This window comes from Macaca fascicularis, chromosome 20 (genome assembly GCF_037993035.2).
Source record: "Macaca fascicularis isolate 582-1 chromosome 20, T2T-MFA8v1.1".
In the NCBI taxonomy this organism is placed as follows: domain Eukaryota; kingdom Metazoa; phylum Chordata; class Mammalia; order Primates; family Cercopithecidae; genus Macaca; species Macaca fascicularis.
In genome coordinates this window covers 35,433,035-35,505,123 of record NC_088394.1, presented here as the reverse complement: position 1 = coordinate 35,505,123, position 72,089 = coordinate 35,433,035, and positions in this window count along the sequence as shown.

The following is a 72,089-nucleotide window of genomic DNA, read 5'->3' as shown; positions in this document are numbered from 1 at the left end:
ATCGGAGGATATTTCCTTTGGCCCTATAGTCTCCAAAGGGATCCGAAATATCTGTTCTCAGATTCCACAGAAATAAGGCTAGCAAAGTGATCCACGAAATACAGATGTAACTCTGTGAGAGGAATTAACAGAACACTAAGCAGTTTCTCAGAAAGCTTCTTTCCAGATTTCATCTGAGTATATTTCCTTTTTCACCATAGCCCTCTATGGGCTTCCAAATATAACTTTGCCAATTCCACAAGAACTGTCTTAGCGAAAGGCTTCTTGAGGGGAAAGCTGTAACTCTGTGAGATGATTTCACAGAACACAAAGAAGTTTCTCAGAAAGCTTCTTTCTCTTTGTTATCGGAGGATATTTCCTTTGGCCATATAGTCTCCAAAGGGAACCGAAATATCTGTTCTCAGATTCCACAGAAATAAGGGTAGCAAAGAGATCCACGAAATACAGATGTAACTCTGTGAGATGAATTAACAGAACACTAAGCAGTTTCTAAGAAAGCTTCTTTCCAGATTTCATCTGAGGATATTTCCTTTTTCACCATAGCCCTCTATGGGCTTCCAAATATCACTTTGCCAATTCCACAAGAACTGTCTTAGCGAAAGGCTTCTTGAGGGGAAAGCTGTAACTCTGTGAGATGATTTCACAGAACACAAAGAAGTTTCTCAGAAAGCTTCTTTCTCTTTGTTATCGGAGGATATTTCCTTTGGCCCTATAGTCTCCAAAGGCATCCGAAATATCTGTTCTCAGATTCCACAGAAATGAGGCTAGCAAAGAGATCCACGAAATACAGATGTAACTCTGTGAGATGAATTAACAGAACACTAAGCAGTTTCTCAGAAAGCTTCTTTCCAGATTTCATCTGAGGAGATTTCCTTTTTCACCATAGCCCTCTATGGGCTTCCAAATATCACTTTGCCAATTCCACAAGAACTGTCTTAGCGAAAGGCTTCTTGAGGGGAAAGCTGTAACTCTGTGAGATGATTTCACAGAACACAAAGAAGTTTCTCAGAAAGCTTCTTTCTCTTTGTTATCGGAGGATATTTCCTTTGGCCCTATAGTCTCCAAAGGGATCCGAAATATCTGTTCTCAGATTCCACAGAAATAAGGCTAGCAAAGAGATCCACGAAATACAGATGTAACTCTGTGAGATGAATTAACAGAACACTAAGCAGTTTCTCAGAAAGCTTCTTTCCAGATTTCATCTGAGGAGATTTCCTTTTTCACCATAGCCCTCTATGGGCTTCCAAATATCACTTTGCCAATTCCACAAGAACTGTCTTAGCGAAAGACTTCTTGAGGGGAAAGCTGTAACTCTGTGAGATGATTTCAAAGAACACAAAGAAGTTTCTCAGAAAGCTTCTTTCTCTTTGTTATCGGAGGATATTTCCTTTGGCCCTATAGTCTCCAAAGGGATCCGATATATCTGTTCTCAGATTCCACAGAAATAAGGCTATCAAAGAGATCGACGAAATGCAGATGTAACTCTGTGAGATGAATTAACAGAACACTAAGCAGTTTCTCAGAAAGCTTCTTTCCAGATTTCATCTGAGGATATTTCCTTTTTCACCATAGCCCTCTATGGGCTTCCAAATATCACTTTGCCAATTCCACAAGAACTGTCTTAGCGAAAGGCTTCTTGAGGGGAAAGCTGTAACTCTGTGAGATGATTTCACAGAACACAAAGAAGTTTCTCAGAAAGCTTCTTTCTCTTTGTTATCGGAGGATATTTCCTTTGGCCTTATAGTCTCCAAAGGGATCCAAAATATCTGTTCTCAGATTCCACAGAAATAAGGCTAGCAAAGAGATCCACGAAATACAGATGTAACTCTGTGAGGTGAATTAACAGAACACTAAGCAGTTTCTCAGAAAGTTTCTTTCCAGATTTCATCTGAGGATATTTCCTTTTTCATCATATCCCTCTATGGGCTTCCAAATATCACTTTGCCAATTCCACAAGAACTGTCTTAGCGAAAGGCTTCTTGAGGGGAAAGCTGTAACTCTGTGAGATGATTTCACAGAACACAAAGAAGTTTCTCAGAAAGCTTCTTTCTCTTTGTTATCGGAGGATATTTCCTTTGGCCCTATAGTCTCCAAAGGGATCCGAAATATCTGTTCTCAGATTCCACAGAAATAAGGCTAGCAAAGAGATCCACGAAATACAGATGTAACTCTGTGAGATGAATTAACAGAACACTAAGCAGTTTCTCAGAAAGCTTCTTTCCAGATTTCATCTGAGGATATTTCCTTTTTCACCATAGCCCTCTATGGGCTTCCAAATATCACTTTGCCAATTCCACAAGAACTGTCTTAGCGAAAGGCTTCTTGAGGGGAAAGCTGTAACTCTGTGAGATGATTTCACAGAACACAAAGAAGTTTCTCAGAAAGCTTCTTTCTCTTTGTTATCGAAGGATATTTCCTTTGGCCCTATAGTCTCCAAAGGGAACCGAAATATCTGTTCTCAGATTCCACAGAAATAAGGCTAGCAAAGAGATCAACGAAATACAGATGTAACACTGTGAGATGAATTAACAGAACACTAAGCAGTTTCTCAGAAAGCTTCTTTCCAGATTTCATCTGAGGATATTTCCTTTTTCACCGTAGCCCTCTATTGGCTTCCAAATATCACTTTGCCAATTGAACAAGAACTGTCTTAGCGAAAGGCTTCTTGAGGGGAAAGCTGTAACTCTGTGAGATGATTTCACAGAACACAAAGAAGTTTCTCAGAAACCTTCTTTCTCTTTGTTTTCGGAGGATATTTCCTTTGGCCCTATAGTCTCCAAAGGGAACCGAATTATCTGTTCTCAGATTCCACAGAAATAAGGCTAGCAAAGAGATCCACGAAATACAGATGTAACTCTGTGAGATGAATTAACAGAACACTAAGCAGTTTCTCAGAAAGCTTCTTTCCAGATTTCATCTGAGGATATTTCCTTTTTCACCATAGCCCTCTATGGGCTTCCAAATAAAACTTTGCCAATTCCACAAGAACTGTCTTAGCGAAAGGCTTCTTGAGGGGAAAGCTGTAACTCTGTGAGATGATTTCACAGAACACAAAGAAGTTTCTCAGAAAGCTTCTTTCTCTTTGTTATCGGAGGATATTTCCTTTGTCCCTATAGTCTCAAAAGGGAACCGAAATATCTCTTCTCAGATTCCACAGAAATGAGGCTAGCAAAGAGATCCACGAAATACTGATGTAACTCTGTGAGATGAATTAACAGAACACTAAGCAGTTTCTCAGAAAGCTTCTTTCCAGATTTCATCTGAGGATATTTCCTTTTTCACCATAGCCCTCTATGGGCTTCCAAATATCACTTTGCCAATTCCACAAGAACTGTCTTAGCGAAAGGCTTCTTGAGGGGAAAGCTGTAACTCTGTGAGATGATTTCACAGAACACAAAGAAGTTTCTCAGAAAGCTTCTTTCTCTTTGTTATCGGAGGATATTTCCTTTGGCCCTATATTCTCCAAAGGGATGCGAAATATCTGTTCTCAGATTCCACAGAAATAAGGCTAGCAAAGAGATCGACGAAATACAGATGTAACTCTGTGAGATGAATTAACAGAACACTAAGCAGTTTCTCAGAAAGCTTCTTTCCAGATTTCATCTGAGGATATTTCCTTTTTCACCATAGCCCTCTATGGGCTTCCAAATATCACTTTGCCAATTCCACAAGAACTGTCTTAGCGAAAGGTTTCTTGAGGGGAAAGCTGTAACTCTGTGAGATGATTTCACAGAACACAAAGAAGTTTCTCAGAAAGCTTCTTTCTCTTTGTTATCGGAGGATATTTCCTTTCGCCCTGTAGTCTCCAAAGGGAACAGAAATATCTGTTCTCAGATTCCACAGAAATAAGGCTAGCAAAGAGATCCACGAAATACAGATGTAACTCTGTGAGATGAATTAACAGAACACTAAGCAGTTTCTCAGAAAGCTTCTTTCCAGATTTCATCTGACGAGATTTCCCTTTTCACCATAGCCCTCTATGGGCTTCCAAATATCACTTTGCCAATTCCACAAGAACTGTCTTAGCGAAAGGCTTCTTGAGGGGAAAGCTGTAACTCTGTGAGATGATTTCACAGAACACAAAGAAGTTTCTCAGAAAGCTTCTTTCTCTTTGTTATCGGAGGATATTTCCTTTGGCCCTATAGTCTCCAAAGGGATCCGAAATATCTGTTCTCAGATTCCACAGAAATGAGGCTAGCAAAGAGATCCACGAAATACAGATGTAACTCTGTGAGATGAATTAACAGAACACTAAGCAGTTTCTCAGAAAGCTTCTTTCCAGATTTCATCTGAGGATATTTCCTTTTTCACCATAGCCCTCTATGGGCTTCCAAATATCACTTTGCCAATTCCAGAAGAACTGTCTTAGCGAAAGGCTTCTTGAGGGGAAAGCTGTAACTCTGTGAGATGATTTCACAGAACACAAAGAAGTTTCTCAGAAAGCTTCTTTCTCTTTGTTATCGGAGGATATTTCCTTTGGCCCTATAGTCTCCAAAGGGATCCGAAATATCTGTTCTCAGATTCCACAGAAATAAGGCTAGCAAAGAGATCCACGAAATACAGATGTAACTCTGTGAGATGAATTAACAGAACACTAAGCAGTTTCTCAGAAAGCTTCTTTCCAGATTTCATCTGAGGAGATTTCCTTTTTCACCATAGCCCTCTATGGGCTTCCAAATATCACTTTGCCAATTCCACAAGAACTGTCTTAGCGAAAGACTTCTTGAGGGGAAAGCTGTAACTCTGTGAGATGATTTCAAAGAACACAAAGAAGTTTCTCAGAAAGCTTCTTTCTCTTTGTTATCGGAGGATATTTCCTTTGGCCCTATAGTCTCCAAAGGGATCCGATATATCTGTTCTCAGATTCCACAGAAATAAGGCTATCAAAGAGATCGACGAAATGCAGATGTAACTCTGTGAGATGAATTAACAGAACACTAAGCAGTTTCTCAGAAAGCTTCTTTCCAGATTTCATCTGAGGATATTTCCTTTTTCACCATAGCCCTCTATGGGCTTCCAAATATCACTTTGCCAATTCCACAAGAACTGTCTTAGCGAAAGGCTTCTTGAGGGGAAAGCTGTAACTCTGTGAGATGATTTCACAGAACACAAAGAAGTTTCTCAGAAAGCTTCTTTCTCTTTGTTATCGGAGGATATTTCCTTTGGCCTTATAGTCTCCAAAGGGATCCAAAATATCTGTTCTCAGATTCCACAGAAATAAGGCTAGCAAAGAGATCCACGAAATACAGATGTAACTCTGTGAGGTGAATTAACAGAACACTAAGCAGTTTATCAGAAAGTTTCTTTCCAGATTTCATCTGAGGATATTTCCTTTTTCATCATATCCCTCTATGGGCTTCCAAATATCACTTTGCCAATTCCACAAGAACTGTCTTAGCGAAAGGCTTCTTGAGGGGAAAGCTGTAACTCTGTGAGATGATTTCACAGAACACAAAGAAGTTTCTCAGAAAGCTTCTTTCTCTTTGTTATCGGAGGATATTTCCTTTGGCCCTATAGTCTCCAAAGGGATCCGAAATATCTGTTCTCAGATTCCACAGAAATAAGGCTAGCAAAGAGATCCACGAAATACAGATGTAACTCTGTGAGATGAATTAACAGAACACTAAGCAGTTTCTCAGAAAGCTTCTTTCCAGATTTCATCTGAGGATATTTCCTTTTTCACCATAGCCCTCTATGGGCTTCCAAATATCACTTTGCCAATTCCACAAGAACTGTCTTAGCGAAAGGCTTCTTGAGGGGAAAGCTGTAACTCTGTGAGATGATTTCACAGAACACAAAGAAGTTTCTCAGAAAGCTTCTTTCTCTTTGTTATCGAAGGATATTTCCTTTGGCCCTATAGTCTCCAAAGGGAACCGAAATATCTGTTCTCAGATTCCACAGAAATAAGGCTAGCAAAGAGATCAACGAAATACAGATGTAACACTGTGAGATGAATTAACAGAACACTATGCAGTTTCTCAGAAAGCTTCTTTCCAGATTTCATCTGAGGATATTTCCTTTTTCACCGTAGCCCTCTATTGGCTTCCAAATATCACTTTGCCAATTCCACAAGAACTGTCTTAGCGAAAGGCTTCTTGAGGGGAAAGCTGTAACTCTGTGAGATGATTTCACAGAACACAAAGAAGTTTCTCAGAAACCTTCTTTCTCTTTGTTTTCGGAGGATATTTCCTTTGGCCCTATAGTCTCCAAAGGGAATCGAATTATCTGTTCTCAGATTCCACAGAAATAAGGCTAGCAAAGAGATCCACGAAATACAGATGTAACTCTGTGAGATGAATTAACAGAACACTAAGCAGTTTCTCAGAAAGCTTCTTTCCAGATTTCATCTGAGGATATTTCCTTTTTCACCATAGCCCTCTATGGGCTTCCAAATAAAACTTTGCCAATTCCACAAGAACTGTCTTAGCGAAAGGCTTCTTGAGGGGAAAGCTGTAACTCTGTGAGATGATTTCACAGAACACAAAGAAGTTTCTCAGAAAGCTTCTTTCTCTTTGTTATCGGAGGATATTTCCTTTGTCCCTATAGTCTCAAAAGGGAACCGAAATATCTCTTCTCAGATTCCACAGAAATGAGGCTAGCAAAGAGATCCACGAAATACTGATGTAACTCTGTGAGATGAATTAACAGAACACTAAGCAGTTTCTCAGAAAGCTTCTTTCCAGATTTCATCTGAGGATATTTCCTTTTTCACCATAGCCCTCTATGGGCTTCCAAATATCACTTTGCCAATTCCACAAGAACTGTCTTAGCGAAAGGCTTCTTGAGGGGAAAGCTGTAACTCTGTGAGATGATTTCACAGAACACAAAGAAGTTTCTCAGAAAGCTTCTTTCTCTTTGTTATCGGAGGATATTTCCTTTGGCCCTATAGTCTCCAAAGGGATGCGAAATATCTGTTCTCAGATTCCACAGAAATAAGGCTAGCAAAGAGATCGACGAAATACAGATGTAACTCTGTGAGATGAATTAACAGAACACTAAGCAGTTTCTCAGAAAGCTTCTTTCCAGATTTCATCTGAGGATATTTCCTTTTTCACCATAGCCCTCTATGGGCTTCCAAATATCACTTTGCCAATTCCACAAGAACTGTCTTAGCGAAAGGCTTCTTGAGGGGAAAGCTGTAACTCTGTGAGATGATTTCACAGAACACAAAGAAGTTTCTCAGAAAGCTTCTTTCTCTTTGTTATCGGAGGATATTTCCTTTCGCCCTGTAGTCTCCAAAGGGAACAGAAATATCTGTTCTCAGATTCCACAGAAATAAGGCTAGCAAAGAGATCCACGAAATACAGATGTAACTCTGTGAGATGAATTAACAGAACACTAAGCAGTTGCTCAGAAAGCTTCTTTCCAGATTTCATCTGACGAGATTTCCCTTTTCACCATAGCCCTCTATGGGCTTCCAAATATCACTTTGCCAATTCCACAAGAACTGTCTTAGCGAAAGGCTTCTTGAGGGGAAAGCTGTAACTCTGTGAGATGATTTCACAGAACACAAAGAAGTTTCTCAGAAAGCTTCTTTCTCTTTGTTATCGGAGGATATTTCCTTTGGCCCTATAGTCTCCAAAGGGATCCAAAATATCTGTTCTCAGATTCCACAGAAATGAGGCTAGCAAAGAGATCCACGAAATACAGATGTAACTCTGTGAGATGAATTAACAGAACACTAAGCAGTTTCTCAGAAAGCTTCTTTCCAGATTTCATCTGAGGATATTTCCTTTTTCACCATAGCCCTCTATGGGCTTCCAAATATCACTTTGCCAATTCCAGAAGAACTGTCTTAGCGAAAGGCTTCTTGAGGGGAAAGCTGTAACTCTGTGAGATGATTTCACAGAACACAAAGAAGTTTCTCAGAAAGCTTCTTTCTCTTTGTTATCGGAGGATATTTCCTTTGGCCCTATAGTCTCCAAAGGGATCCGAAATATCTGTTCTCAGATTCCACAGAAATAAGGCTAGCAAAGAGATCCACGAAATACAGATGTAACTCTGTGAGATGAATTAACAGAACACTAAGCAGTTTCTCAGAAAGCTTCTTTCCAGATTTCATCTGAGGAGATTTCCTTTTTCACCATAGCCCTCTATGGGCTTCCAAATATCACTTTGCCAATTCCACAAGAACTGTCTTAGCGAAAGACTTCTTGAGGGGAAAGCTGTAACTCTGTGAGATGATTTCAAAGAACACAAAGAAGTTTCTCAGAAAGCTTCTTTCTCTTTGTTATCGGAGGATATTTCCTTTGGCCCTATAGTCTCCAAAGGGATCCGATATATCTGTTCTCAGATTCCACAGAAATAAGGCTATCAAAGAGATCGACGAAATGCAGATGTAACTCTGTGAGATGAATTAACAGAACACTAAGCAGTTTCTCAGAAAGCTTCTTTCCAGATTTCATCTGAGGATATTTCCTTTTTCACCATAGCCCTCTATGGGCTTCCAAATATCACTTTGCCAATTCCACAAGAACTGTCTTAGCGAAAGGCTTCTTGAGGGGAAAGCTGTAACTCTGTGAGATGATTTCACAGAACACAAAGAAGTTTCTCAGAAAGCTTCTTTCTCTTTGTTATCGGAGGATATTTCCCTTGGCCTTATAGTCTCCAAAGGGATCCAAAATATCTGTTCTCAGATTCCACAGAAATAAGGCTAGCAAAGAGATCCACGAAATACAGATGTAACTCTGTGAGGTGAATTAACAGAACACTAAGCAGTTTCTCAGAAAGTTTCTTTCCAGATTTCATCTGAGGATATTTCCTTTTTCATCATATCCCTCTATGGGCTTCCAAATATCACTTTGCCAATTCCACAAGAACTGTCTTAGCGAAAGGCTTCTTGAGGGGAAAGCTGTAACTCTGTGAGATGATTTCACAGAACACAAAGAAGTTTCTCAGAAAGCTTCTTTCTCTTTGTTATCGGAGGATATTTCCTTTGGCCCTATAGTCTCCAAAGGGATCCGAAATATCTGTTCTCAGATTCCACAGAAATAAGGCTAGCAAAGAGATCCACGAAATACAGATGTAACTCTGTGAGATGAATTAACAGAACACTAAGCAGTTTCTCAGAAAGCTTCTTTCCAGATTTCATCTGAGGATATTTCCTTTTTCACCATAGCCCTCTATGGGCTTCCAAATATCACTTTGCCAATTCCACAAGAACTGTCTTAGCGAAAGGCTTCTTGAGGGGAAAGCTGTAACTCTGTGAGATGATTTCACAGAACACAAAGAAGTTTCTCAGAAAGCTTCTTTCTCTTTGTTATCAAAGGATATTTCCTTTGGCCCTATAGTCTCCAAAGGGAACCGAAATATCTGTTCTCAGATTCCACAGAAATAAGGCTAGCAAAGAGATCAACGAAATACAGATGTAACACTGTGAGATGAATTAACAGAACACTAAGCAGTTTCTCAGAAAGCTTCTTTCCAGATTTCATCTGAGGATATTTCCTTTTTCACCGTAGCCCTCTATTGGCTTCCAAATATCACTTTGCCAATTCCACAAGAACTGTCTTAGCGAAAGGCTTCTTGAGGGGAAAGCTGTAACTCTGTGAGATGATTTCACAGAACACAAAGAAGTTTCTCAGACACCTTCTTTCTCTTTGTTTTCGGAGGATATTTCCTTTGGCCCTATAGTCTCCAAAGGGAACCGAATTATCTGTTCTCAGATTCCACAGAAATAAGGCTAGCAAAGAGATCCACGAAATACAGATGTAACTCTCTGAGATGAATTAACAGAACACTAAGCAGTTTCTCAGAAAGCTTCTTTCCAGATTTCATCTGAGGATATTTCCTTTTTCACCATAGCCCTCTATGGGCTTCCAAATATCACTTTGCCAATTCCACAAGAACTGTCTTAGCGAAAGGCTTCTTGAGGGGAAAGCTGTAACTCTGTGAGATGATTTCACAGAACACAAAGAAGTTTCTCAGAAAGCTTCTTTCTCTTTGTTATCGGAGGATATTTCCTTTGTCCCTATAGTCTCAAAAGGGAACCGAAATATCTCTTCTCAGATTCCACAGAAATGAGGCTAGCAAAGAGATCCACGAAATACTGATGTAACTCTGTGAGATGAATTAACAGAACACTAAGCAGTTTCTCAGAAAGCTTCTTTCCAGATTTCATCTGAGGATATTTCCTTTTTCACCATAGCCCTCTATGGGCTTCCAAATATCACTTTGCCAATTCCACAAGAACTGTCTAAGCGAAAGGCTTCTTGAGGGGAAAGCTGTAACTCTGTGAGATGATTTCACAGAACACAAAGAAGTTTCTCAGAAAGCTTCTTTCTCTTTGTTATCAGAGGATATTTCCTTTGGCCCTATAGTCTCCAAAGGGATGCGAAATATCTGTTCTCAGATTCCACAGAAATAAGGCTAGCAAAGAGATCGACGAAATACAGATGTAACTCTGTGAGATGAATTAACAGAACACTAAGCAGTTTCTCAGAAAGCTTCTTTCCAGATTTCATCTGAGGATATTTCCTTTTTCACCATAGCCTTCTATGGGCTTCCAAATATCACTTTGCCAATTCCACAAGAACTGTCTTAGCGAAAGGCTTCTTGAGGGGAAAGCTGTAACTCTGTGAGATGATTTCACAGAACACAAAGAAGTTTCTCAGAAAGCTTCTTTCTCTTTGTTATCGGAGGATATTTCCTTTGGCCCTATAGTTTCCAAAGGGATCCGAAATATCTGTTCTCAGATTCCACAGAAATAAGGCTAGCAAAGAGATCCACGAAATACAGATGTAACTCTGTGGGATGAATTAACAGAACACTAAGCAGTTTCTCAGAAAGCTTCATTCCAGATTTCATCTGAGTATATTTCCTTTTTCACCATAGCCCTCTATGGGCTTCCAAATATCACTTTGCCAAATCTACAAGAACTGTCTTAGCGAAAGGCTTCTTGAGGGGAAAGCTGTAACTCTGAGAGATGATATCACAGAACACAAAGAAGTTTCTCAGAAAGCTTCTTTCTCTTTGTTATCGAAGGATATTTCCTTTGGCCATATAGTCTCCAAAGGGATCCGAAATATCTGTTCTCAGATTCCACAGAAATAAGGCTAGCAAAGAGATCCACGAAATACAGATGTAACTCTGTGAGATGAATTAACAGAACACTAAGCAGTTTCGCAGAAAGCTTCTTTCCAGATTTCATCTGAGGATATTTCCTTTTTCACCCTAGCCCTCTATGGGCTTCCAAATATCACTTTGCCAATTCCACAAGAACTGTCTTAGCGAAAGGCTTCTTGAGGGGAAAGCTGTAACTCTGTGAGATGATTTCACAGAACACAAAGAAGTTTCTCAGAAAGCTTCTTTCTCTTTGTTATCGGAGGATATTTCCTTTGGCCCTACAGTCTCCAAAGGGATAAGAAATATCTGTTCTCAGATTCCACAGAAATAAGGCTAGCAAAGAGATCCACGAAATACAGATGTAACTCTGTGAGTTGAATTAACAGAACACTAAGCAGTTTCTCAGAAAGCTTCTTTCCAGATTTCATCTGAGGATATTTCCTTTTTCACCATAGCCCTCTATGGGCTTCCAAATATCACTTTGCCAATTCCACAAGAACTGTCTTAGCGAAAGGCTTCTTGAGGGGAAAGCTGTAACTCTGTGAGATGATTTCACAGAACACAAAGAAGTTTCTCAGAAAGCTTCTTTCTCTTTGTTATCGGAGTATATTTCCTTTGGCCATATAGTCTCCACTGGGATCTGAAATATCTGTTCTCAGATTCCACAGAAATAAGGCTAGCAAAGAGATCCACGAAATACAGATGTAACTCTGTGAGATGAATTAACAGAACACTAAGCAATTTCTCAGAAAGCTTCTTTCCAGATTTCATCTGAGGATATTTCCTTTTTCACCATAGCCCTCTATGGGCTTCCAAATATCACTTTGCCAATTCCACAAGAACTGTCTTATCGAAAGGCTTCTTGAGGGGAAAGCTGTAACTCTGTGAGATGATTTCACAGAACACAAAGAAGTTTCTCAGAAAGCTTCTTTCTCTTTGTTATCGGAGGATATTTCCTTTGTCCCTATAGTCTCCAAAGGGAACCGAAATATCTCTTCTCAGATTCCACAGAAATGAGGCTAGCAAAGAGATCCACGAAATACTGATGTAACTCTGTGAGATGAATTAACAAAACACTAAGCAGTTTCTCAGAAAGCTTCTTTCCAGATTTCATCTGAGGATATTTCCTTTTTCACCATAGCCCTCTATGGGCTTCCAAATATCACTTTGCCAATTCCAGAAGAACTGTCTTAGCGAAAGGCTTCTTGAGGGGAAAGCTGTAACTCTGTGAGATGATTTCACAGAACACAAAGAAGTTTCTGAGAAAGCTTCTTTCTCTTTGTTATCGGAGTATATTTCCTTTGGCCCTATAGTCTCCACCGGGTTCTGAAATATCTGTTCTCAGATTCCACAGAAATAAGGCTAGCAAAGAGATCCACGAAATACAGATGTAACTCTGTGAGATGAATTAACAGAACACTAAGCAGTTTCTCAGAAAGCTTCTTTCCAGATTTCATCTGAGGATATTTCCTTTTTCACCATAGCCCTCTATGGGCTTCCAAATATCACTTTGCCAATTCCACAAGAACTGTCTTAGCGAAAGGCTTCTTGAGGGGAAAGCTGTAACTCTGTGAGATGATTTCACAGAACACAAAGAAGTTTCTCAGAAAGCTTCTTTCTCTTTGTAATCGGAGGATATTTCCTTTGGCCCTGTATTCTCCAAAGGGAACAGAAATATCTGTTCTCAGATTCCACAGAAATAAGGCTAGCAAAGAGATCCACGAAATACAGATGTAACTCTGTGAGATGAATTAACAGAACACTAAGCAGTTTCTCAGAAAGCTTCTTTCCAGATTTCATCTGAGGAGATTTCCTTTTTCACCATAGCCCTCTATGGGCTTCCAAATATCACTTTGCCAATTCCACAAGAACTGTCTTAGCGAAAGGCTTCTTGAGGGGAAAGCTGTAACTCTGTGAGATGATTTCAAAGAACACAAAGAAGTTTCTCAGAAAGCTTCTTTCTCTTTGTTATCGGAGGATATTTCCTTTGGCCCTATAGTCTCCAAAGGGATCCGAAATATCTGTTCTCAGATTCCACAGAAATAAGGCTAGCAAAGAGATCCACGAAATACAGATGTAACTCTGTGAGATGAATTAACAGAACACTAAGCAGTTTCTCAGAAAACTTCTTTCCAGATTTCATCTGAGGATATTTCCTTTTTCACCATAGCCCTCTAAGGGGTTCCAAATATCACTTTGCCAAATCTACAAGAACTGTCTTAGCGAAAGGCTTCTTGAGGGGAAAGCTGTAACTCTGTGAGATGATTTCACAGAACACAAAGAAGTTTCTCAGAAAGCTTCTTTCTCTTTGTTATCGGAGGATATTTCCTTTGGCCCTATAGTCTCCAAAGGGAACCGAAATATCTGTTCTCAGATTCCACAGAAATGAGGCTAGCAAAGAGATCCACGAAATACAGTTGTAACTCTGTGAGATGAATTAACAGAACACTAAGCAGTTTCTCAGAAAGCTTCTTTCCAGATTTCATCTGAGGATATTTCCTTTTTCACCATAGCCCTCTATGGGCTTCCATATATAACTTTGCCAATTCCACAAGAACTGTCTTAGCGAAAGGCTTCCTGAGGGGAAAGCTGTAACTCTGTGAGATGATTTCACAGAACACAAAGAAGTTTCTCAGAAAGCTTCTTTCTCTTTGTTATCGGAGGATATTTCCTTTGGCCCTATAGTCTCCAAAGGGAACCGAAATATCTGTTCTCAGATTCCACAGAAATAAGGGTAGCAAAGAGATCCACGAAATACAGATGTAACTCTGTGAGATGAATTAACAGAACACTAAGCAGTTTCTCAGAAAGCTTCTTTCCAGATTTCATCTGAGGATATTTCCTTTTTCACCATAGCCCTCTATGGGCTTCCAAATACCACTTTGCCAATTCCACAAGAACTGTCTTAGCGAAAGGCTTCTTGAGGGGAAAGCTGTAACTCTGTGAGATGATTTCACAGAACACAAAGAAGTTTCTCAGAAAGCTTCTTTCTCTTTGTTATCGGAGGATATTTCCTTTGGCCCTATAGTCTCCAAAGGGATCCGAAATATCTGTTCTCAGATTCCACAGAAATGAGGCTAGCAAAGAGATCCACGAAATACAGATGTAACTCTGTGAGATGAATTAACAGAACACTAAGCAGTTTCTCAGAAAGCTTCTTTCCAGATTTCATCTGAGGATATTTCCTTTTTCACCATAGCCCTCTATGGGCTTCCAAATATCACTTTGCCAATTCCACAAGAACTGTCTTAGCGAAAGGCTTCTTGAGGGGAAAGCTGTAACTCTGTGAGATGATTTCACAGAACACAAAGAAGTTTCTCAGAAAGCTTCTTTCTCTTTGTTATCGGAGGATATTTCCTTTGGCCCTATAGTCTCCAAAGGGAACCGAAATATCTGTTCTCAGATTCCACAGAAATAAGGGTAGCAAAGAGATCCACGAAATACAGATGTAACTCTGTGAGATGAATTAACAGAACACTAAGCAGTTTCTCAGAAAGCTTCTTTCCAGATTTCATCTGAGGATATTTCCTTTTTCACCATAGCCCTCTATGGGCTTCCAAATACCACTTTGCCAATTCCACAAGAACTGTCTTAGCGAAAGGCTTCTTGAGGGGAAAGCTGTAACTCTGTGAGATGATTTCACAGAACACAAAGAAGTTTCTCAGAAAGCTTCTTTCTCTTTGTTATCGGAGGATATTTCCTTTGGCCCTATAGTCTCCAAAGGGATCCGAAATATCTGTTCTCAGATTCCACAGAAATGAGGCTAGCAAAGAGATCCACGAAATACAGATGTAACTCTGTGAGATGAATTAACAGAACACTAAGCAGTTTCTCAGAAAGCTTCTTTCCAGATTTCATCTGAGGATATTTCCTTTTTCACCATAGCCCTCTATGGGCTTCCAAATATCACTTTGCCAATTCCACAAGAACTGTCTTAGCGAAAGGCTTCTTGAGGGGAAAGCTGTAACTCTGTGAGATGATTTCACAGAACACAAAGAAGTTTCTCAGAAAGCTTCTTTCTCTTTGTTATCAGAGGATATTTCCTTTGGCCCTATAGTCTCCAAAGGGATCCGAAATATCTGTTCTCAGATTCCACAGAAATAAGGCTAGCAAAGAGATCCACGAAATACAGATGTAACTCTGTGAGATGAATTAACAGAACACTAAGCAGTTTCTCAGAAAGCTTCTTTCCAGATTTCATCTGAGGAGATTTCCTTTTTCACCATATCCCTCTATGGGCTTCCAAATATCACTTTGCCAATTCCACAAGAACTGTCTTAGCGAAAGGCTTCTTGAGGGGAAAGCTGTAACTCTGTGAGATGATTTCAAAGAACACAAAGAAGTTTCTCAGAAAGCTTCTTTCTCTTTGTTATCGGAGGATATTTCCTTTGGCCCTATAGTCTCCAAAGGGATCCGATATATCTGTTCTCAGATTCCACAGAAATAAGGCTAGCAAAGAGATCGACGAAATAGAGATGTAACTCTGTGAGATGAATTAACAGAACACTAAGCAGTTTCTCAGAAAGCTTCTTTCCAGATTTCATCTGAGGATATTTCCTTTTTCACCATAGCCCTCTATGGGCTTCCAAATATCACTTTGCCAATTCCACCAGAACTGTCTTAGCGAAAGGCTTCTTGAGGGGAAAGCTGTAACTCTGTGAGATGATTTCACAGAACACAAAGAAGTTTCTCAGAAAGCTTCTTTCTCTTTGTTATCGGAGGATATTTCCTTTGGCCCTATAGTCTCCAAAGGGATCCAAAATATCTGTTCTCAGATTCCACAGAAATAAGGCTAGCGAAGAGATCCACGAAATACAGATGTAACTCTGTGAGATGAATTAACAGAACACTAAGCAGTTTCTCAGAAAGTTTCTTTCCAGATTTCATCTGAGGATATTTCCTTTTTCACCATAGCCCTCTATGGGCTTCCAAATATCACTTTGCCAATTCCACAAGAACTGTCTTAGCGAAAGGCTTCTTGAGGGGAAAGCTGTAACTCTTTGAGATGATTTCACAGAACACAAAGAAGTTTCTCAGAAAGCTTCTTTCTCTTTGTTATCGAAGGATATTTCCTTTGGCCCTATAGTCTCCAAAGGGAACCGAAATATCTGTTCTCAGATTCCACAGAAATAAGGCTAGCAAAGAGATCCACGAAATACAGATGTAACACTGTGAGATGAATTAACAGAACACTAAGCAGTTTCTCAGAAAGCTTCTTTCCAGATTTCATCTGAGGATATTTCCTTTTTCACCGTAGCCCTCTATTGGCTTCCAAATATCACCTTGCCAATTCCACAAGAACTGTCTTAGCGAAAGGCTTCTTGAGGGGAAAGCTGTAACTCTGTGAGATGATTTCACAGAACACAAAGAAGTTTCTCAGAAACCTTCTTTCTCTTTGTTATCGGAGGATATTTCCTTTCGCCCTATAGTCTCCAAAGGGAACCGAATTATCTGTTCTCAGATTCCACAGAAATAAGGCTAGCAAAGAGATCCACGAAATACAGATGTAACTCTGTGAGATGAATTAACAGAACACTAAGCAGTTTCTCAGAAAGCTTCTTTCCAGATTTCATCTGAGGATATTTCCTTTTTCACCGTAGCCCTCTATGGGCTTCCAAATATCACTTTGCCAATTCCACAAGAACTGTCTTAGCGAAAGGCTTCTTGAGGGGAAAGCTGTAACTCTGTGAGATGATTTCACAGAACACAAAGAAGTTTCTCAGAAAGCTTCTTTCTCTTTGTTATCGGAGGATATTTCCTTTGTCCCTATAGTCTCCAAAGGAAACCGAAATATCTCTTCTCAGATTCCACAGAAATGAGGCTAGCAAAGAGATCCACGAAATACTGATGTAACTCTGTGAGATGAATTAACAGAACACTAAGCAGTTTCTCAGAAAGCTTCTTTCCAGATTTCATCTGAGGATATTTCCTTTTTCACCATAGCCCTCTATGGGCTTCCAAATATCACTTTGCCAATTCCAGAAGAACCGTCTTAGCGAAAGGCTTCTTGAGGGGAAAGCTGTAACTCTGTGAGATGATTTCACAGAACAAAAAGAAGTTTCTCAGAAAGCTTCTTTCTCTTTGTTATCGGAGTATATTTCCTTTGGCCATATAGTCTCCACTGGGATCTGAAATATCTGTTCTCAGATTCAACAGAAATAAGGCTAGCAAAGAGATCCACGAAATACAGATGTAACTCTGTGAGATGAATTAACAGAACACTAAGCAGTTTCTCAGAAAGCTTCTTTCCAGATTTCATCTGAGGATTTTTCCTTTTTCGCCATAGCCCTCTATGGGCTTCCAAATATCACTTTGCCAATTCCACAAGAACTGTCTTAGCGAAAGGCTTCTTGAGGGGAAAGCTGTAACTCTGTGAGATGATTTCACAGAACACAAAGAAGTTTCTCAGAAAGCTTCTTTCTCTTTGTTATCGGAGGATATTTCCTTTGTCCCTATAGTCTCCAAAGGGAACCAAAATATCTCTTCTCAGATTCCACAGAAATGAGGCTAGCAAAGAGATCCACGAAATACTGATGTAACTCTGTGAGATGAATTAACAGAACGCTAAGCAGTTTCTCAGAAAGCTTCCTTCCAGATTTCATCTAAGGATATTTCCTTTTTCACCATAGCCCTCTATGGGCTTCCAAATATCACTTTGCCAATTCCAGAAGAACTGTCTTAGCGAAAGGCTTCTTGAGGGGAAAGCTGTAACTCTGTGAGATGATTTCACAGAACACAAAGAAGTTTCTCAGAAAGCTTCTTTCTCTTTGTTATCGGAGTATATTTCCTTTGGCCATATAGTCTCCAAAGGGAACCGAAATATCTGTTCTCAGATTCCACAGAAATAAGGGTAGCAAAGAGATCCACGAAATACAGATGTAACTCTGTGAGATGAATTAACAGAACACTAAGCAGTTTCTAAGAATGCTTCTTTCCAGATTTCATCTGAGGATATTTCCTTTTTCACCATAGCCCTCTATGGGCTTCCAAATATCACTTTGCCAATTCCACAAGAACTGTCTTAGCGAAAGGCTTCTTGAGGGGAAAGCTGTAACTCTGTGAGATGATTTCAAAGAACACAAAGAAGTTTCTCAGAAAGCTTCTTTCTCTTTGTTATCGGAGGATATTTCCTTTGGCCCTATAGTCTCCAAAGGGATCCGATATATCTGTTCTCAGATTCCACAGAAATAAGGCTATCAAAGAGATCGACGAAATGCAGATGTAACTCTGTGAGATGAATTAACAGAACACTAAGCAGTTTCTCAGAAAGCTTCTTTCCAGATTTCATCTGAGGATATTTCCTTTTTCACCATAGCCCTCTATGGGCTTCCAAATATCACTTTGCCAATTCCACAAGAACTGTCTTAGCGAAAGGCTTCTTGAGGGGAAAGCTGTAACTCTGTGAGATGATTTCACAGAACACAAAGAAGTTTCTCAGAAAGCTTCTTTCTCTTTGTTATCGGAGGATATTTCCTTTGGCCTTATAGTCTCCAAAGGGATCCAAAATATCTGTTCTCAGATTCCACAGAAATAAGGCTAGCAAAGAGATCCACGAAATACAGATGTAACTCTGTGAGGTGAATTAACAGAACACTAAGCAGTTTCTCAGAAAGTTTCTTTCCAGATTTCATCTGAGGATATTTCCTTTTTCATCATATCCCTCTATGGGCTTCCAAATATCACTTTGCCAATTCCACAAGAACTGTCTTAGCGAAAGGCTTCTTGAGGGGAAAGCTGTAACTCTGTGAGATGATTTCACAGAACACAAAGAAGTTTCTCAGAAAGCTTCTTTCTCTTTGTTATCGGAGGATATTTCCTTTGGCCCTATAGTCTCCAAAGGGATCCGAAATATCTGTTCTCAGATTCCACAGAAATAAGGCTAGCAAAGAGATCCACGAAATACAGATGTAACTCTGTGAGATGAATTAACAGAACACTAAGCAGTTTCTCAGAAAGCTTCTTTCCAGATTTCATCTGAGGATATTTCCTTTTTCACCATAGCCCTCTATGGGCTTCCAAATATCACTTTGCCAATTCCACAAGAACTGTCTTAGCGAAAGGCTTCTTGAGGGGAAAGCTGTAACTCTGTGAGATGATTTCACAGAACACAAAGAAGTTTCTCAGAAAGCTTCTTTCTCTTTGTTATCAAAGGATATTTCCTTTGGCCCTATAGTCTCCAAAGGGAACCGAAATATCTGTTCTCAGATTCCACAGAAATAAGGCTAGCAAAGAGATCAACGAAATACAGATGTAACACTGTGAGATGAATTAACAGAACACTAAGCAGTTTCTCAGAAAGCTTCTTTCCAGATTTCATCTGAGGATATTTCCTTTTTCACCGTAGCCCTCTATTGGCTTCCAAATATCACTTTGCCAATTCCACAAGAACTGTCTTAGCGAAAGGCTTCTTGAGGGGAAAGCTGTAACTCTGTGAGATGATTTCACAGAACACAAAGAAGTTTCTCAGACACCTTCTTTCTCTTTGTTTTCGGAGGATATTTCCTTTGGCCCTATAGTCTCCAAAGGGAACCGAATTATCTGTTCTCAGATTCCACAGAAATAAGGCTAGCAAAGAGATCCACGAAATACAGATGTAACTCTCTGAGATGAATTAACAGAACACTAAGCAGTTTCTCAGAAAGCTTCTTTCCAGATTTCATCTGAGGATATTTCCTTTTTCACCATAGCCCTCTATGGGCTTCCAAATATCACTTTGCCAATTCCACAAGAACTGTCTTAGCGAAAGGCTTCTTGAGGGGAAAGCTGTAACTCTGTGAGATGATTTCACAGAACACAAAGAAGTTTCTCAGAAAGCTTCTTTCTCTTTGTTATCGGAGGATATTTCCTTTGTCCCTATAGTCTCAAAAGGGAACCGAAATATCTCTTCTCAGATTCCACAGAAATGAGGCTAGCAAAGAGATCCACGAAATACTGATGTAACTCTGTGAGATGAATTAACAGAACACTAAGCAGTTTCTCAGAAAGCTTCTTTCCAGATTTCATCTGAGGATATTTCCTTTTTCACCATAGCCCTCTATGGGCTTCCAAATATCACTTTGCCAATTCCACAAGAACTGTCTAAGCGAAAGGCTTCTTGAGGGGAAAGCTGTAACTCTGTGAGATGATTTCACAGAACACAAAGAAGTTTCTCAGAAAGCTTCTTTCTCTTTGTTATCAGAGGATATTTCCTTTGGCCCTATAGTCTCCAAAGGGATGCGAAATATCTGTTCTCAGATTCCACAGAAATAAGGCTAGCAAAGAGATCGACGAAATACAGATGTAACTCTGTGAGATGAATTAACAGAACACTAAGCAGTTTCTCAGAAAGCTTCTTTCCAGATTTCATCTGAGGATATTTCCTTTTTCACCATAGCCTTCTATGGGCTTCCAAATATCACTTTGCCAATTCCACAAGAACTGTCTTAGCGAAAGGCTTCTTGAGGGGAAAGCTGTAACTCTGTGAGATGATTTCACAGAACACAAAGAAGTTTCTCAGAAAGCTTCTTTCTCTTTGTTATCGGAGGATATTTCCTTTGGCCCTATAGTTTCCAAAGGGATCCGAAATATCTGTTCTCAGATTCCACAGAAATAAGGCTAGCAAAGAGATCCACGAAATACAGATGTAACTCTGTGGGATGAATTAACAGAACACTAAGCAGTTTCTCAGAAAGCTTCATTCCAGATTTCATCTGAGTATATTTCCTTTTTCACCATAGCCCTCTAAGGGCTTCCAAATATCACTTTGCCAAATCTACAAGAACTGTCTTAGCGAAAGGCTTCTTGAGGGGAAAGCTGTAACTCTGAGAGATGATATCACAGAACACAAAGAAGTTTCTCAGAAAGCTTCTTTCTCTTTGTTATCGAAGGATATTTCCTTTGGCCATATAGTCTCCAAAGGGATCCGAAATATCTGTTCTCAGATTCCACAGAAATAAGGCTAGCAAAGAGATCCACGAAATACAGATGTAACTCTGTGAGATGAATTAACAGAACACTAAGCAGTTTCGCAGAAAGCTTCTTTCCAGATTTCATCTGAGGATATTTCCTTTTTCACCCTAGCCCTCTATGGGCTTCCAAATATCACTTTGCCAATTCCACAAGAACTGTCTTAGCGAAAGGCTTCTTGAGGGGAAAGCTGTAACTCTGTGAGATGATTTCACAGAACACAAAGAAGTTTCTCAGAAAGCTTCTTTCTCTTTGTTATCGGAGGATATTTCCTTTGGCCCTATAGTCTCCAAAGGGATAAGAAATATCTGTTCTCAGATTCCACAGAAATAAGGCTAGCAAAGAGATCCACGAAATACAGATGTAACTCTGTGAGTTGAATTAACAGAACACTAAGCAGTTTCTCAGAAAGCTTCTTTCCAGATTTCATCTGAGGATATTTCCTTTTTCACCATAGCCCTCTATGGGCTTCCAAATATCACTTTGCCAATTCCACAAGAACTGTCTTAGCGAAAGGCTTCTTGAGGGGAAAGCTGTAACTCTGTGAGATGATTTCACAGAACACAAAGAAGTTTCTCAGAAAGCTTCTTTCTCTTTGTTATCGGAGTATATTTCCTTTGGCCATATAGTCTCCACTGGGATCTGAAATATCTGTTCTCAGATTCCACAGAAATAAGGCTAGCAAAGAGATCCACGAAATACAGATGTAACTCTGTGAGATGAATTAACAGAACACTAAGCAATTTCTCAGAAAGCTTCTTTCCAGATTTCATCTGAGGATATTTCCTTTTTCACCATAGCCCTCTATGGGCTTCCAAATATCACTTTGCCAATTCCACAAGAACTGTCTTATCGAAAGGCTTCTTGAGGGGAAAGCTGTAACTCTGTGAGATGATTTCACAGAACACAAAGAAGTTTCTCAGAAAGCTTCTTTCTCTTTGTTATCGGAGGATATTTCCTTTGTCCCTATAGTCTCCAAAGGGAACCGAAATATCTCTTCTCAGATTCCACAGAAATGAGGCTAGCAAAGAGATCCACGAAATACTGATGTAACTCTGTGAGATGAATTAACAAAACACTAAGCAGTTTCTCAGAAAGCTTCTTTCCAGATTTCATCTGAGGATATTTCCTTTTTCACCATAGCCCTCTATGGGCTTCCAAATATCACTTTGCCAATTCCAGAAGAACTGTCTTAGCGAAAGGCTTCTTGAGGGGAAAGCTGTAACTCTGTGAGATGATTTCACAGAACACAAAGAAGTTTCTGAGAAAGCTTCTTTCTCTTTGTTATCGGAGTATATTTCCTTTGGCCCTATAGTCTCCACCGGGTTCTGAAATATCTGTTCTCAGATTCCACAGAAATAAGGCTAGCAAAGAGATCCACGAAATACAGATGTAACTCTGTGAGATGAATTAACAGAACACTAAGCAGTTTCTCAGAAAGCTTCTTTCCAGATTTCATCTGAGGATATTTCCTTTTTCACCATAGCCCTCTATGGGCTTCCAAATATCACTTTGCCAATTCCACAAGAACTGTCTTAGCGAAAGGCTTCTTGAGGGGAAAGCTGTAACTCTGTGAGATGATTTCACAGAACACAAAGAAGTTTCTCAGAAAGCTTCTTTCTCTTTGTAATCGGAGGATATTTCCTTTGGCCCTGTATTCTCCAAAGGGAACAGAAATATCTGTTCTCAGATTCCACAGAAATAAGGCTAGCAAAGAGATCCACGAAATACAGATGTAACTCTGTGAGATGAATTAACAGAACACTAAGCAGTTTCTCAGAAAGCTTCTTTCCAGATTTCATCTGAGGAGATTTCCTTTTTCACCATAGCCCTCTATGGGCTTCCAAATATCACTTTGCCAATTCCACAAGAACTGTCTTAGCGAAAGGCTTCTTGAGGGGAAAGCTGTAACTCTGTGAGATGATTTCAAAGAACACAAAGAAGTTTCTCAGAAAGCTTCTTTCTCTTTGTTATCGGAGGATATTTCCTTTGGCCCTATAGTCTCCAAAGGGATCCGAAATATCTGTTCTCAGATTCCACAGAAATAAGGCTAGCAAAGAGATCCACGAAATACAGATGTAACTCTGTGAGATGAATTAACAGAACACTAAGCAGTTTCTCAGAAAGCTTCTTTCCAGATTTCATCTGAGGATATTTCCTTTTTCACCATAGCCCTCTAAGGGGTTCCAAATATCACTTTGCCAAATCTACAAGAACTGTCTTAGCGAAAGGCTTCTTGAGGGGAAAGCTGTAACTCTGTGAGATGATTTCACAGAACACAAAGAAGTTTCTCAGAAAGCTTCTTTCTCTTTGTTATCGGAGGATATTTCCTTTGGCCCTATAGTCTCCAAAGGGAACCGAAATATCTGTTCTCAGATTCCACAGAAATGAGGCTAGCAAAGAGATCCACGAAATACAGTTGTAACTCTGTGAGATGAATTAACAGAACACTAAGCAGTTTCTCAGAAAGCTTCTTTCCAGATTTCATCTGAGGATATTTCCTTTTTCACCATAGCCCTCTATGGGCTTCCATATATAACTTTGCCAATTCCACAAGAACTGTCTTAGCGAAAGGCTTCCTGAGGGGAAAGCTGTAACTCTGTGAGATGATTTCACAGAACACAAAGAAGTTTCTCAGAAAGCTTCTTTCTCTTTGTTATCGGAGGATATTTCCTTTGGCCCTATAGTCTCCAAAGGGAACCGAAATATCTGTTCTCAGATTCCACAGAAATAAGGGTAGCAAAGAGATCCACGAAATACAGATGTAACTCTGTGAGATGAATTAACAGAACACTAAGCAGTTTCTCAGAAAGCTTCTTTCCAGATTTCATCTGAGGATATTTCCTTTTTCACCATAGCCCTCTATGGGCTTCCAAATACCACTTTGCCAATTCCACAAGAACTGTCTTAGCGAAAGGCTTCTTGAGGGGAAAGCTGTAACTCTGTGAGATGATTTCACAGAACACAAAGAAGTTTCTCAGAAAGCTTCTTTCTCTTTGTTATCGGAGGATATTTCCTTTGGCCCTATAGTCTCCAAAGGGATCCGAAATATCTGTTCTCAGATTCCACCGAAATGAGGCTAGCAAAGAGATCCACGAAATACAGATGTAACTCTGTGAGATGAATTAACAGAACACTAAGCAGTTTCTCAGAAAGCTTCTTTCCAGATTTCATCTGAGGATATTTCCTTTTTCACCATAGCCCTCTATGGGCTTCCAAATATCACTTTGCCAATTCCACCAGAACTGTCTTAGCGAAAGGCTTCTTGAGGGGAAAGCTGTAACTCTGTGAGATGATTTCACAGAACACAAAGAAGTTTCTCAGAAAGCTTCTTTCTCTTTGTTATCAGAGGATATTTCCTTTGGCCCTATAGTCTCCAAAGGGATCCGAAATATCTGTTCTCAGATTCCACAGAAATAAGGCTAGCAAAGAGATCCACGAAATACAGATGTAACTCTGTGAGATGAATTAACAGAACACTAAGCAGTTTCTCAGAAAGCTTCTTTCCAGATTTCATCTGAGGAGATTTCCTTTTTCACCATAGCCCTCTATGGGCTTCCAAATATCACTTTGCCAATTCCACAAGAACTGTCTTAGCGAAAGGCTTCTTGAGGGGAAAGCTGTAACTCTGTGAGATGATTTCAAAGAACACAAAGAAGTTTCTCAGAAAGCTTCTTTCTCTTTGTTATCGGAGGATATTTCCTTTGGCCCTATAGTCTCCAAAGGGATCCGAAATATCTGTTCTCAGATTCCACAGAAATAAGGCTAGCAAAGAGATCCACGAAATACAGATGTAACTCTGTGAGATGAATTAACAGAACACTAAGCAGTTTCTCAGAAAGCTTCTTTCCAGATTTCATCTGAGGATATTTCCTTTTTCACCATAGCCCTCTAAGGGGTTCCAAATATCACTTTGCCAAATCTACAAGAACTGTCTTAGCGAAAGGCTTCTTGAGGGGAAAGCTGTAACTCTGTGAGATGATTTCACAGAACACAAAGAAGTTTCTCAGAAAGCTTCTTTCTCTTTGTTATCGGAGGATATTTCCTTTGGCCCTATAGTCTCCAAAGGGAACCGAAATATCTGTTCTCAGATTCCACAGAAATGAGGCTAGCAAAGAGATCCACGAAATACAGTTGTAACTCTGTGAGATGAATTAACAGAACACTAAGCAGTTTCTCAGAAAGCTTCTTTCCAGATTTCATCTGAGGATATTTCCTTTTTCACCATAGCCCTCTATGGGCTTCCATATATAACTTTGCCAATTCCACAAGAACTGTCTTAGCGAAAGGCTTCCTGAGGGGAAAGCTGTAACTCTGTGAGATGATTTCACAGAACACAAAGAAGTTTCTCAGAAAGCTTCTTTCTCTTTGTTATCGGAGGATATTTCCTTTGGCCCTATAGTCTCCAAAGGGAACCGAAATATCTGTTCTCAGATTCCACAGAAATAAGGGTAGCAAAGAGATCCACGAAATACAGATGTAACTCTGTGAGATGAATTAACAGAACACTAAGCAGTTTCTCAGAAAGCTTCTTTCCAGATTTCATCTGAGGATATTTCCTTTTTCACCATAGCCCTCTATGGGCTTCCAAATACCACTTTGCCAATTCCACAAGAACTGTCTTAGCGAAAGGCTTCTTGAGGGGAAAGCTGTAACTCTGTGAGATGATTTCACAGAACACAAAGAAGTTTCTCAGAAAGCTTCTTTCTCTTTGTTATCGGAGGATATTTCCTTTGGCCCTATAGTCTCCAAAGGGATCCGAAATATCTGTTCTCAGATTCCACAGAAATGAGGCTAGCAAAGAGATCCACGAAATACAGATGTAACTCTGTGAGATGAATTAACAGAACACTAAGCAGTTTCTCAGAAAGCTTCTTTCCAGATTTCATCTGAGGATATTTCCTTTTTCACCATAGCCCTCTATGGGCTTCCAAATATCACTTTGCCAATTCCACAAGAACTGTCTTAGCGAAAGGCTTCTTGAGGGGAAAGCTGTAACTCTGTGAGATGATTTCACAGAACACAAAGAAGTTTCTCAGAAAGCTTCTTTCTCTTTGTTATCAGAGGATATTTCCTTTGGCCCTATAGTCTCCAAAGGGATCCGAAATATCTGTTCTCAGATTCCACAGAAATAAGGCTAGCAAAGAGATCCACGAAATACAGATGTAACTCTGTGAGATGAATTAACAGAACACTAAGCAGTTTCTCAGAAAGCTTCTTTCCAGATTTCATCTGAGGAGATTTCCTTTTTCACCATATCCCTCTATGGGCTTCCAAATATCACTTTGCCAATTCCACAAGAACTGTCTTAGCGAAAGGCTTCTTGAGGGGAAAGCTGTAACTCTGTGAGATGATTTCAAAGAACACAAAGAAGTTTCTCAGAAAGCTTCTTTCTCTTTGTTATCGGAGGATATTTCCTTTGGCCCTATAGTCTCCAAAGGGATCCGATATATCTGTTCTCAGATTCCACAGAAATAAGGCTAGCAAAGAGATCGACGAAATAGAGATGTAACTCTGTGAGATGAATTAACAGAACACTAAGCAGTTTCTCAGAAAGCTTCTTTCCAGATTTCATCTGAGGATATTTCCTTTTTCACCATAGCCCTCTATGGGCTTCCAAATATCACTTTGCCAATTCCACCAGAACTGTCTTAGCGAAAGGCTTCTTGAGGGGAAAGCTGTAACTCTGTGAGATGATTTCACAGAACACAAAGAAGTTTCTCAGAAAGCTTCTTTCTCTTTGTTATCGGAGGATATTTCCTTTGGCCCTATAGTCTCCAAAGGGATCCAAAATATCTGTTCTCAGATTCCACAGAAATAAGGCTAGCGAAGAGATCCACGAAATACAGATGTAACTCTGTGAGATGAATTAACAGAACACTAAGCAGTTTCTCAGAAAGTTTCTTTCCAGATTTCATCTGAGGATATTTCCTTTTTCACCATAGCCCTCTATGGGCTTCCAAATATCACTTTGCCAATTCCACAAGAACTGTCTTAGCGAAAGGCTTCTTGAGGGGAAAGCTGTAACTCTTTGAGATGATTTCACAGAACACAAAGAAGTTTCTCAGAAAGCTTCTTTCTCTTTGTTATCGAAGGATATTTCCTTTGGCCCTATAGTCTCCAAAGGGAACTGAAATATCTGTTCTCAGATTCCACAGAAATAAGGCTAGCAAAGAGATCCACGAAATACAGATGTAACACTGTGAGATGAATTAACAGAACATTAAGCAGTTTCTCAGAAAGCTTCTTTCCAGATTTCATCTGAGGATATTTCCTTTTTCACCTTAGCCCTCTATTGGCTTCCAAATATCACCTTGCCAATTCCACAAGAACTGTCTTAGCGAAAGGCTTCTTGAGGGGAAAGCTGTAACTCTGTGAGATGATTTCACAGAACACAAAGAAGTTTCTCAGAAACCTTCTTTCTCTTTGTTATCGGAGGATATTTCCTTTCGCCCTATAGTCTCCAAAGGGAACCGAATTATCTGTTCTCAGATTCCACAGAAATAAGGCTAGCAAAGAGATCCACGAAATACAGATGTAACTCTGTGAGATGAATTAACAGAACACTAAGCAGTTTCTCAGAAAGCTTCTTTCCAGATTTCATCTGAGGATATTTCCTTTTTCACCATAGCCCTCTATGGGCTTCCAAATATCACTTTGCCAATTCCACAAGAACTGTCTTAGCGAAAGGCTTCTTGAGGGGAAAGCTGTAACTCTGTGAGATGATTTCACAGAACACAAAGAAGTTTCTCAGAAAGCTTCTTTCTCTTTGTTATCGGAGGATATTTCCTTTGTCCCTATAGTCTCCAAAGGAAACCGAAATATCTCTTCTCAGATTCCACAGAAATGAGGCTAGCAAAGAGATCCACGAAATACTGATGTAACTCTGTGAGATGAATTAACAGAACACTAAGCAGTTTCTCAGAAAGCTTCTTTCCAGATTTCATCTGAGGATATTTCCTTTTTCACCATAGCCCTCTATGGGCTTCCAAATATCACTTTGCCAATTCCAGAAGAACCGTCTTAGCGAAAGGCTTCTTGAGGGGAAAGCTGTAACTCTGTGAGATGATTTCACAGAACACAAAGAAGTTTCTCAGAAAGCTTCTTTCTCTTTGTTATCGGAGTATATTTCCTTTGGCCATATAGTCTCCACTGGGATCTGAAATATCTGTTCTCAGATTCAACAGAAATAAGGCTAGCAAAGAGATCCACGAAATACAGATGTAACTCTGTGAGATGAATTAACAGAACACTAAGCAGTTTCTCAGAAAGCTTCTTTCCAGATTTCATCTGAGGATTTTTCCTTTTTCGCCATAGCCCTCTATGGGCTTCCAAATATCACTTTGCCAATTCCACAAGAACTGTCTTAGAGAAAGGCTTCTTGAGGGGAAAGCTGTAACTCTGTGAGATGATTTCACAGAACACAAAGAAGTTTCTCAGAAAGCTTCTTTCTCTTTGTTATCGGAGGATATTTCCTTTGTCCCTATAGTCTCCAAAGGGAACCAAAATATCTCTTCTCAGATTCCACAGAAATGAGGCTAGCAAAGAGATCCACGAAATACTGATGTAACTCTGTGAGATGAATTAACAGAACGCTAAGCAGTTTCTCAGAAAGCTTCCTTCCAGATTTCATCTAAGGATATTTCCTTTTTCACCATAGCCCTCTATGGGCTTCCAAATATCACTTTGCCAATTCCACAAGAACTGTCTTAGCGAAAGGCTTCTTGAGGGGAAAGCTGTAACTCTTTGAGATGATTTCACAGAACACAAAGAAGTTTCTCAGAAAGCTTCTTTCTCTTTGTTATCGAAGGATATTTCCTTTGGCCCTATAGTCTCCAAAGGGAACCGAAATATCTGTTCTCAGATTCCACAGAAATAAGGCTAGCAAAGAGATCCACGAAATACAGATGTAACACTGTGAGATGAATTAACAGAACATTAAGCAGTTTCTCAGAAAGCTTCTTTCCAGATTTCATCTGAGGATATTTCCTTTTTCACCGTAGCCCTCTATTGGCTTCCAAATATCACCTTGCCAATTCCACAAGAACTGTCTTAGCGAAAGGCTTCTTGAGGGGAAAGCTGTAACTCTGTGAGATGATTTCACAGAACACAAAGAAGTTTCTCAGAAACCTTCTTTCTCTTTGTTATCGGAGGATATTTCCTTTCGCCCTATAGTCTCCAAAGGGAACCGAATTATCTGTTCTCAGATTCCACAGAAATAAGGCTAGCAAAGAGATCCACGAAATACAGATGTAACTCTGTGAGATGAATTAACAGAACACTAAGCAGTTTCTCAGAAAGCTTCTTTCCAGATTTCATCTGAGGATATTTCCTTTTTCACCATAGCCCTCTATGGGCTTCCAAATTTCACTTTGCCAATTCCACAAGAACTGTCTTAGCGAAAGGCTTCTTGAGGGGAAAGCTGTAACTCTGTGAGATGATTTCACAGAACACAAAGAAGTTTCTCAGAAAGCTTCTTTCTCTTTGTTATCGGAGGATATTTCCTTTGTCCCTATAGTCTCCAAAGGAAACCGAAATATCTCTTCTCAGATTCCACAGAAATGAGGCTAGCAAAGAGATCCACGAAATACTGATGTAACTCTGTGAGATGAATTAACAGAACACTAAGCAGTTTCTCAGAAAGCTTCTTTCCAGATTTCATCTGAGGATATTTCCTTTTTCACCATAGCCCTCTATGGGCTTCCAAATATCACTTTGCCAATTCCAGAAGAACCGTCTTAGCGAAAGGCTTCTTGAGGGGAAAGCTGTAACTCTGTGAGATGATTTCACAGAACACAAAGAAGTTTCTCAGAAAGCTTCTTTCTCTTTGTTATCGGAGTATATTTCCTTTGGCCATATAGTCTCCACTGGGATCTGAAATATCTGTTCTCAGATTCAACAGAAATAAGGCTAGCAAAGAGATCCACGAAATACAGATGTAACTCTGTGAGATGAATTAACAGAACACTAAGCAGTTTCTCAGAAAGCTTCTTTCCAGATTTCATCTGAGGATTTTTCCTTTTTCGCCATAGCCCTCTATGGGCTTCCAAATATCACTTTGCCAATTCCACAAGAACTGTCTTAGCGAAAGGCTTCTTGAGGGGAAAGCTGTAACTCTGTGAGATGATTTCACAGAACACAAAGAAGTTTCTCAGAAAGCTTCTTTCTCTTTGTTATCGGAGGATATTTCCTTTGTCCCTATAGTCTCCAAAGGGAACCAAAATATCTCTTCTCAGATTCCACAGAAATGAGGCTAGCAAAGAGATCCACGAAATACTGATGTAACTCTGTGAGATGAATTAACAGAACGCTAAGCAGTTTCTCAGAAAGCTTCCTTCCAGATTTCATCTAAGGATATTTCCTTTTTCACCATAGCCCTCTATGGGCTTCCAAATATCACTTTGCCAATTCCAGAAGAACTGTCTTAGCGAAAGGCTTCTTGAGGGGAAAGCTGTAACTCTGTGAGATGATTTCACAGAACACAAAGAAGTTTCTCAGAAAGCTTCTTTCTCTTTGTTATCGGAGTATATTTCCTTTGGCCATATAGTCTCCAAAGGGAACCGAAATATCTGTTCTCAGATTCCACAGAAATAAGGGTAGCAAAGAGATCCACGAAATACAGATGTAACTCTGTGAGATGAATTAACAGAACACTAAGCAGTTTCTAAGAATGCTTCTTTCCAGATTTCATCTGAGGATATTTCCTTTTTCACCATAGCCCTCTATGGGCTTCCAAATATCACTTTGCCAATTCCACAAGAACTGTCTTAGCGAAAGGCTTCTTGAGGGGAAAGCTGTAACTCTGTGAGATGATTTCACAGAACACAAAGAAGTTTCTCAGAAAGCTTCTTTCTCTTTGTTATCGGAGGATATTTCCTTTGGCCCTATAGTCTCCAAAGGGATCCGAAATATCTGTTCTCAGATTCCACAGAAATGAGGCTAGCAAAGAGATCCACGAAATACAGATGTAACTCTGTGAGATGAATTAACAGAACACTAAGCAGTTTCTCAGAAAGCTTCTTTCCAGATTTCATCTGAGGATATTTCCTTTTTCACCATAGCCCTCTATGGGCTTCCAAATATCACTTTGCCAATTCCAGAAGAACTGTCTTAGCGAAAGGCTTCTTGAGGGGAAAGCTGTAACTCTGTGAGATGATTTCACAGAACACAAAGAAGTTTCTCAGAAAGCTTCTTTCTCTTTGTTATCGGAGGATATTTCCTTTGGCCCTATAGTCTCCAAAGGGATCCGAAATATCTGTTCTCAGATTCCACAGAAATAAGGCTAGCAAAGAGATCCACGAAATACAGATGTAACTCTGTGAGATGAATTAACAGAACACTAAGCAGTTTCTCAGAAAGCTTCTTTCCAGATTTCATCTGAGGAGATTTCCTTTTTCACCATAGCCCTCTATGGGCTTCCAAATATCACTTTGCCAATTCCACAAGAACTGTCTTAGCGAAAGACTTCTTGAGGGGAAAGCTGTAACTCTGTGAGATGATTTCAAAGAACACAAAGAAGTTTCTCAGAAAGCTTCTTTCTCTTTGTTATCGGAGGATATTTCCTTTGGCCCTATAGTCTCCAAAGGGATCCGATATATCTGTTCTCAGATTCCACAGAAATAAGGCTATCAAAGAGATCGACGAAATGCAGATGTAACTCTGTGAGATGAATTAACAGAACACTAAGCAGTTTCTCAGAAAGCTTCTTTCCAGATTTCATCTGAGGATATTTCCTTTTTCACCATAGCCCTCTATGGGCTTCCAAATATCACTTTGCCAATTCCACAAGAAATGTCTTAGCGAAAGGCTTCTTGAGGGGAAAGCTGTAACTCTGTGAGATGATTTCACAGAACACAAAGAAGTTTCTCAGAAAGCTTCTTTCTCTTTGTTATCGGAGGATATTTCCTTTGGCCTTATAGTCTCCAAAGGGATCCAAAATATCTGTTCTCAGATTCCACAGAAATAAGGCTAGCAAAGAGATCCACGAAATACAGATGTAACTCTGTGAGGTGAATTAACAGAACACTAAGCAGTTTCTCAGAAAGTTTCTTTCCAGATTTCATCTGAGGATATTTCCTTTTTCATCATATCCCTCTATGGGCTTCCAAATATCACTTTGCCAATTCCACAAGAACTGTCTTAGCGAAAGGCTTCTTGAGGGGAAAGCTGTAACTCTGTGAGATGATTTCACAGAACACAAAGAAGTTTCTCAGAAAGCTTCTTTCTCTTTGTTATCGGAGGATATTTCCTTTGGCCCTATAGTCTCCAAAGGGATCCGAAATATCTGTTCTCAGATTCCACAGAAATAAGGCTAGCAAAGAGATCCACGAAATACAGATGTAACTCTGTGAGATGAATTAACAGAACACTAAGCAGTTTCTCAGAAAGCTTCTTTCCAGATTTCATCTGAGGATATTTCCTTTTTCACCATAGCCCTCTATGGGCTTCCAAATATCACTTTGCCAATTCCACAAGAACTGTCTTAGCGAAAGGCTTCTTGAGGGGAAAGCTGTAACTCTGTGAGATGATTTCACAGAACACAAAGAAGTTTCTCAGAAAGCTTCTTTCTCTTTGTTATCGAAGGATATTTCCTTTGGCCCTATAGTCTCCAAAGGGAACCGAAATATCTGTTCTCAGATTCCACAGAAATAAGGCTAGCAAAGAGATCAACGAAATACAGATGTAACACTGTGAGATGAATTAACAGAACACTAAGCAGTTTCTCAGAAAGCTTCTTTCCAGATTTCATCTGAGGATATTTCCTTTTTCACCGTAGCCCTCTATTGGCTTCCAAATATCACTTTGCCAATTCCACAAGAACTGTGTTAGCGAAAGGCTTCTTGAGGGGAAAGCTGTAACTCTGTGAGATGATTTCACAGAACACAAAGAAGTTTCTCAGAAACCTTCTTTCTCTTTGTTTTCGGAGGATATTTCCTTTGGCCCTATAGTCTCCAAAGGGAACCGAATTATCTGTTCTCAGATTCCACAGAAATAAGGCTAGCAAAGAGATCCACGAAATACAGATGTAACTCTGTGAGATGAATTAACAGAACACTAAGCAGTTTCTCAGAAAGCTTCTTTCCAGATTTCATCTGAGGATATTTCCTTTTTCACCATAGCCCTCTATGGGCTTCCAAATATCACTTTGCCAATTCCACAAGAACTGTCTTAGCGAAAGGCTTCTTGAGGGGAAAGCTGTAACTCTGTGAGATGATTTCACAGAACACAAAGAAGTTTCTCAGAAAGCTTCTTTCTCTTTGTTATCGGAGGATATTTCCTTTGTCCCTATAGTCTCAAAAGGGAACCGAAATATCTCTTCTCAGATTCCACAGAAATGAGGCTAGCAAAGAGATCCACGAAATACTGATGTAACTCTGTGAGATGAATTAACAGAACACTAAGCAGTTTCTCAGAAAGCTTCTTTCCAGATTTCATCTGAGGATATTTCCTTTTTCACCATAGCCCTCTATGGGCTTCCAAATATCACTTTGCCAATTCCACAAGAACTGTCTTAGCGAAAGGCTTCTTGAGGGGAAAGCTGTAACTCTGTGAGATGATTTCACAGAACACAAAGAAGTTTCTCAGAAAGCTTCTTTCTCTTTGTTATCGGAGGATATTTCCTTTGGCCCTATAGTCTCCAAAGGGATCCGAAATATCTGTTCTCAGATTCCACAGAAATAAGGCTAGCAAAGAGATCGACGAAATACAGATGTAACTCTGTGAGATGAATTAACAGAACACTAAGCAGTTTCTCAGAAAGCTTCTTTCCAGATTTCATCTGAGGATATTTCCTTTTTCACCATAGCCCTCTATGGGCTTCCAAATATCACTTTGCCAATTCCACCAGAACTGTCTTAGCGAAAGGCTTCTTGAGGGGAAAGCTGTAACTCTGTGAGATGATTTCACAGAACACAAAGAAGTTTCTCAGAAAGCTTCTTTCTCTTTGTTATCGGAGGATATTTCCTTTGGCCCTATAGTTTCCAAAGGGATCCGAAATATCTGTTCTCAGATTCCACAGAAATAAGGCTAGCAAAGAGATCCACGAAATACAGATGTAACTCTGTGGGATGAATTAACAGAACACTAAGCAGTTTCTCAGAAAGCTTCATTCCAGATTTCATCTGAGTATATTTCCTTTTTCACCATAGCCCTCTATGGGCTTCCAAATATCACTTTGCCAAATCTACAAGAACTGTCTTAGCGAAAGGCTTCTTGAGGGGAAAGCTGTAACTCTGAGAGATGATATCACAGAACACAAAGAAGTTTCTCAGAAAGCTTCTTTCTCTTTGTTATCGAAGGATATTTCCTTTGGCCATATAGTCTCCAAAGGGATCCGAAATATCTGTTCTCAGATTCCACAGAAATAAGGCTAGAAAAGAGATCCACGAAATACAGATGTAACTCTGTGAGATGAATTAACAGAACACTAAGCAGTTTCGCAGAAAGCTTCTTTCCAGATTTCATCTGAGGATATTTCCTTTTTCACCGTAGCCCTCTATTGGCTTCCAAATATCACTTTGCCAATTCCACAAGAACTGTCTTAGCGAAAGGCTTCTTGAGGGGAAAGCTGTAACTCTGTGAGATGATTTCACAGAACACAAAGAAGTTTCTCAGAAAGCTTCTTTCTCTTTGTTATCGGAGGATATTTCCTTTGGCCCTATAGTCTCCAAAGGGATAAGAAATATCTGTTCTCAGATTCCACAGAAATAAGGCTAGCAAAGAGATCCACGAAATACAGATGTAACTCTGTGAGATGAATTAACAGAACACTAAGCAGTTTCTCAGAAAGCTTCTTTCCAGATTTCATCTGAGGATATTTCCTTTTTCACCATAGCCCTCTATGGGCTTCCAAATATCACTTTGCCAATTCCACAAGAACTGTCTTAGCGAAAGGCTTCTTGAGGGGAAAGCTGTAACTCTGTGAGATGATTTCACAGAACACAAAGAAGTTTCTCAGAAAGCTTCTTTCTCTTTGTTATCGGAGGATATTTCCTTTGGCCATATAGTCTCCACTGGGATCTGAAATATCTGTTCTCAGATTCCACAGAAATAAGGCTAGCAAAGAGATCCACGAAATACAGATGTAACTCTGTGAGATGAATTAACAGAACACTAAGCAATTTCTCAGAAAGCTTCTTTCCAGATTTCATCTGAGGATATTTCCTTTTTCACCATAGCCCTCTATGGGCTTCCAAATATCACTTTGCCAATTCCACAAGAACTGTCTTAGCAAAAGGCTTCTTGAGGGGAAAGCTGTAACTCTGTGAGATGATTTCACAGAACACAAAGAAGTTTCTCAGAAAGCTTCTTTCTCTTTGTTATCGGAGGATATTTCCTTTGTCCCTATAGTCTCCAAAGGGAACCGAAATATCTCTTCTCAGATTCCACAGAAATGAGGCTACCAAAGAGATCCACGAAATACTGATGTAACTCTGTGAGATGAATTAACAAAACACTAAGCAGTTTCTCAGAAAGCTTCTTTCCAGATTTCATCTGAGGATATTTCCTTTTTCACCATAGCCCTCTATGGGCTTCCAAATATCACTTTGCCAATTCCACAAGAACTGTCTTAGCGAAAGGCTTCTTGAGGGGAAAGCTGTAACTCTGTGAGATGATTTCAAAGAACACAAAGAAGTTTCTCAGAAAGCTTCTTTCTCTTTGTTATCGGAGTATATTTCCTTTGGCCATATAGTCTCCACCGGGTTCTGAAATATCTGTTCTCAGATTCCACAGAAATAAGGCTAGCAAAGAGATCCACGAAATACAGATGTAACTCTGTGAGATGAATTAACAGAACACTAAGCAGTTTCTCAGAAAGCTTCTTTCCAGATTTCATCTGAGGATATTTCCTTTTTCACCATAGCCCTCTATGGGCTTCCAAATATCACTTTGCCAATTCCACAAGAACTGTCTTAGCGAAAGGCTTCTTGAGGGGAAAGCTGTAACTCTGTGAGATGATTTCACAGAACACAAAGAAGTTTCTCAGAAAGCTTCTTTCTCTTTGTTATCGGAGGATATTTCCTTTGGCCCTGTAGTCTCCAAAGGGAACAGAAATATCTGTTCTCAGATTCCACAGAAATAAGGCTAGCAAAGAGATCCAGGAAATACAGATGTAACTCTGTGAGATGAATTAACAGAACACTAAGCAGTTTCTCAGAAAGCTTCTTTCCAGATTTCATCTGAGGAGATTTCCTTTTTCACCATTGCCCTCTATGGGCTTCCAAATATCACTTTGCCAATTCCACAAGAACTGTCTTAGCGAAAGGCTTCTTGAGGGGAAAGCTGTAACTCTGTGAGATGATTTCAAAGAACACAAAGAAGTTTCTCAGAAAGCTTCTTTCTCTTTGTTATCGGAGGATATTTCCTTTGGCCCTATAGTCTCCACAGGGATCCGAAATATCTGTTCTCAGATTCCACAGAAAAAAGGCTAGCAAAGAGATCGACGAAATACAGATGTAACTCTGTGAGATGAATTAACAGAACACTAAGCAGTTTCTCAGAAAGCTTCTTTCCAGATTTCATCTGAGGATATTTCCTTTTTCACCATAGCCCTCTATGGGCTTCCAAATATCACTTTGCCAATTCCACAAGAAGTGTCTTAGGGAAAGGCTTCTTGAGGGGAAAGCTGTAACTCTGTGAGATTATTTCACAGAACACAAAGAAGTTTCTCAGAAAGCTTCTTTCTCTTTGTTATCGGAGGATATTTCCTTTGGCCCTATAGTCTCCACAGGGATCCGAAATATCTGTTCTCAGATTCCACAGAAATAAGGCTAGCAAAGAGATCCACGAAATACAGATGTAACTCTGTGAGATGAATTAACAGAACACTAAGCAGTTTCTCAGAAAGCTTCTTTCCAGATTTCATCTGAGGATATTTCCTTTTTCACCATAGCCCTCTATGGGCTTCCAAATATCACTTTGCCAATTCCACAAGAACTGTCTTAGCGAAAGGCTTCTTGAGGGGAAAGCTGTAACTCTGTGAGATGATTTCACAGAATACAAAGAAGTTTCTCAGAAAGCTTCTTTCTCTTTGTTATCGGAGGATATTTCCTTTGGCCCTATAGTCTCCAAAGGGAACCGAAATATCTGTTCTCAGATTCCACAGAAATAAGGCTAGCAAAGAGATCCACGAAATACAGATGTAACTCTGTGAGATGAATTAACAGAACACTAAGCAGTTTCTCAGAAAGCTTCTTTCCATATTTCATCTGAGGATATTTCCTTTTTCACCATAGCCCTCTATGGGCTTCCAAATATCACTTTGCCAATTCCACAAGAACTGTCTTAGCGAAAGGCTTCTTGAGGGGAAAGCTGTAACTCTGTGAGATGATTTCACAGAACACAAAGAAGTTTCTCAGAAAGCTTCTTTCTCTTTGTTATCGGAGGATATTTCCTTTGGCCCTATAGTCTCCAAAGGGAACCGAAATATCTGTTCTCAGATTCCACAGAAATAAGGCTAGCAAAGAGATCCACGAAATACAGATGTAACTCTGTGAGATGAATTAACAGAACACTAAGCAGTTTCTCAGAAAGCTTCTTTCCAGATTTCATCTGAGGATATTTCCTTTTTCACCATAGCCCTCTATGGGCTTCCAAATATCACTTTGCCAATTCCACAAGAACTGTCTTAGCGAAAGGCTTCTTGAGGGGAAAGCTGTAACTCTGTGAGATGATTTCACAGAACACAAAGAGGTTTCTCAGAAAGCTTCTTTCTCTTTGTTATCGGAGGATATTTCCTTTGGCCCTATAGTCTCCAAAGGGATCCGAAATATCTGTTCTCAGATTCGACAGAAATAAGGCTAGCAAACAGATCCACGAAAAACAGATGTAACTCTGTGAGATGAATTAACAGAACACTAAGCAGTTTCTCAGAAAGCTTCTTTCCAGATTTCATCTGAGGATATTTCCTTTTTCACCATAGCCCTCTATGGGCTTCCAAATATCACTTTGCCAATTCCACAAGAACTGTCTTAGCGAAAGGCTTCTTGAGGGGAAAGCTGTAACTCTGTGAGATGATTTCACAGAACACAAAGAAGTTTCTCAGAAAGCTTCTTTCTCTTTGTTATCGGAGGATATTTCCTTTGGCTCTATAGTCTCCAAAGGGAACTGAAATATCTGTTCTCAGATTCCACAGAAATAAGGCTAGCAAAGAGATCCACGAAATACAGATGTAACTCTGTGAGATGAATTAACAGAACACTAAGCAGTTTCTCAGAAAGCTTCTTTCCAGATTTCATCTCAGGATATTTCCTTTTTCACCATAACCCTCTATGGGCTTCCAAATATCACTTTGCCAAATCTACAAGAACTGTCTTAGTGAAAGGCTTCTTGAGGGGAAAGCTGCAACTCTGTGAGATGATTTCACAGAACACAAAGAAGTTTCTCACAAAGCTTCTTTCTCTTTGTTATCGGAGTATATTTCCTTTGGCCATATAGTCTCCACTGGGATCCGAAATATCTGTTCTCAGATTCCACAGAAATAAGGCTAGCAAAGAGATCCACGAAATACAGATGTAACTCTGTGAGATGAATTAACAGAACACTAAGCAGTTTCTCAGAAAGCTTCTTTCCAGATTTCATCTGAGGATATTTCCTTTTTCACCATAGCCCTCTATGGGCTTCCAAATATCACTTTGCCAATTCCACAAGAACTGTCTTAGCGAAAGGCTTCTTGAGGGGAAAGCTGTAACTCTGTGAGATGATTTCACAGAAAACAAAGAAGTTTCTCAGAAAGCTTCTTTCTCTTTGTTATCGGAGGATATTTCCTTTGGCCCTATAGTCTCCAAAGGGATCCGAAATATCTGTTCTCAGATTCCACAGAAATAAGGCTAGCAAAGAGATCCACGAAATACAGATGTAACTCTGTGAGATGAATTAACAGAACACTAAGCAGTTTCTCAGAAATCTTCTTTCCAGATTTCATCTGAGGATATTTCCTTTTTCACCATAGCCCTCTATGGGCTTCCAAATATCACTTTGCCAATTCCACAAGAACTGTCTTAGCGAAAGGCTTCTTGAGGGGAAAGCTGTAACTCTGTGAGATGATTTCACAGAACACAAAGAAGTTTCTCAGAAAGCTTCTTTCTCTTTGTTATCGGAGGATATTTCCTTTGGCCCTATAGTCTCCACAGGGATCCGAAATATCTGTTGTCAGATTCCACAGAAAAAAGGCTAGCAAAGAGATCGACGAAATACAGATGTAACTCTGTGAGATGAATTAACAGAACACTAAGCAGTTTCTCAGAAAGCTTCTTTCCAGATTTCATCTGAGGATATTTCCTTTTTCACCATAGCCCTCTATGGGCTTCCAAATATCACTTTGCCATTTCCACAAGAAGTGTCTTAGGGAAAGGCTTCTTGAGGGGAAAGCTGTAACTCTGTGAGATTATTTCACAGAACACAAAGAAGTTTCTCAGAAAGCTTCTTTCTCTTTGTTATCGGAGGATATTTCCTTTGGCCCTATAGTCTCCACAGGGATCCGAAATATCTGTTCTCAGATTCCATAGAAATAAGGCTAGCAAAGAGATCGACGAAATACAGATGTAACTCTGTGAGATGAATTAACAGAACACTAAGCAGTTTCTCAGAAAGCTTCTTTCCAGATTTCATCTGAGGATATTTCCTTTTTCACCATAGCCCTCTATGGGCTTCCAAATATCACTTTGCCAATTCCACAAGAACTGTCTTAGCGAAAGGCTTCTTGAGGGGAAAGCTGTAACTCTGTGAGATGATTTCACAGAACACAAAGAGGTTTCTCAGAAAGCTTCTTTCTCTTTGTTATCGGAGGATATTTCCTTTGGCCCTATAGTCTCCAAAGGGATCCGAAATATCTGTTCTCAGATTCCACAGAAATAAGGCTAGCAAACAGATCCACGAAAAACAGATGTAACTCTGTGAGATGAATTAACAGAACACTAAGCAGTTTCTCAGAAAGCTTCTTTCCAGATTTCATCTGAGGATATTTCCTTTTTCACCATAGCCCTCTATGGGCTTCCAAATATCACTTTGCCAATTCCACAAGAACTGTCTTAGCGAAAGGCTTCTTGAGGGGAAAGCTGTAACTCTGTGAGATGATTTCACAGAACACAAAGAAGTTTCTCAGAAAGCTTCTTTCTCTTTGTTATCGGAGGATATTTCCTTTGGCCCTATAGTCTCCAAAGGGAACTGAAATATCTGTTCTCAGATTCCACAGAAATAAGGCTAGCAAAGAGATCCACGAAATACAGATGTAACTCTGTGAGATGAATTAACAGAACACTAAGCAGTTTCTCAGAAAGCTTCTTTCCAGATTTCATCTCAGGATATTTCCTTTTTCACCATAACCCTCTATGGGCTTCCAAATATCACTTTGCCAAATCTACAAGAACTGTCTTAGTGAAAGGCTTCTTGAGGGGAAAGCTGCAACTCTGTGAGATGATTTCACAGAACACAAAGAAGTTTCTCACAAAGCTTCTTTCTCTTTGTTATCGGAGTATATTTCCTTTGGCCATATAGTCTCCACTGGGATCCGAAATATCTGTTCTCAGATTCCACAGAAATAAGGCTAGCAAAGAGATCCACGAAATACAGATGTAACTCTGTGAGATGAATTAACAGAACACTAAGCAGTTTCTCAGAAAGCTTCTTTCCAGATTTCATCTGAGGATATTTCCTTTTTCACCATAGCCCTCTATGGGCTTCCAAATATCACTTTGCCAATTCCACAAGAACTGTCTTAGCGAAAGGCTTCTTGAGGGGAAAGCTGTAACTCTGTGAGATGATTTCACAGAACACAAAGAAGTTTCTCAGAAAGCTTCTTTCTCTTTGTTATCGGAGGATATTTCCTTTGGCCCTATAGTCTCCAAAGGGATCCGAAATATCTGTTCTCAGATTCCACAGAAATAAGGCTAGCAAAGAGATCCACGAAATACAGATGTAACTCTGTGAGATGAATTAACAGAACACTAAGCAGTTTCTCAGAAAGCTTCTTTCCAGATTTCATCTGAGGATATTTCCTTTTTCACCATAGCCCTCTATGGGCTTCCAAATATCACTTTGCCAATTCCACAAGAACTGTCTTAGCGAAAGGCTTCTTGAGGGGAAAGCTGTAACTCTGTGAGATGATTTCACAGAACACAAAGAAGTTTCTCAGAAAGCTTCTTTCTCTTTGTTATCGGAGGATATTTCCTTTGGCCCTATAGTCTCCACAGGGATCCGAAATATCTGTTGTCAGATTCCACAGAAAAAAGGCTAGCAAAGAGATCGACGAAATACAGATGTAACTCTGTGAGATGAATTAACAGAACACTAAGCAGTTTCTCAGAAAGCTTCTTTCCAGATTTCATCTCAGGATATTTCCTTTTTCACCATAGCCCTCTATGGGCTTCCAAATATCACTTTGCCAATTCCACAAGAACTGTCTTAGCGAAAGGCTTCTTGAGGGGAAAGCTGTAACTCTGTGAGATTATTTCACAGAACACAAAGAAGTTTCTCAGAAAGCTTCTTTCTCTTTGTTATCGGAGGATATTTCCTTTGGCCCTATAGTCTCCACAGGGATCCGAAATATCTGTTCTCAGATTCCACAGAAATAAGGCTAGCAAAGAGATCGACGAAATACAGATGTAACTCTGTGAGATGAATTAACAGAACACTAAGCAGTTTCTCAGAAAGCTTCTTTCCAGATTTCATCTGAGGATATTTCCTTTTTCACCATAGCCCTCTATGGGCTTCCAAATATCACTTTGCCAATTCCACAAGAACTGTCTTAGCGAAAGGCTTCTTGAGGGGAAAGCTGTAACTCTGTGAGATGATTTCACAGAACACAAAGAAGTTTCTCAGAAAGCTTCTTTCTCTTTGTTATCGGAGGATATTTCCTTTGGCCCTATAGTCTCCAAAGGGAACCGAAATATCTGTTCTCAGATTCCACAGAAATAAGGCTAGCAAAGAGATCCACGAAATACAGATGTAACTCTGTGAGATGAATTAACAGAACACTAAGCAGTTTCTCAGAAAGCTTCTTTCCAGATTTCATCTGAGGATATTTCCTTTTTCACCATAGCCCTCTATGGGCTTCCAAATATCACTTTGCCAATTCCACAAGAACTGTCTTAGCGAAAGGCTTCTTGAGGGGAAAGCTGTAACTCTGTGAGATGATTTCACAGAACACAAAGAAGTTTCTCAGAAAGCTTCTTTCTCTTTGTTATCGGAGGATATTTCCTTTGGCCCTATAGTCTCCAAAGGGAACCGAAATATCTGTTCTCAGATTCCACAGAAATAAGGCTAGCAAAGAGATCCACGAAATACAGATGTAACTCTGTGAGATGAATTAACAGAACACTAAGCAGTTTCTCAGAAAGCTTCTTTCCAGATTTCATCTGAGGATATTTCCTTTTTCACCATAGCCCTCTAAGGGCTTCCAAATATCACTTTGCCAATTCCACAAGAACTGTCTTAGCGAAAGGCTTCTTGAGGGGAAAGCTGTAACTCTGTGAGATGATTTCACAGAACACAAAGAAGTTTCTCAGAAAGCTTCTTTCTCTTTGTTATCGGAGGATATTTCCTTTGGCCCTATAGTCTCCAAAGGGAACCGAAATATCTGTTCTCAGATTCCACAGAAATAAGGCTAGCAAAGAGATCCACGAAATACAGATGTAACTCTGTGAGATGAATTAACAGAACACTAAGCAGTTTCTCAGAAAGCTTCTTTCCAGATTTCATCTGAGGATATTTCCTTTTTCACCATAGCCCTCTATGGGCTTCCAAATATCACTTTGCCAATTCCACAAGAACTGTCTTAGCGAAAGGCTTCTTGAGGGGAAAGCTGTAACTCTGTGAGATGATTTCACAGAACACAAAGAAGTTTCTCAGAAAGCTTCTTTCTCTTTGTTATCGGAGGATATTTCCTTTGGCCCTATAGTCTCCAAAGGGAACCGAAATATCTGTTCTCAGATTCCACAGAAATAAGGCTAGCAAAGAGATCCACGAAATACAGATGTAACTCTGTGAGATGAATTAACAGAACACTAAGCAGTTTCTCAGAAAGCTTCTTTCCAGATTTCATCTGAGGATATTTCCTTTTTCACCATAGCCCTCTATGGGCTTCCAAATATCACTTTGCCAATTCCACAAGAACTGTCTTAGCGAAAGGCTTCTTGAGGGGAAAGCTGTAACTCTGTGAGATGATTTCACAGAACACAAAGAGGTTTCTCAGAAAGCTTCTTTCTCTTTGTTATCGGAGGATATTTCCTTTGGCCCTATAGTCTCCAAAGGGATCCGAAATATCTGTTCTCAGATTCCACAGAAATAAGGCTAGCAAACAGATCCACGAAAAACAGATGTAACTCTGTGAGATGAATTAACAGAACACTAAGCAGTTTCTCAGAAAGCTTCTTTCCAGATTTCATCTGAGGATATTTCCTTTTTCACCATAGCCCTCTATGGGCTTCCAAATATCACTTTGCCAATTCCACAAGAACTGTCTTAGCGAAAGGCTTCTTGAGGGGAAAGCTGTAACTCTGTGAGATGATTTCACAGAACACAAAGAAGTTTCTCAGAAAGCTTCTTTCTCTTTGTTATCGGAGGATATTTCCTTTGGCCCTATAGTCTCCAAAGGGAACTGAAATATCTGTTCTCAGATTCCACAGAAATAAGGCTAGCAAAGAGATCCACGAAATACAGATGTAACTCTGTGAGATGAATTAACAGAACACTAAGCAGTTTCTCAGAAAGCTTCTTTCCAGATTTCATCTCAGGATATTTCCTTTTTCACCATAACCCTCTATGGGCTTCCAAATATCACTTTGCCAAATCTACAAGAACTGTCTTAGTGAAAGGCTTCTTGAGGGGAAAGCTGCAACTCTGTGAGATGATTTCACAGAACACAAAGAAGTTTCTCACAAAGCTTCTTTCTCTTTGTTATCGGAGTATATTTCCTTTGGCCATATAGTCTCCACTGGGATCCGAAATATCTGTTCTCAGATTCCACAGAAATAAGGCTAGCAAAGAGATCCACGAAATACAGATGTAACTCTGTGAGATGAATTAACAGAACACTAAGCAGTTTCTCAGAAAGCTTCTTTCCAGATTTCATCTGAGGATATTTCCTTTTTCACCATAGCCCTCTATGGGCTTCCAAATATCACTTTGCCAATTCCACAAGAACTGTCTTAGCGAAAGGCTTCTTGAGGGGAAAGCTGTAACTCTGTGAGATGATTTCACAGAACACAAAGAAGTTTCTCAGAAAGCTTCTTTCTCTTTGTTATCGGAGGATATTTCCTTTGGCCCTATAGTCTCCAAAGGGATCCGAAATATCTGTTCTCAGATTCCACAGAAATAAGGCTAGCAAAGAGATCCACGAAATACAGATGTAACTCTGTGAGATGAATTAACAGAACACTAAGCAGTTTCTCAGAAAGCTTCTTTCCAGATTTCATCTGAGGATATTTCCTTTTTCACCATAGCCCTCTATGGGCTTCCAAATATCACTTTGCCAATTCCACAAGAACTGTCTTAGCGAAAGGCTTCTTGAGGGGAAAGCTGTAACTCTGTGAGATGATTTCACAGAACACAAAGAAGTTTCTCAGAAAGCTTCTTTCTCTTTGTTATCGGAGGATATTTCCTTTGGCCCTATAGTCTCCACAGGGATCCGAAATATCTGTTGTCAGATTCCACAGAAAAAAGGCTAGCAAAGAGATCGACGAAATACAGATGTAACTCTGTGAGATGAATTAACAGAACACTAAGCAGTTTCTCAGAAAGCTTCTTTCCAGATTTCATCTCAGGATATTTCCTTTTTCACCATAGCCCTCTATGGGCTTCCAAATATCACTTTGCCAATTCCACAAGAAGTGTCTTAGGGAAAGGCTTCTTGAGGGGAAAGCTGTAACTCTGTGAGATTATTTCACAGAACACAAAGAAGTTTCTCAGAAAGCTTCTTTCTCTTTGTTATCGGAGGATATTTCCTTTGGCCCTATAGTCTCCACAGGGATCCGAAATATCTGTTCTCAGATTCCACAGAAATAAGGCTAGCAAAGAGATCGACGAAATACAGATGTAACTCTGTGAGATGAATTAACAGAACACTAAGCAGTTTCTCAGAAAGCTTCTTTCCAGATTTCATCTGAGGATATTTCCTTTTTCACCATAGCCCTCTATGGGCTTCCAAATATCACTTTGCCAATTCCACAAGAACTGTCTTAGCGAAAGGCTTCTTGAGGGGAAAGCTGTAACTCTGTGAGATGATTTCACAGAACACAAAGAAGTTTCTCAGAAAGCTTCTTTCTCTTTGTTATCGGAGGATATTTCCTTTGGCCCTATAGTCTCCAAAGGGAACCGAAATATCTGTTCTCAGATTCCACAGAAATAAGGCTAGCAAAGAGATCCACGAAATACAGATGTAACTCTGTGAGATGAATTAACAGAACACTAAGCAGTTTCTCAGAAAGCTTCTTTCCAGATTTCATCTGAGGATATTTCCTTTTTCACCATAGCCCTCTATGGGCTTCCAAATATCACTTTGCCAATTCCACAAGAACTGTCTTAGCGAAAGGCTTCTTGAGGGGAAAGCTGTAACTCTGTGAGATGATTTCACAGAACACAAAGAGGTTTCTCAGAAAGCTTCTTTCTCTTTGTTATCGGAGGATATTTCCTTTGGCCCTATAGTCTCCAAAGGGATCCGAAATATCTGTTCTCAGATTCCACAGAAATAAGGCTAGCAAAGAGATCCACGAAATACAGATGTAACTCTGTGAGATGAATTAACAGAACACTAAGCAGTTTCTCAGAAAGCTTCTTTCCAGATTTCATCTGAGGATATTTCCTTTTTCACCATAGCCCTCTATGGGCTTCCAAATATCACTTTGCCAATTCCACAAGAACTGTCTTAGCGAAAGGCTTCTTGAGGGGAAAGCTGTAACTCTGTGAGATGATTTCAGAGAACACAAATAAGTTTCTCAGAAAGCTTCTTTCTCTTTGTTATCGGAGGATATTTCCTTTGGCCCTATAGTCTCCAAAGGGATCCGAAATATCTGTTCTCATATTCCACAGAAATAAGGCTAGCAAAGAGATCCACGAAATACAGATGTAACCCTGTGAGATGAATTAACAGAACACTAAGCAGTTTCTCAGAAAGCTTCTTTCCAGATTTCATCTGAGGATATTTCCTTTTTCACCATAGCCCTCTATGGGCTTCCAAATATCACTTTGCCAATTCCACAAGAACTGTCTTAGCGAAAGGCTTCTTGAGGGGAAAGCTGTAACTCTGTGAGATGATTTCACAGAACACAAAGAAGTTTCTCAGAAAGCTTCTTTCTCTTTGTTATCGGAGGATATTTCCTTTGGCCCTATAGTCTCCAAAGGGAACCGAAATATCTGTTCTCAGATTCCACAGAAATAAGGCTAGCAAAGAGATCGACGAAATACAGATGTAACTCTGTGAGATGAATTAACAGAACACTAAGCAGTTTCTCAGAAAGCTTCTTTCCAGATTTCATCTGAGGATATTTCCTTTTTCACCATAGCCCTCTATGGGCTTCCAAATATCACTTTGCCAATTCCACAAGAACTGTCTTAGCGAAAGGCTTCTTGAGGGGAAAGCTGTAACTCTGTGAGATGATTTCACAGAACACAAAGAGGTTTCTCAGAAAGCTTCTTTCTCTTTGTTATCGGAGGATATTTCCTTTGGCCCTATAGTCTCCAAAGGGATCCGAAATATCTGTTCTCAGATTCCACAGAAATAAGGCTAGCAAAGAGATCCACGAAATACAGATGTAACTCTGTGAGATGAATTAACAGAACACTAAGCAGTTTCTCAGAAAGCTGCTTTCCAGATTTCATCTGAGGATATTTCCTTTTTCACCATAGCCTTCTATGGGCTTCCAAATATCACTTTGCCAAATCTACAAGAACTGTCTTAGCGAAAGGCTTCTTGAGGGGAAAGCTGTAACTCTGTGAGATGATTTCACAGAACACAAAGAAGTTTCTCAGAAAGCTTCTTTCTCTTTGTTATCGGAGGATATTTCCTTTGGCCATATAGTCTCCACAGGGATCAGAAATATCTGTTCTCAGATTCCACAGAAATAAGGCTAGCAAAGAGATCCACGAAATACAGATGTAACTCTGTGAGATGAATTAACAGAACACTCAGCAGTTTCTCAGAAAGCTTCTTTCCAGATTTCATCTGAGGATATTTCCTTTTTCACCATAGCCCTCTATGGGCTTCCAAATATCACTTTGCCAATTCCACAAGAACTGTCTTAGGGAAAGGCTTCTTGAGGGGAAAGCTGTAACTCTGTGAGATGATTTGACAGAACACAAAGAAGTTTCTCAGAAAGCTTCTTTCTCTTTGTTATCGGAGGATATTTCCTTTGGCCCTATAGTCTCCAAAGGGATCCGAAATATCTGTTCTCAGATTCCACAGAAATAAGGCTAGCAAAGAGATCCACGAAATACAGATGTAACTCTGTGAGATGAATTAACAGAACACTAAGCAGTTTCTCAGAAAGCTTCTTTCCTGATTTCATCTGAGGATATTTCCTTTTTCACCATAGCCCTCTATGGGCTTCCAAATATCACTTTGCCAATTCCACAAGAACTGTCTTAGCGAAAGGCTTCTTGAGGGGAAAGCTGTAACTCTGTGAGATGATTTCACAGAACACAAAGAAGTTTCTCAGAAAGCTTCTTTCTCTTTGTTATCGGAGGATATTTCCTTTGGCCCTATAGTCTCCAAAGGGAACCGAAATATCTGTTCTCAGATTCCACAGAAATAAGGCTAGCAAAGAGATCCACGAAATACAGATGTAACTCTGTGAGATGAATTAACAGAACACTAAGCAGTTTCTCAGAAAGCTTCTTTCCAGATTTCATCTCAGGATATTTCCTTTTTCACCATAACCCTCTATGGGCTTCCAAATGTCACTTTGCCAAATCTACAAGAACTGTCTTAGTGAAAGGCTTCTTGAGGGGAAAGCTGCAACTCTGTGAGATGATTTCACAGAACACAAAGAAGTTTCTCAGAAAGCTTCTTTCTCTTTGTTATCGGAGTATATTTCCTTTGGCCATATAGTCTCCACTGGGATCCGAAATATCTGTTCTCAGATTCCACAGAAATAAGGCTAGCAAAGAGATCCACGAAATACAGATGTAACTCTGTGAGATGAATTAACAGAACACTAAGCAGTTTCTCAGAAAGCTTCTTCCTGATTTCATCTCAGGATATTTCCTTTTTCACCATAGCCCTCTATGGGCTTCCAAATATCACTTTGCCAATTCCACAAGAACTGTCTTAGCGAAAGGCTTCTTGAGGGGAAAGCTGTAACTCTGTGAGATGATTTCACAGAACACAAAGAAGTTTCTCAGAAAGCTTCTTTCTCTTTGTTATCGGAGGATATTTCCTTTGGCCCTATAGTCTCCAAAGGGAACCGAAATATCTGTTCTCAGATTCCACAGAAATAAGGCTAGCAAAGAGATCCACGAAATACAGATGTAACTCTGTGAGATGAATTAACAGAACACTGAGCAGTTTCTCAGAAAGCTTCTTTCCAGATTTCATCTCAGGATATTTCCTTTTTCACCATAGCCCTCTATGGGCTTCCAAATATCACTTTGCCAATTCCACAAGAACTGTCTTAGTGAAAGGCTTCTTGAGGGGAAAGCTGCAACTCTGTGAGATGATTTCACAGAACACAAAGAAGTTTCTCAGAAAGCTTCTTTCTCTTTGTTATCGGAGGATATTTCCTTTGGCCCTATAATCTCCAAAGGGATCCGAAATATCTGTTCTCAGATTCCACAGAAATAAGGCTAGCAAAGAGATCCACGAAATACAGATGTAACACTGTGAGATGAATTAACAGAACACTAAGCAGTTTCTCAGAAAGCTTCTTTCCAGATTTCATCTGAGGATATTTACTTTTTCACCATAGCCCTCTATGGGCTTCCAAATATCACTTTGCCAATTCCACAAGAACTGTCTTAGCGAAAGGCTTCTTGAGGGGAAAGCTGTAACTCTGTGAGATGATTTCACAGAACACAAAGAGGTTTCTCAGAAAGCTTCTTTCTCTTTGTTATCGGAGGATATTTCCTTTGGCCCTATAGTCTCCAAAGGGATCCGAAATATCTGTTCTCAGATTCCACAGAAATAAGGCTAGCAAAGAGATCCACGAAATACAGATGTAACTCTGTGAGATGAATTAACAGAACACTAAGCAGTTTCTCAGAAAGCTTCTTTCCAGATTTCATCTGAGGATATTTCCTTTTTCACCATAGCCCTCTATGGGCTTCCAAATATCACTTTGACAATTCCACAAGAACTGTCTTAGCGAAAGGCTTCTTGAGGGGAAAGCTGTAACTCTGTGAGATGATTTCACAGAACACAAAGAAGTTTCTCAGAAAGCTTCTTTCTCTTTGTTATCGGAGGATATTTCCTTTGGCCATATAGTCTCCACAGGGATCAGAAATATCTGTTCTCAGATTCCACAGAAATGAGGCTAGCAAAGAGATCCACGAAATACAGATGTAACTCTGTGAGATGAATTAACAGAACACTAAGCAGTTTCTCAGAAAGCTTCTTTCCAGATTTCATCTGAGGATATTTCCTTTTTCACCATAGCCCTCTATGGGCTTCCAAATATCACTTTGCCAATTCCACAAGAACTGTCTTAGGGAAAGGCTTCTTGAGGGGAAAGCTGTAACTCTGTGAGATGATTTCACAGAACCCAAAGAAGTTTCTCAGAAAGCTTCTTTCTCTTTGTTATCGGAGGATATTTCCTTTGGCCCTATAGTCTCCAAAGGGATCCGAAATATCTGTTCTCAGATTCCACAGAAATAAGGCTAGCAAAGAGATCCACGAAATACAGATGTAACTCTGTGAGATGAATTAACAGAACACTAAGCAGTTTCTCAGAAAGCTTCTTTCCAGATTTCATCTGAGGATATTTCCTTTTTCACCATAGCCCTCTATGGGCTTCCAAATATCACTTTGCCAATTCCAAAAGAACTGTCTTAGCGAAAGGCTTCTTGAGGGGAAAGCTGTAACTCTGTGAGATGATTTCACAGAACACAAAGAAGTTTCTCAGAAAGCTTCTTTCTCTTTGTTATCGGAGGATATTTCCTTTGGCCCTATAGTCTCCAAAGGGAACCGAAATATCTGTTCTCAGATTCCACAGAAATAAGGCTAGCAAAGAGATCCACGAAATACAGATGTAACTCTGTGAGATGAATTAACAGAACACTAAGCAGTTTCTCAGAAAGCTTCTTTCCAGATTTCATCTCAGGATATTTCCTTTTTCACCATAACCCTCTATGGGCTTCCAAATGTCACTTTGCCAAATCTACAAGAACTGTCTTAGTGAAAGGCTTCTTGAGGGGAAAGCTGCAACTCTGTGAGATGATTTCACAGAACACAAAGAAGTTTCTCAGAAAGCTTCTTTCTCTTTGTTATCGGAGTATATTTCCTTTGGCCATATAGTCTCCACTGGGATCCGAAATATCTGTTCTCAGATTCCACAGAAATAAGGCTAGCAAAGAGATCCACGAAATACAGATGTAACTCTGTGAGATGAATTAACAGAACACTAAGCAGTTTCTCAGAAAGCTTCTTCCTGATTTCATCTCAGGATATTTCCTTTTTCACCATAGCCCTCTATGGGCTTCCAAATATCACTTTGCCAATTCCACAAGAACTGTCTTAGCGAAAGGCTTCTTGAGGGGAAAGCTGTAACTCTGTGAGATGATTTCACAGAACACAAAGAAGTTTCTCAGAAAGCTTCTTTCTCTTTGTTATCGGAGGATATTTCCTTTGGCCCTATAGTCTCCAAAGGGAACCGAAATATCTGTTCTCAGATTCCACAGAAATAAGGCTAGCAAAGAGATCCACGAAATACAGATGTAACTCTGTGAGATGAATTAACAGAACACTCAGCAGTTTCTCAGAAAGCTTCTTTCCAGATTTCATCTGAGGATATTTCCTTTTTCACCATAGCCCTCTATGGGCTTCCAAATATCACTTTGCCAATTCCACAAGAACTGTCTTAGCGAAAGGCTTCTTGAGGGGAAAGCTGCAACTCTGTGAGATGATTTCACAGAACACAAAGAAGTTTCTCAGAAAGCTTCTTTCTCTTTGTTATCGGAGGATATTTCCTTTGGCCCTATAATCTCCAAAGGGATCCGAAATATCTGTTCTCAGATTCCACAGAAATAAGGCTAGCAAAGAGATCCACGAAATACAGATGTAACTCTGTGAGATGAATTAACAGAACACTAAGCAGTTTCTCAGAAAGCTTCTTTCCAGATTTCATCTGAGGATATTTCCTTTTTCACCATAGCCCTCTATGGGCTTCCAAATATCACTTTGCCAATTCCACAAGAACTGTCTTAACGAAAGGCTTCTTGAGGGGAAAGCTGTAACTCTGTGAGATGATTTCACAGAACACAGAGAGGTTTCTCAGAAAGCTTCTTTCTCTTTGTTATCGGAGGATATTTCCTTTGGCCCTATAGTCTCCAAAGGGATCCGAAATATCTGTTCTCAGATTCCACAGAAATAAGGCTAGCAAAGAGATCCACGAAATACAGATGTAACTCTGTGAGATGAATTAACAGAACACTAAGCAGTTTCTCAGAAAGCTTCTTTCCAGATTTCATCTGAGGATATTTCCTTTTTCACCATAGCCCTCTATGGGCTTCCAAATATCACTTTGCCAATTCCACAAGAACTGTCTTAGCGAAAGGCTTCTTGAGGGGAAAGCTGTAACTCTGTGAGATGATTTCACAGAACACAAAGAAGTTTCTCAGAAAGCTTCTTTCTCTTTGTTATCGGAGGATATTTCCTTTGGCCATATATTCTCCACTGGGATCCGAAATATCTGTTCTCAGATTCCACAGAAATAAGGCTAGCAAAGAGATCCACGAAATACAGATGTAACTCTGTGAGATGAATTAACAGAACACTCAGCAGTTTCTCAGAAAGCTTCTTTCCAGATTTCATCTGAGGATATTTCCTTTTTCACCATAGCCCTCTATGGGCTTCCAAATATCACTTTGCCAATTCCACAAGAACTGTCTTAGCGAAAGGCTTCTTGAGGGGAAAGCTGCAACTCTGTGAGATGATTTCACAGAACACAAAGAAGTTTCTCAGAAAGCTTCTTTCTCTTTGTTATCGGAGGATATTTCCTTTGGCCCTATAATCTCCAAAGGGATCCGAAATATCTGTTCTCAGATTCCACAGAAATAAGGCTAGCAAAGAGATCCACGAAATACAGATGTAACTCTGTGAGATGAATTAACAGAACACTAAGCAGCTTCTCAGAAAGCTTCTTTCCAGATTTCATCTGAGGATATTTCCTTTTTCACCATAGCCCTCTATGGGCTTCCAAATATCACTTTGCCAATTCCACAAGAACTGTCTTAGCGAAAGGCTTCTTGAGGGGAAAGCTGTAACTCTATGAGATGATTTCACAGAACACAAAGAAGTTTCTCAGAAAGCTTCTTTCTCTTTGTTATCGGAGGATATTTCCTTTGGCCATATAGTCTCCACAGGGATCAGAAATATCTGTTCTCAGATTCCACAGAAATAAGGCTAGCAAAGAGATCCACGAAATACAGATGTAACTCTGTGAGATGAATTAACAGAACACTAAGCAGTTTCTCAGAAAGCTTCTTTCCAGATTTCATCTGAGGATATTTCCTTTTTCACCATAGCCCTCTATGGGCTTCCAAATATCACTTTGCCAATTCCACAAGAACTGTCTTAGCGAAAGGCTTCTTGAGGGGAAAGCTGTAACTCTGTGAGATGATTTCACAGAACACAAAGAAGTTTCTCAGAAAGCTTCTTTCTCTTTGTTATCGGAGGATATTTCCTTTGGCCCTATAGTCTCCAAAGGGTTCCGAAATATCTGTTCTCAGATTCCACAAAAATAAGGCTAGCAAAGAGATACACGAAATACAGATGTAACTCAGTGAGATGAATTAACAGAACACTAAGCAGTTTCTCAGAAAGCTTCTTTCCAGATTTCATCTCAGGATATTTCCTTTTTCACCATAGCCCTCTATGGGCTTCCAAATATCACTTTGCCAAATCTACAAGAACTGTCTTAGCGAAAGGCTTCTTGAGGGGAAAGCTGTAACTCTGTGAGATGATTTCACAGAACACAAAGAAGTTTCTCAGAAAACTTCTTTCTCTTTGTTATCGGAGGATAATTCCTTTGGTTATAGTCTCCACAGGGATTCGAAATATCTGTTCTCAGATTCCACAGAAATAAGGCTAGCAAAGAGATCCACGAAATACAGATGTAACTCTGTGAGATGAATTTACAGAACACTAAGCAGATTCTCAGAAAGCTTCTTTCCAGATTTCATCTCAGGATATTTCCTTTTTCACCATAGCCCTCTATGGGCTTCCAAATATCACTTTGCCAATTCCACAAGAACTGTCTTAGCGAAAGGCTTCTTGAAGGGAAAGCTGTAACTTTGTGAGATGATTTCACAGAACACAAAGAAGTTTCTCAGAAAGCTTCTTTCTCTTTGTTATCGGAGGATATTTCCTTTGGCTCTGTAGTCTCCAAAGGGATCCGAAATATCTGTTCTCAGATTCCACAGAAATAAGGCTAGCAAAGAGATCCACGAAATACAGATGCAACTCTGTGAGATGAATTAACAGAAGACTAAGCAGTTTCTCAGAAAGCTTCTTTCCAGATTTCATCTCAGGAAATTTCCTTTTTCACCATTGCCCTCTATGGGCTTCCTAATATCACTTTGCCAATTCCACAAGAACTGTCTTAGCGAAAGGCTTCTTGAGGGGAAAGCTGTAACTCTGTGAGATGATTTCACAGAACACAAAGAAGTTTCTCAGAAAGCTTCTTTCTCTTTGTTATGGGAGGATATTTCCTTTGGCCCTATAGTCTCCAAAGGGAACCGAAATATCTGTTCTCAGATTCCACAGAAATAAGGCTAGCAAAGAGATCCACGAAATACAGATGTAACTCTGTGAGATGAATTAACAGAACACTAAGCAGTTTCTCAGAAAGCTTCTTTCCAGATTTCATCTGAGGATATTTCCTTTTTCACCATAGCCCTCTATGGGCTTCCAAATATCACTTTGCCAATTCCACAAGAACTGTCTTAGCGAAAGGCTTCTTGAGGGGAAAGCTGTAACTCTGTGAGATGATTTCACAGAACACAAAGAAGTTTCTCAGAAAGCTTCTTTCTCTTTGTTATCGGAGGATATTTCCTTTGGCCCTATAGTCTCCAAAGGGAACCGAAATATCTGTTCTCAGATTCCACAGAAATAAGGCTAGCAAAGAGATCCACGAAATACAGATGTAACTCTGTGAGATGAATTAACAGAACACTAAGCAGTTTCTCAGAAAGCTTCTTTCCAGATTTCATCTCAGGATATTTCCTTTTTCACCATAGCCCTCTATGGGCTTCCAAATATCACTTTGCCAAATCTACAAGAACTGTCTTAGTGAAAGGCTTCTTGAGGGGAAAGCTGCAACTCTGTGAGATGATTTCACAGAACACAAAGAAGTTTCTCAGAAAGCTTCTTTCTCTTTGTTATCTTAGTATATTTCCTTTGGCCATATAGTCTCCACTGGGATCCGAAATATCTGTTCTCAGATTCCACAGAAATAAGGCTAGCAAAGAGATCCACGAAATACAGATGTAACTCTGTGAGATGAATTAACAGAACACTAAGCAGTTTCTCAGAAAGCTTCTTTCCAGATTTCATCTGAGGATATTTCCTTTTTCACCATAGCCCTCTATGGGCTTCCAAATATCACTTTGCCAATTCCACAAGAACTGTCTTAGCGAAAGGCTTCTTGAGGGGATAGCTGTAACTCTGTGAGATGATTTCACAGAACACAAAGAAGTTTCTCAGAAAGCTTCTTTCTCTTTGTTATCGGAGGATATTTCCTTTGGCCCTATAGTCTCCAAAGGGATCCGAAATATCTGTTCTCAGATTCCACAGAAATAAGGCTAGCAAAGAGATCCACGAAATACAGATGTATCTCTGTGAGATGAATTAACAGAACACTAAGCAGTTTCTCAGAAAGCTTCTTTCCAGATTTCATCTGAGGATATTTCCTTTTTCACCATAGCCCTCTATGGGCTTCCAAATATCACTTTGCCAATTCCACAAGAACTGTCTTAGCGAAAGGCTTCTTGAGGGGAAAGCTGTAACTCTGTGAGATGATTTCACAGAACACAAAGAAGTTTCTCAGAAAGCTTCTTTCTCTTTGTTATCGGAGGATATTTCCTTTGGCCCTATAGTCTCCACAGGGATCCGAAATATCTGTTCTCAGATTCCACAGAAATAAGGCTAGCAAAGAGATCGACGAAATACAGATGTAACTCTGTGAGATGAGTTAACAGAACACTAAGCAGTTTCTCAGAAAGCTTCTTTCCAGATTTCATCTGAGGATATTTCCTTTTTCACCATAGCCCTCTATGGGCTTCCAAATATCACTTTGCCAATTCCACAAGAACTGTCTTAGGGAAAGGCTTCTTGAGGGGAAAGCTGTAACTCTGTGAGATTATTTCACAGAACACAAAGAAGTTTCTCAGAAAGTTTCTTTCTCTTTGTTATCGGAGGATATTTCCTTTGGCCCTATAGTCTCCACAGGGATCCGAAATATCTGTTCTCAGATTCCACAAAAATAAGGCTAGCAAAGAGATCCACGAAATACAGATGTAACTCTGTGAGATGAATTAACAGAACACTAAGCAGTTTCTCAGAAAGCTTCTTTCCAGATTTCATCTGAGGATATTTCCTTTTTCACCATAGCCCTCTATGGGCTTCCAAATATCACTTTGCCAATTCCACAAGAACTGTCTTAGCGAAAGGCTTCTTGAGGGGAAAGCTGTAACTCTGTGAGATGATTTCACAGAACACAAAGAAGTTTCTCAGAAAGCTTCTTTCTCTTTGTTATCGGAGGATATTTCCTTTGGCCCTATAGTCTCCACAGGGATCCGAAATATCTGTTCTCAGATTCCACAGAAATAAGGCTAGCAAAGAGATCCACGAAATACAGATGTAACTCTGTGAGATGAATTAACAGAACACTAAGCAGTTTCTCAGAAAGCTTCTTTCCAGATTTCATCTGAGGATATTTCCTTTTTCACCGTAGCCCTCTATGGGCTTCCAAATATCACTTTGCCAAATCTACAAGAACTGTCTTAGTGAAAGGCTTCTTGAGGGGAAAGCTGCAACTCTGTGAGATGATTTCACAGAACACAAAGAAGTTTCTCAGAAAGCTTCTTTCTCTTTGTTATCGGAGTATATTTCCTTTGGCCATATAGTCTCCACTGGGATCCGAAATATCTGTTCTCAGATTCCACAGAAATAAGGCTAGCAAAGAGATCCACGAAATACAGATGTAACTCTGTGAGATGAATTAACAGAACACTAAGCAGTTTCTCAGAAAGCTTCTTTCCAGATTTCATCTGAGGATATTTCCTTTTTCACCATAGCCCTCTATGGGCTTCCAAATATCACTTTGCCAATTCCACAAGAACTGTCTTAGCGAAAGGCTTCTTGAGGGGAAAGCTGTAACTCTGTGAGATGATTTCACAGAACACAAAGAAGTTTCTCAGAAAGCTTCTTTCTCTTTGTTATCGGAGGATATTTCCTTTGGCCCTATAGTCTCCAAAGGGATCCGAAATATCTGTTCTCAGATTCCACAGAAATAAGGCTAGCAAAGAGATCCACGAAATACAGATGTAACTCTGTGAGATGAATTAACAGAACACTAAGCAGTTTCTCAGAAAGCTTCTTTCCAGATTTCATCTGAGGATATTTCCTTTTTCACCACAGCCCTCTATGGGCTTCCAAATATCACTTTGCCAATTCCACAAGAACTGTCTTAGCGAAAGGCTTCTTGAGGGGAAAGCTGTAACTCTGTGAGATGATTTCACAGAACACAAAGAAGTTTCTCAGAAAGCTTCTTTCTCTTTGTTATCGGAGGATATTTCCTTTGGCCCTATAGTCTCCACAGGGATCCGAAATATCTGTTCTCAGATTCCACAGAAATAAGGCTAGCAAAGAGATCGACGAAATACAGATGTAACTCTGTGAGATGAATTAACAGAACACTAAGCAGTTTCTCAGAAAGCTTCTTTCCAGATTTCATCTGAGGATATTTCCTTTTTCACCATAGCCCTCTATGGGCTTCCAAATATCAATTTGCCAATTCCACAAGAACTGTCTTAGGGAAAGGCTTCTTGAGGGGAAAGCTGTAACTCTGTGAGATTATTTCACAGAACACAAAGAAGTTTCTCAGAAAGCTTCTTTCTCTTTGTTATCGGAGGATATTTCCTTTGGCCCTATAGTCTCCACAGGGATCCGAAATATCTGTTCTCAGATTCCAAAAAAATAAGGCTAGCAAAGAGATCCACGAAATACAGATGTAACTCTGTGAGATGAATTAACAGAACACTAAGCAGTTTCTCAGAAAGCTTCTTTCCAGATTTCATCTGAGGATATTTCCTTTTTCACCATAGCCCTCTATGGGCTTCCAAATATCACTTTGCCAATTCCACAAGAACTGTCTTAGCGAAAGGCTTCTTGAGGGGAAAGCTGTAAGTCTGTGAGATGATTTCACAGAACACAAAGAAGTTTCTCAGAAAGCTTCTTTCTCTTTGTTATCGGAGGATATTTCCTTTGTCCCTATAGTCTCCAAAGGGAACCGAAATATCTGTTCTCAGATTCCACAGAAATAAGGCTAGCAAAGAGATCCACGAAATACAGATGTAACTCTGTGAGATGAATTAACAGAACACTAAGCAGCTTCTCAGAAAGCTTCTTTCCAGATTTCATCTGAGGATATTTCCTTTTTCACCATAGCCCTCTATGGGCTTCCAAATATCACTTTGCCAATTCCACAAGAAGTGTCTTAGCGAAAGGTTTCTTGAGGGGAAAGCTGTAACTCTGTGAGATGATTTCACAGAACGCAAAGAGGTTTCTCAGAAAGCTTCTTTCTCTTTGTTATCGGAGGATATTTCCTTTGGCCCTATAGTCTCCAAAGGGATCCGAAATATCTGTTCTCAGATTCCCCAGAAATAAGGCTAGCAAAGAGATCCACGAAATACAGATGTAACTCTGTGAGATGAATTAACAGAACACTAAGCAGTTTCTCAGAAAGCTTCTTTCCTGATTTCATCTGAGGATATTTCCTTTTTCACCATAGCCCTCTATGGGCTTCCAAATATCACTTTGCCAATTCCACAAGAACTGTCTTAGCGAAAGGCTTCTTGAGGGGAAAGCTGTAACTCTGTGAGATGATTTCACAGAACACAAAGAAGTTTCTCAGAAAGCTTCTTTCTCTTTGTTATCGGAGGATATTTCCTTTGGCCCTATAGTCTCCACAGGGATCAGAAATATCTGTTCTCAGATTCCACAGAAATAAGGCTAGCAAAGAGATCCACGAAATACAGATGTAACTCTGTGAGATGAATTAACAGAACACTAAGCAGTTTCTCAGAAAGCTTCTTTCCAGATTTCATCTCAGGATATTTCCTTTTTCACCATAACCCTCTATGGGCTTCCAAATGTCACTTTGCCAAATCTACAAGAACTGTCTTAGTGAAAGGCTTCTTGAGGGGAAAGCTGCAACTCTGTGAGATGATTTCACAGAACACAAAGAAGTTTCTCAGAGAGCTTCTTTCTCTTTGTTATCGGAGTATATTTCCTTTGGCCATATAGTCTCCACTGGGATCCGAAATATCTGTTCTCAGATTCCACAGAAATAAGGCTAGCAAAGAGATCCACGAAATACAGATGTAACTCTGTGAGATGAATTAACAGAACACTAAGCAGTTTCTCAGAAAGCTTCTTTCCAGATTTCATCTGAGGATATTTCCTTTTTCACCATAGCCCTCTATGGGCTTCCAAATATCACTTTGCCAATTCCACAAGAACTGTCTTAGCGAAAGGCTTCTTGAGGGGAAAGCTGCAACTCTGTGAGATGATTTCACAGAACACAAAGAAGTTTCTCAGAAAGCTTCTTTCTCTTTGTTATCGGAGGATATTTCCTTTGGCCCTATAATCTCCAAAGGGATCCGAAATATCTGTTCTCAGATTCCACAGAAATAAGGCTAGCAAAGAGATCGACGAAATACAGATGTAACTCTGTGAGATGAATTAACAGAACACTAAGCAGCTTCTCAGAAAGCTTCTTTCCAGATTTCATCTGAGGATATTTCCTTTTTCACCATAGCCCTCTATGGGCTTCCAAATATCACTTTGCCAATTCCACAAGAACTGTCTTAGCGAAAGGCTTCTTGAGGGGAAAGCTGTAACTCTGTGAGATTATTTCACAGAACACAAAGAAGTTTCTCAGAAAGCTTCTTTCTCTTTGTTATCGGAGGATATTTCCTTTGGCCCTATAGTCTCCAAAGGGAACCGAAATATCTGTTCTCAGATTCCACAGCAATACGGCTAGCAAAGAGATACACGAAATACAGATGTAACTCAGTGAGATGAATTAACAGAACACTAAGCAGTTTCTCAGAAAGCTTCTTTCCAAATTTCATCTCAGGATATTTCCTTTTTCACCATAGCCCTCTATGGGCTTCCAAATATCACTTTGCCAAATCTACAAGAACTGTCTTAGCGAAAGGCTTCTTGAGGGGAAAGCTGTAACTCTGTGAGATGATTTCACAGAACACAAAGAAGTTTCTCAGAAAACTTCTTTCTCTTTGTTATCGGAGGATAATTCCTTTGGCCATATAGTCTCCACAGGGATTCGAAATATCTGTTCTCAGATTCCACAGAAATAAGGCTAGCAAAGAGATCCACGAAATACAGATGTAACTCTGTGAGATGAATTTACAGAACACTAAGCAGTTTCTCAGAAAGCTTCTTTCCAGATTTCATCTCAGGATATTTCCTTTTTCACCATAGCCCTCTATGGGCTTCCAAATATCACTTTGCCAATTCCACAAGAACTGTCTTAGCGAAAGGCTTCTTGAAGGGAAAGCTGTAACTTTGTGAGATGATTTCACAGAACACAAAGAAGTTTCTCAGAAAGCTTCTTTCTCTTTGTTATCGGAGGATATTTCCTTTGGCTCTGTAGTCTCCAAAGGGATCCGAAATATCTGTTCTCAGATTCCACAGAAATAAGGCTAGCAAAGAGATCCACGAAATACAGATGTAACTCTGTGAGATGAATTAACAGAACACTAAGCAGTTTCTCAGAAAGCTTCTTTCCAGATTTCATCTCAGGAAATTTCCTTTTTCACCATAGCCCTCTATGGGCTTCCAAATATCACTTTGCCAATTCCACAAGAACTGTCTTAGCGAAAGGCTTCTTGAGGGGAAAGCTGTAACTCTGTGAGATGATTTCACAGAACACAAAGAAGTTTCTCAGAAAGCTTCTTTCTCTTTGTTATCGGAGGATATTTCCTTTGGCCCTATAGTCTCCAAAGGGAACCGAAATATCTGTTCTCAGATTCCACAGAAATAAGGCTAGCAAAGAGATCCACGAAATACAGATGTAACTCTGTGAGATGAATTAACAGAACACTAAGCAGTTTCTCAGAAAGCTTCTTTCCAGATTTCATCTCAGGATATTTCCTTTTTCACCATAACCCTCTATGGGCTTCCAAATATCACTTTGCCAAATCTACAAGAACTGTCTTAGTGAAAGGCTTCTTGAGGGGAAAGCTGCAACTCTGTGAGATGATTTCACAGAACACAAAGAAGTTTCTCAGAAAGCTTCTTTCTCTTTGTTATCGGAGTATATTTCCTTTGGCCATATAGTCTCCACTGGGATCCGAAATATCTGTTCTCAGATTCCACAGAAATAAGGCTAGCAAAGAGATCCACGAAATACAGATGTAACTCTGTGAGATGAATTAACAGAACACTAAGCAGTTTCTCAGAAAGCTTCTTTCCAGATTTCATCTGAGGATATTTCCTTTTTCACCATAGCCCTCTATGGGCTTGCAAATATCACTTTGCCAATTCCACAAGAACTGTCTTAGCGAAAGGCTTCTTGAGGGGAAAGCTGTAACTCTGTGAGATGATTTCACAGAACACAAAGAAGTTTCTCAGAAAGCTTCTTTCTCTTTGTTATCGGAGGATATTTCCTTTGGCCCTATAGTCTCCAAAGGGATCCGAAATATCTGTTCTCAGATTCCACAGAAATAAGGCTAGCAAAGAGATCCACGAAATACAGATGTATCTCTGTGAGATGAATTAACAGAACACTAAGCAGTTTCTCAGAAAGCTTCTTTCCAGATTTCATCTGAGGATATTTCCTTTTTCACCATAGCCCTCTATGGGCTTCCAAATATCACTTTGCCAATTCCACAAGAACTGTCTTAGCGAAAGGCTTCTTGAGGGGAAAGCTGTAACTCTGTGAGATGATTTCACAGAACACAAAGAAGTTTCTCAGAAAGCTTCTTTCTCTTTGTTATCGGAGGATATTTCCTTTGGCCCTATAGTCTCCACAGGGATCCGAAATATCTGTTCTCAGATTCCACAGAAATAAGGCTAGCAAAGAGATCCACGAAATACAGATGTAACTCTGTGAGATGAATTAACAGAACACTAAGCAGTTTCTCAGAAAGCTTCTTTCCAGATTTCATCTGAGGATATTTCCTTTTTCACCATAGCCCTCTATGGGCTTCCAAATATCACTTTGCCAAATCTACAAGAACTGTCTTAGTGAAAGGCTTCTTGAGGGGAAAGCTGCAACTCTGTGAGATGATTTCACAGAACACAAAGAAGTTTCTCAGAAAGCTTCTTTCTCTTTGTTATCGGAGTATATTTCCTTTGGCCATATAGTCTCCACTGGGATCCGAAATATCTGTTCTCAGATTCCACAGAAATAAGGCTAGCAAAGAGATCCACGAAATACAGATGTAACTCTGTGAGATGAATTAACAGAACACTAAGCAGTTTCTCAGAAAGCTTCTTTCCAGATTTCATCTGAGGATATTTCCTTTTTCACCATAGCCCTCTATGGGCTTCCAAATATCACTTTGCCAATTCCACAAGAACTGTCTTAGCGAAAGGCTTCTTGAGGGGAAAGCTGTAACTCTGTGAGATGATTTCACAGAACACAAAGAAGTTTCTCAGAAAGCTTCTTTCTCTTTGTTATCGGAGGATATTTCCTTTGGCCCTATAGTCTCCACTGGGATCCGAAATATCTGTTCCCAGATTCCACAGAAGTAAGGCTAGCAAAGAGATCGACGAAATACAGATGTAACTCTGTGAGATGAATTAACAGAACACTAAGCAGTTTCTCAGAAAGCTTCTTTCCAGATTTCATCTGAGGATATTTCCTTTTTCACCATAGCCCTCTATGGGCTTCCAAATATCAATTTGCCAATTCCACAAGAACTGTCTTAGGGAAAGGCTTCTTGAGGGGAAAGCTGTAACTCTGTGAGATGATTTCACAGAACACAAAGAAGTTTCTCAGAAAGCTTCTTTCTCTTTGTTATCGGAGGATATTTCCTTTGGCCCTATAGTCTCCAAAGGGAACCGAAATATCTGTTCTCAGATTCCACAGAAATAAGGCTAGCAAAGAGATCCACGAAATACAGATGTAACTCTGTGAGATGAATTAACAGAACACTAAGCAGTTTCTCAGAAAGCTTCTTTCCAGATTTCATCTGAGGATATTTCCTTTTTCACCATAGCCCTCTATGGGCTTCCAAATATCACTTTGCCAATTCCACAAGAACTGTCTTAGCGAAAGGCTTCTTGAGGGGAAAGCTGTAACTCTGTGAGATGATTTCACAGAACACAAAGAAGTTTCTCAGAAAGCTTCTTTCTCTTTGTTATCGGAGGATATTTCCTTTGGCCCTATAGTCTCCACAGGGATCCGAAATATCTGTTCTCAGATTCCACAAAAATAAGGCTAGCAAAGAGATCCACGAAATACAGATGTAACTCTGTGAGATGAATTAACAGAACACTAAGCAGTTTCTCAGAAAGCTTCTTTCCAGATTTCATCTGAGGATATTTCCTTTTTCACCATAGCCCTCTATGGGCTTCCAAATATCACTTTGCCAATTCCACAAGAACTGTCTTAGCGAAAGGCTTCTTGAGGGGAAAGCTGTAAGTCTGTGAGATGATTTCACAGAACACAAAGAAGTTTCTCAGAAAGCTTCTTTCTCTTTGTTATCGGAGGATATTTCCTTTGTCCCTATAGTCTCCAAAGGGAACCGAAATATCTGTTCTCAGATTCCACAGAAATAAGGCTAGCAAAGAGATCCACGAAATACAGATGTAACTCTGTGAGATGAATTAACAGAACACTAAGCAGTTTCTCAGAAAGCTTCTTTCCAGATTTCATCTGAGGATATTTCCTTTTTCACCATAGCCCTCTATGGGCTTCCAAATATCACTTTGCCAATTCCACAAGAAGTGTCTTAGCGAAAGGTTTCTTGAGGGGAAAGCTGTAACTCTGTGAGATGATTTCACAGAACGCAAAGAGGTTTCTCAGAAAGCTTCTTTCTCTTTGTTATCGGAGGATATTTCCTTTGGCCCTATAGTCTCCAAAGGGATCCGAAATATCTGTTCTCAGATTCCCCAGAAATAAGGCTAGCAAAGAGATCCACGAAATACAGATGTAACTCTGTGAGATGAATTAACAGAACACTAAGCAGTTTCTCAGAAAGCTTCTTTCCAGATTTCATCTGAGGATATTTCCTTTTTCACCATAGCCCTCTATGGGCTTCCAAATATCACTTTGCCAATTCCACAAGAACTGTCTTAGCGAAAGGCTTCTTGAGGGGAAAGCTGTAACTCTGTGAGATGATTTCACAGAACACAAAGAAGTTTCTCAGAAAGCTTCTTTCTCTTTGTTATCGGAGGATATTTCCTTTGGCCCTATAGTCTCCAAAGGGAACCGAAATATCTGTTCTCAGATTCCACAGAAATAAGGCTAGCAAAGAGATCCACGAAATACAGATGTAACTCTGTGAGATGAATTAACAGAACACTAAGCAGTTTCTCAGAAAGCTTCTTTACAGATTTCATCTCAGGATATTTCCTTTTTCACCATAACCCTCCATGGGCTTCCAAATGTCACTTTGCCATATCTACAAGAACTGTCTTAGTGAAAGTCTTCTTGAGGGGAAAGCTGCAACTCTGTGAGATGATTTCACAGAACACAAAGAAGTTTCTCAGAAAGCTTCTTTCTCTTTGTTATCGGAGTATATTTCCTTTGGCCATATAGTCTCCACTGGGATCCGAAATATCTGTTCTCAGATTCCACAGAAATAAGGCTAGCAAAGAGATCCACGAAATACAGATGTAACTCTGTGAGATGAATTAACAGAACACTAAGCAGTTTCTCAGAAAGCTTCCTTCCAGATTTCATCTGAGGATATTTCCTTTTTCACCATAGCCCTCTATGGGCTTCCAAATATCACTTTGCCAATTCCACAAGAACTGTCTTAGCGAAAGGCTTCTTGAGGGGAAAGCTGTAACTCTGTGAGATGATTTCACAGAACACAAAGAAGTTTCTCAGAAAGCTTCTTTCTCTTTGTTATCGGAGGATATTTCCTTTGGCCCTATAGTCTCCAAAGGGAACCGAAATATCTGTTCTCAGATTCCACAGAAATAAGGCTAGCAAAGAGATCCACGAAATACAGATGTAACTCTGTGAGATGAATTAACAGAACACTAAGCAGTTTCTCAGAAAGCTTCTTTCCAGATTTCATCTGAGGATATTTCCTTTTTCACCATAGCCCTCTATGGGCTTCCAAATATCACTTTGCCAATTCCACAAGAAGTGTCTTAGCGAAAGGCTTCTTGAGGGGAAAGCTGTAACTCTGTGAGATGATTTCACAGAACACAAAGAGGTTTGTCAGAAAGCTTCTTTCTCTTTGTTATCGGAGGATATTTCCTTTGGCCCTATAGTCTCCAAAGGGATCCGAAATATCTGTTCTCAGATTCCACAGAAATAAGGCTAGCAAAGAGATCCACGAAATACAGATGTAACTCTGTGAGATGAATTAACAGAACACTAAGCAGTTTCTCAGAAAGCTTCTTTCCAGATTTCATCTGAGGATATTTCCTTTTTCACCATAGCCCTCTATGGGCTTCCAAATATCACTTTGCCAATTCCACAAGAACTGTCTTAGCGAAAGGCTTCTTGAGGGGAATGCTGTAAGTCTGTGAGATGATTTCACAGAACACAAAGAAGTTTCTCAGAAAGCTTCTTTCTCTTTATTATCGGAGGATATTTCCTTTGTCCCTATAGTCTCCAAAGGGAACCGAAATATCTGTTCTCAGATTCCACAGAAATAAGGCTAGCAAAGAGATCCACGAAATACAGATGTAACTCTGTGAGATGAATTAACAGAACACTAAGCAGTTTCTCAGAAAGCTTCTTTCCAGATTTCATCTGAGGATATTTCCTTTTTCACCATAGCCCTCTATGGGCTTCCAAATATCACTTTGCCAATTCCACAAGAAGTGTCTTAGCGAAAGGTTTCTTGAGGGGAAAGCTGTAACTCTGTGAGATGATTTCACAGAACGCAAAGAGGTTTCTCAGAAAGCTTCTTTCTCTTTGTTATCGGAGGATATTTCCTTTGGCCCTATAGTCTCCAAAGGGATCCGAAATATCTGTTCTCAGATTCCCCAGAAATAAGGCTAGCAAAGAGATCCACGAAATACAGATGTAACTCTGTGAGATGAATTAACAGAACACTAAGCAGTTTCTCAGAAAGCTTCTTTCCAGATTTCATCTGAGGATATTTCCTTTTTCACCATAGCCCTCTATGGGCTTCCAAATATCACTTTGCCAATTCCACAAGAACTGTCTTAGCGAAAGGCTTCTTGAGGGGAAAGCTGTAACTCTGTGAGATGATTTCACAGAACACAAAGAAGTTTCTCAGAAAGCTTCTTTCTCTTTGTTATCGGAGGATATTTCCTTTGGCCCTATAGTCTCCAAAGGGAACCGAAATATCTGTTCTCAGATTCCACAGAAATAAGGCTAGCAAAGAGATCCACGAAATACAGATGTAACTCTGTGAGATGAATTAACAGAACACTAAGCAGTTTCTCAGAAAGCTTCTTTACAGATTTCATCTCAGGATATTTCCTTTTTCACCATAACCCTCCATGGGCTTCCAAATGTCACTTTGCCATATCTACAAGAACTGTCTTAGTGAAAGTCTTCTTGAGGGGAAAGCTGCAACTCTGTGAGATGATTTCACAGAACACAAAGAAGTTTCTCAGAAAGCTTCTTTCTCTTTGTTATCGGAGTATATTTCCTTTGGCCATATAGTCTCCACTGGGATCCGAAATATCTGTTCTCAGATTCCACAGAAATAAGGCTAGCAAAGAGATCCACGAAATACAGATGTAACTCTGTGAGATGAATTAACAGAACACTAAGCAGTTTCTCAGAAAGCTTCCTTCCAGATTTCATCTGAGGATATTTCCTTTTTCACCATAGCCCTCTATGGGCTTCCAAATATCACTTTGCCAATTCCACAAGAACTGTCTTAGCGAAAGGCTTCTTGAGGGGAAAGCTGTAACTCTGTGAGATGATTTCACAGAACACAAAGAAGTTTCTCAGAAAGCTTCTTTCTCTTTGTTATCGGAGGATATTTCCTTTGGCCCTATAGTCTCCAAAGGGAACCGAAATATCTGTTCTCAGATTCCACAGAAATAAGGCTAGCAAAGAGATCCACGAAATACAGATGTAACTCTGTGAGATGAATTAACAGAACACTAAGCAGTTTCTCAGAAAGCTTCTTTCCAGATTTCATCTGAGGATATTTCCTTTTTCACCATAGCCCTCTATGGGCTTCCAAATATCACTTTGCCAATTCCACAAGAAGTGTCTTAGCGAAAGGCTTCTTGAGGGGAAAGCTGTAACTCTGTGAGATGATTTCACAGAACACAAAGAGGTTTGTCAGAAAGCTTCTTTCTCTTTGTTATCGGAGGATATTTCCTTTGGCCCTATAGTCTCCAAAGGGATCCGAAATATCTGTTCTCAGATTCCACAGAAATAAGGCTAGCAAAGAGATCCACGAAATACAGATGTAACTCTGTGAGATGAATTAACAGAACACTAAGCAGTTTCTCAGAAAGCTTCTTTCCAGATTTCATCTGAGGATATTTCCTTTTTCACCATAGCCCTCTATGGGCTTCCAAATATCACTTTGCCAATTCCACAAGAACTGTCTTAGCGAAAGGCTTCTTGAGGGGAAAGCTGTAACTCTGTGAGATGATTTCACAGAACACAAAGAAGTTTCTCAGAAAGCTTCTTTCTCTTTGTTATCGGAGGATATTTCCTTTGGCCCTATAGTCTCCACAGGGATCCGAAATATCTGTTCTCAGATTCCACAGAAATAAGGCTAGCAAAGAGATCCACGAAATACAGATGTAACTCTGTGAGATGAATTAACAGAACACTAAGCAGTTTCTCAGAAATCTTCTTTCCAGATTTCATCTGAGGATATTTCCTTTTTCACCATAGCCCTCTATGGGCTTCCAAATATCACTTTGCCAATTCCACAAGAACTGTCTTAGCGAAAGGCTTCTTGAGGGGAAAGCTGTAACTCTGTGAGATGATTTCACAGAACACAAAGAAGTTTCTCAGAAAGCTTCTTTCTCTTTGTTATCGGAGGATATTTCCTTTGGCCCTATAGTCTCCACAGGGATCAGAAATATCTGTTCTCAGATTCCACAGAAATAAGGCTAGCAAAGAGATCCACGAAATACAGATGTAACTCTGTGAGATGAATTAACAGAACACTAAGCAGTTTCTCAGAAAGCTTCTTTCCAGATTTCATCTGAGGATATTTCCTTTTTCACCATAGCCCTCTATGGGCTTCCAAATATCACTTTGCCAATTCCACAAGAACTGTCTTAGGGAAAGGCTTCTTGACGGGAAAGCTGTAACTCTGTGAGATTATTTCACAGAACACAAAGAAGTTTCTCAGAAAGCTTCTTTCTCTTTGTTATCGGAGGATATTTCCTTTGGCCCTATAGTCTCCAAAGGGATCCGAAATATCTGTTCTCAGATTCCACAGAAATAAGGCTAGCAAAGAGATCGACGAAATACAGATGTAACTCTGTGAGATGAATTAACAGAACACTAAGCAGTCTCTCAGAAAGCTTCTTTCCAGATTTCATCTGAGGATATTTCCTTTTTCACCATAGCCCTCTATGGGCTTCCAAATATCACTTTGCCAATTCCACAAGAACTGCCTTAGCGAAAGGCTTCTTGAGGGGAAAGCTGTAAGTCTGTGAGATGATTTCACAGAACACAAAGAAGTTTCTCAGAAAGCTTCTTTCTCTTTGTTATCGGAGGATATTTCCTTTGGCCCTATAGTCTCCACAGGGATCCGAAATATCTGTTCTCAGATTCCACAGAAATAAGGCTAGCAAAGAGATCCACGAAATACACATGTAACTCTGTGAGATGAATTAACAGAACACTAAGCAGTTTCTCAGAAAGCTTCTTTCCAGATTTCATGTCAGGATATTTCCTTTTTCACCGTAACACTCTATGGGCTTCCAAATGTCACTTTGCCAAATCTACAAGAACTGTCTTAGCGAAAGGCTTCTTGAGGGGAAAGCTGCAACTCTGTGAGATGATTTCACAGAACACAAAGAAGTTTCTGAGAAAGCTTCTTTCTCTTTGTTATCGGAGTATATTTCCTTTGGCCCTATAGTCTCCAAAGGGAACCGAAATATCTGTTCTCAGATTCCACAGAAATAAGGCTAGCAAAGAGATCCACGAAATACAGATGTAACTCTGTGAGATGAATTAACAGAACACTAAGCAGTTTCTCAGAAAGCTTCTTTCCAGATTTCATCTGAGGATATTTCCTTTTTCACCATAGCCCTCTATGGGCTTCCAAATATCACTTTGCCAATTCCACAAGAACTGTCTTAGCGAAAGGCTTCTTGAGGGGAAAGCTGTAACTCTGTGAGATGATTTCACAGAACACAAAGAAGTTTCTCAGAAAGCTTCTTTCTCTTTGTTATCGGAGGATATTTCCTTTGGCCCTATAGTCTCCAAAGGGAACCGAAATATCTGTTCTCAGATTCCACAGAAATAAGGCTAGCAAAGAGATCCACGAAATACAGATGTAACTCTGTGAGATGAATTAACAGAACACTAAGCAGTTTCTCAGAAAGCTTCTTTCCAGATTTCATCTGTGGATATTTCCTTTTTCACCATAACCCCCTATGGGCTTCCAAATATCACTTTGCCAAATCTACAAGAACTGTCTTAGTGAAAGGCTTCTTGAGGGGAAAGCTGCAACTCTGTGAGATGATTTCACAGAACACAAAGAAGTTTCTCAGAGAGCTTCTTTCTCTTTGTTATCGGAGTATATTTCCTTTGGCCAAATAGTCTCCACTGGGATCCGAAATATCTGTTCTCAGATTCCACAGAAATAAGGCTAGCAAAGAGTTCCACGAAATACAGATGTAACTCTGTGAGATGAATTAACAGAACACTAAGCAGTTTCTCAGAAAGCTTCTTTCCAGATTTCATCTGAGGATATTTCCTTTTTCACCATAGCCCTATATGGGCTTCCAAATATCACTTTGCCAATTCCACAAGAACTGTCTTAGCGAAAGGCTTCTTGAGGGGAAAGCTGTAACTCTGTGAGATGATTTCAGAGAACACAAATAAGTTTCTCAGAAAGCTTTTTCTCTTTGTTATCGGAGGATATTTCCTTTGGCCCTATAGTCTCCAAAGGGATCCGAAATATCTGTTCTCAGATTCCAGAGAAATAAGGCTAGCAAAGAGGTCCACGAAATACAGATGTAACTCTGTGAGATGAATTAACAGAACACTAAGCAGTTTCTCAGAAAGCTTCTTTCCAGATTTCATCTGAGGATATTTCCTTTTTCACCATAGCCCTCTATGGGCTTCCAAATATCACTTTGCCAATTCCACAAGAAGTGTCTTAGCGAAAGGCTTCTTGAGGGGAAAGCTGTAACTCTGTGAGATGATTTCACAGAACACAAAGAGGTTTGTCAGAAAGCTTCTTTCTCTTTGTTATCGGAGGATATTTCCTTTGGCCCTATAGTCTCCAAAGGGATCCGAAATATCTGTTCTCAGATTCCACAGAAATAAGGCTAGCAAAGAGATCCACGAAATACAGATGTAACTCTGTGAGATGAATTAACAGAACACTAAGCAGTTTCTCAGAAAGCTTCTTTCCAGATTTCATCTGAGGATATTTCCTTTTTCACCATAGCCCTCTATGGGCTTCCAAATATCACTTTGCCAATTCCACAAGAACTGTCTTAGCGAAAGGCTTCTTGAGGGGAAAGCTGTAACTCTGTGAGATGATTTCACAGAACACAAAGAAGTTTCTCAGAAAGCTTCTTTCTCTTTGTTATCGGAGGATATTTCCTTTGGCCCTATAGTCTCCACAGGGATCCGAAATATCTGTTCTCAGATTCCACAGAAATAAGGCTAGCAAAGAGATCCACGAAATACAGATGTAACTCTGTGAGATGAATTAACAGAACACTAAGCAGTTTCTCAGAAATCTTTTTTCCAGATTTCATCTGAGGATATTTCCTTTTTCACCATAGCCCTCTATGGGATTCCAAATATCACTTTGCCAATTCCACAAGAACTGTCTTAGCGAAAGGCTTCTTGAGGGGAAAGCTGTAACTCTGTGAGATGATTTCACAGAACACAAAGAAGTTTCTCAGAAAGCTTCTTTCTCTTTGTTATCGGAGGATATTTCCTTTGGCCCTATAGTCTCCACAGGGATCAGAAATATCTGTTCTCAGATTCCACAGAAATAAGGCTAGCAAAGAGATCCACGAAATACAGATGTAACTCTGTGAGATGAATTAACAGAACACTAAGCAGTTTCTCAGAAAGCTTCTTTCCAGATTTCATCTGAGGATATTTCCTTTTTCACCATAGCCCTCTATGGGCTTCCAAATATCACTTTGCCAATTCCACAAGAACTGTCTTAGGGAAAGGCTTCTTGAGGGGAAAGTGTAACTCTGTGAGATTATTTCACAGAACACAAAGAAGTTTCTCAGAAAGCTTCTTTCTCTTTGTTATCGGAGGATATTTCCTTTGGCCCTATAGTCTCCAAAGGGATCCGAAATATCTGTTCTCAGATTCCACAGAAATAAGGCTAGCAAAGAGATCGACGAAATACAGATGTAACTCTGTGAGATGAATTAACAGAACACTAAGCAGTTTCTCAGAAAGCTTCCTTCCAGATTTCATCTGAGGATATTTCCTTTTTCACCATAGCCCTCTATGGGCTTCCAAATATCACTTTGCCAATTCCACAAGAACTGTCTGAGCGAAAGGCTTCTTGAGGGGAAAGCTGTAACTCTGTGAGATGATTTCACAGAACACAAAGAAGTTTCTCAGAAAGCTTCTTTCTCTTTGTTATCGGAGGATATTTCCTTTGGCCCTATAGTCTCCAAAGGGAACCGAAATATCTGTTCTCAGATTCCACAGAAATAAGGCTAGCAAAGAGATCCACGAAATACAGATGTAACTCTGTGAGATGAATTAACAGAACACTAAGCAGTTTCTCAGAAAGCTTCTTTCCAGATTTCATCTGAGGATATTTCCTTTTTCACCCTAGCCCTCTATGGGCTTCCAAATATCACTTTGCCAATTCCACAAGAACTGTCTTAGCGAAAGGCTTCTTGAGGGGAAAGCTATAACTCTGTGAGATGATTTCACAGAACACAAAGAAGTTTCTCAGAAAGCTTCTTTCTCTTTGTTATGGGAGGATATTTCCTTTGTCCCTATAGTCTCCAAAGGGATCCGAAATATCTGTTCTCAGATTCCACAGAAATAAGGCTAGCAAAGAGATCCACGAAATACAGATGTAACTCTGTGAGATGAATTAACAGAACACTAAGCAGTTTCTCAGAAAGCTTCTTTCCAGATTTCATCTGAGGATATTTCCTTTTTCACCATAGCCCTCTATGGGCTTCCAAATATCACTTTGCCAATTCCACAAGAACTGTCTTAGCGAAAGGCTTCTTGAGGGGAAAGCTGTAACTCTGTGAGATGATTTCACAGAACACAAAGAAGTTTCTCAGAAAGCTTCTTTCTCTTTGTTATCGGAGGATATTTCCTTTGGCCCTATAGTCTCCACAGGGATCAGAAATATCTGTTCTCAGATTC